The sequence below is a fragment of the Lactuca saligna genome, chromosome 4 (genome assembly GCF_052625555.1).
Source record: "Lactuca saligna cultivar CGN05327 chromosome 4, ASM5262555v1, whole genome shotgun sequence".
Taxonomy (NCBI): Eukaryota; Viridiplantae; Streptophyta; class Magnoliopsida; order Asterales; family Asteraceae; genus Lactuca; species Lactuca saligna.
This window is the reverse complement of record NC_136420.1, coordinates 46,083,347-46,155,435: the sequence shown is the minus strand read 5'-3', so window position 1 is coordinate 46,155,435 and position 72,089 is coordinate 46,083,347.

Below are 72,089 nucleotides of genomic sequence, written 5' to 3'. Positions count from 1 at the left end.
ACATGATCCCATTCTAACTATATCCATCGGACGCCATTTGGCTGACAAACTCAGACCTGCATTAGATATCCTTAGTCGGATTGAGGGTGTTTTGGTGACTAATGTCCAACAAAAACAAGGGGGAGAAAAGGCAAAAACTCAACCTCCTCCTGAACCTAAGTCAACAGTTGAACCGAAGGATAATGAAGCTTCGGTCAGCAAAAGGGATAAGAGAAAAAAGAAAATTGGTGAAGATGATACAGATAATGATGATGATGTTTTTGAAGATACTTTGGGTGAAAATCCCTCTAAGCCTTTTCAGAAAACAAAACTTTCTTATAAAGAGTTTGTAGAAAAGATCAAGAAGGAAATGGCTGAGCTGGAGAAGAAGCAAAAAGAAAAGTAGCTCTTGGAGAAAAAGAAGTCCATTTTTGCAGAGTGGACCATTGATTCACTTCAAAGAGATGCTATAGATGAACCGAGTACTCATTGGCTCGAACTTGTCATGTCGTTCATCCTTGAAAACTCAAAGCATGCACAGTTTGACATGCCAATCACTCGAAATGCATTTATCTTTCATTGCTGCAACTCAAATGCTGTCATCCCTTCTCCAGAGCTGAAGGTGGATCGATATCTATTAGAGTTTTATCTGGAGTTCGCTCAGCCGCAGTACTTGACTTGGAGTTCATAGAAGATTACAACTATCAAGGTACTGAAGCCTTATTCGGCTGGGAAGTTCATCAATGTCAAATTTAGAGTGACTCGAGGCTTTGAAGGCTCGGTTCATAATTTCTCCCTAGCTGATCTATCGAACCTCAACCCTCACGACTGGATACTCCTCAACAATATTTTGTTGTCGAATCCTTAGGAGTATCAGCCGATTATAGACCATATCAAGCGAATGCTTGTTTCCTACATTCATGAAGTAGCAAAGATGGATCAAGAAATCTCCTCTGCTATTCACAAGCGAACCACTATCAAACCAATAGGAAGAGCTGGCGATATAAACTCAATGATCAAGGGCAAAATCGACACAAAATATCACACTGTCATGTTTCTCAGGGGCGAAGGTCAAAACTGCCTATTCGCTCTTGTTGATAAGCACCTATTCTCATCTTCTTGCTTGGAGCATATTTTAGAGATCATTGAGAGGTGTAATCAGAACTCAGCAGCCGACAAGAAGTTGTTTACTGACATGCTGAGATGGTATGTTCAATTTTGGCAGACTCTTCTTGCTATCATTCCTCGGCTGTTCAAAGTTGTGAAGATAGTGAAGCCTACTCAAAAGAAATAATTTTTTGCTCCATTTGACACAAAGGGGGAGATTGTTGGGCTTATAGTGTTGCGTCATGGGCTCGGTCCTTAGCCTAGTTTTGGTTGCCGGTTTGGGCCTGTCCAACCGTGCATTATTTTAATCTAGGGTTTTAGTATTAAGGTGCATGCATGCATCATTAGTTAGTAACGCTTTTATTATTTTTCTCATCAGTATTGTAAACCCTAGCTTGCCTCTACAGTGGAAGTTCTTCGTCGAGCTCTGCTGAGGCGTGATTATATTTGATTCATAAGCTTTACATTGATTCCATATTGTGTTCATACTCGTATTGTGTTTGAATTGTTTGTTTTTCATCAATATACCTGTGAAAGACCTAAACGATCTAAGATTTATTCTCATCAGGTAGTATTAGGCCCGTACTACTAGAAGCACAAGACCTGTACCCGAACCAATGTTGGATCTGATGACTTCAAGGAGGACCGGTGTGGGAAGATCCCTTATATAGTAATCCCGATCACTGCAATTTATTATATTTCAGTTCAACATGGTGGTGGCATGATTTGGAGCTGGGGGATCAGGATCGGGATCTGGATCCGGGGCGGGATCAGGAGATACTAACGATGTCATTGATGAGAGGCTGCACGAGCTCATTGTAGTCAAGGTTACCAGGGGCATCCTTGACGTGACCCCAATCATCTTTCGGACGGTCAAGGAGGGTATTATGGATCTCATGGAGGAAAGACTCAGATCATTTCGAGCTGAGATTGCTGTGGGCCAGGTCGGCGCCCGAACACCCTCGTTCCGGGAGTTTAATGCGTGCGGGGCGCCAGAGTTTTTTGGGGCCAAGGACCCCATAGTCTGTCGACTCTGGATAGCGGATATCGAGAATGCCCAGCGCACGAGTTCCTGCTCGGATGCGGCAAAGGTTGGGTTTGCTTCTTATATGCTGAGGGATGGGGCCCAAGATTAGTGGGGTGAGGTTACTAGACAAGAGGGGCCAGCCGGAGTGGCCGAGATGTCATAGGCCGTGTTTGTACGGCGATTTGATTTGGAGTTTGCACCACCCATTGAGGTGCAATGACTGGTGCAAGAGTTTCATGGGTTGCAGCAGACCACCGAGACTGTGGCGGAGATCACTGCCAAGTTTCAGGAACGAGCTTTATTGATTCCACAGTATGCTACTGATGAGGAGATCAAGCGGAACCAATATAATTCCACGATGAGGGATGATATTTGGGAGTTTGTGAGCTTTACAGGGTGCAAAACCCTAAATGATATGGTGGAGAAGGCCCATGAGAGGGAGATGGAGTTGGAGTCCCGCACGAAGCGGAAGACTGAGCAGGTACAAAAAGCAGGGGCTCAGGCTAAGAAGCCTAAGACCTCTAGTTCTTCGGGTAGGGGCCAGGAGGGCCGGGGCCAGTGTGCCAAGTGTGAGAGATCGCATGGAGGAGCATGTACGGATTAGGGCATGGTGTGTTACACCTATGGTCAGTCGGGCCACGTGAGCAGGGACTGCCCCAAGAAGGGCTTGATATGTTTTCATTGCAAGAAGAACGGCCATAAGCGGGCCGATTGTTCTAGGTTGCAAGGAGGGGGAGGAGCCGTGGCAGTACCCACGCCCGCCATTATGATGATCACCGATGGCCGCCCTGTCAAGGCAGAAGCTCCAGCAGTGATGAGCCGTGCATTTCAGCTGACTACCGAGGAGGCTCGGGAAGCACCGGACGTTGTGGATGGTACGTATGCATTCTTCTCAGCTTTATATTTATTTACTTGCAGTGTTTATATATATATATATATATATATATATATATATATATATATATATATATATATATATATATGTATGTATTATGCTGTTTAGGGACCTTTTTGGTCAATGGTATGACTGCTCATGTCTTGTTTGATTCAGGTGCTACCCAGTCCTTTGTATCTCTTGTGCTTAGCAAGAAGTTTGGGGATGCGTTGGGGACCTTGGATTCCCCGCTTGAGGTGGAGATTGCTGATGACCGCACCGTCATTGCGGCGAGGGTCTATCGGGGCTGTATTATGAATGTGTTGGGCGAGAGGTTCCGTGTAGATCTAGTTCCCATACCGTTACGAGGATTGAAAGTGATTGTCGGAATGGACTAGTTGGGGGCCAATGGGGCCATGATTGATTGCGAGCACCAATTGGTCAGGGTTTGAACCCAAAGTGGGGGAGAGCTGGTTATTCATGGTGAGAGGCCGTTGCAGGGACCAACCCTCTGTTTGGCAGCGAGGGCAAGGAGGTTTCTACAACAGGGTTGCTTAGGATTTTTGGCTTATGTTTCGGATACGAGAACGGAGATCATGTCGGATGTGGGCAGTGTCCCAGTTGTACGGGATTTTCGGGACGTTTTCCCCGAAGAGTTACTGGGGCTGCGTCCGGAGAGGCAGGTGGAGTTTCATGTAGATTTAGTGCTAGGTGCGGCTGTGATAGCCAAGGCACCATATCGGTTGGAACCACCTAAGATATGGGAGTTATCCACACAGCTCCAGGAACTACTAGACAAAGGGTTTATCCGTCCGAGCAGCTCCCCATGGGGAGCACCGATCCTTTTCGTGAAAAAGAAGGATGGATCGCATAGGATGTGCATTGATTATAGGGAACTGAACAAACTGACGATGAAGAACTGTTATCCCTTGCCAAGGATTGATGACTTATTCGACCAGCTTCAGGGTGCGTCTTGGTTCTCAAAGATTGATCTTCGGTCTGGGTATCATCAGATGAGGATTCGGGAGGAGGATATACTGAAGATGGCTTTCAAGACTAGATATGGGCATTATGAGTTTGTGGTGATGCCTTTTGGGCTCACCAATGCCCCGACAACATTCATGGATCTCATGAACCGGGTATGTACACCGATGCTGGATCTGTCAGTGATCATTTTCATTGATGATATCCTGGTCTACTCTAAGACCAGGGAGCAGCATGAGCAGCATTTGAGGAAGGTATTGGAGACCCTGAGGGCGGAGAAACTTTATGCGAAGTTCTCCAAATGTGATTTACGGCTGTGGGAAGTATAATTTTTGGGGCATGTCATCAATCAGGAGGGAATTTTGGTCGACCTAGCCAAGGTGGAGGCGGTGATGCGATAGGAGGTACCGAGGAATGCCTCAGAGATTCGTAGTTTCTTGGGTTTAGCGGGCTACTATCAAAGATTTATCTAGGATTTCTCCAAGATCGCTGTGCCATTGACCTGCTTGACCAAGAAAAATGTGACCTTTCAGTTGGGTGAGGATCAGAAGTTGGCGTTTGAGACCCTGAGGCGGAGGTTATGCGAGGCTACGATTTTAGTACTACCTGAGGGGTTGAATGATTTAGTGTTGTACTGTGATGCATCGATTTTTGGGTTGGGTGCGGTATTGATGCAGAGGGGGCATGTGATTGCTTACGCCTTTAGGCAGTTGAAGCCTCACGAGGCGAATTATCCCACACATAACTTGGAGCTGGTGGAGATGGTGTTTGCCCTCAAGATCTGGAGGCACTATTCTTATGGTGTGCGGTTCGCAGTTTATACTGATCACAAGAGCCTAAAGTATTTGATGGATCAGCAGAACCTTAATATGCGGCAGAGGAGATGATTGGATGTTCTGAAGGATTATGATTGCGAGATCTTATACCATCCAGGGAATGCCAATTAGGGACATTTGTGTGAGGATGACTGTGATTTTGACGGCGGGGTCCCCGATTAGGGACATTTGTGTGAGGATGACTGTGATTTTGCCTTTGTTGGATATCATCAAGGGGGCTCAGGTTAAGGGGGTGAAGAAGGAGAACTGGAAAACAGAGAAAATTCGAGGACAATATCCTTTGTTTGTCAAGGATAGTCGTGGCCTTTTGACTTAGTGTGGCCGAGTGTGGGTACCAATGGCAGGGGGAGTAAGGCAAAATCTAATAGAGGAGGCGCACAAGTCTAGGTTCTCTATACACCCAGGAGCTACAAAGATGTATAGGGACTTGAGGCTGAGTTATTAGTGGCCCTGCATGAAGCGGGAGATTGCCTGGTTTGTGGAGCGGTGCTTGACCTGCAGGAAGGTCAAGGCCGAGCATCACCGACCTCATGGCAAGGTTCAACCACTACCCATCCCCATGTGGAAGTGGGAGGACATCACTATTGACTTCATTACAAAGCTTCCGAGGACGGCGAGGGGCATGGATGCCATATGGGTCATCGTGGACAAAAAGTCAAAGAGTGCCCACTTCATTCCAATCTCTGAGAGTATATCCGCGGAGAAGTTGGTAGAAATTTTTGTTTGTGAGGTAGTGTCTAGATACGGGGTGCCCATGTCTGTAGTCTCTGACATGGATGTCCGGTTTACATCCAGGTTCTGGAAGAAGTTCCATGAGGAATTGGGCACCCAACTACATTTCAGTACGGCGTATCACCCTCAGACTGACGATTAGAGTGAGAGGACGATCCAGACATTAGATGACATGCTCCGTGCATGCGTGCTAGATTTTGGAGGAAGTTGGGACACATACCTCCCACTAGCAGAGTTTTCGTACAATAACAGTTGTCACGCCAGTATTGACCGAGCTCCATTCGAAATGTTATATGGTCGAAGGTGCAGGACCCTTCTGTCTTGGGACGAGGTTGGGCATCGGGTCATGGGGAGCACTGAGGTAGTGCTCAAGACTACCGGGTTGATTCAGCAGGTGCACGACCGGTTGTGAGTCGTGCAAAGCCGTCAGAAGAGCTATGTTGATCGGCGATGATCAGCTCTCGAGTTTCAGGTGGAGGATCTTTTCTCACTGAAGGTGTCGTGCTGGAAAGGGATTATCAGGTTTCACAAGAGAGGCAAGTTGGGGCCTCGGTTCACAGGCCCGTTCAGGATCACGGCCTGGGTGAGCAAGCTAGCCTATCATTTAGAGCTGCCCAAGGAGCTTAGTCAAATTCACAATACCCTCCATGTGTCTCAGCTTTGGAAGTGTATTTCTGACGAGACCGTAATTATTTCCTTGGATGACATTCAGTTGGACGGGAGTCTGAATTATGTCGAGAAGCCAGTCGCTATCCTAGATAGGAAGACAAAGGGTCTTCGCAACAAGGAAGTGAAGTTGGTAAAGGCACAATGGCAGCACCGGAAGGGCTCCGAATGGACGTGGGAGCCGGAGGAGGAAATGCTGGAGCATTACCCTGATCTGTTCACCGCTGCGGACTTCGGGGACAAAGTCTAATCCAAGTAGGGGAGAGTTGTAACACCCTGGTCTGGTATGTGTTGGAAACCCTCAAGATTTCATTTATGAGCATATTTGGCCCCTCAAGTACACTGGGCATACCTAGGTGTACGCTTAGCGTACTCTGCATGATTGATCGCGGAGAAGCCTCACGTACGCTGGGCGTACGTAAGGGTATACCGGGCATATGCATCAGAGAGCCAAAACCTTAATCTTCGGACATGAGGCCTATTAAAACAATCTTAAGTCCCTTGGACTTAACCCTAGAGAGCCTCCATAGCCTTAGAGCGTCCTTGTACCCCAAAGAAACTTGTGAGATCATTCTTGAGCTTAAAAGAGTGCATTTGTGACCTTTTAGTGTTCATTTCAAGAATAAGAAGTCGTCAAGCAAGCATGGATCGTATAGGTGCTTCAAGATCCTGCGTGAAACTCACCTTACAAAGCTTCTGGAGGTAAAAAGCTTGCACCTTTCCATCTAAATCCTTAGATCTAGATAGGGTTTTCTAGTTTTGCGCATTAGGTTGGTTTTGGACCTATCTTGATGAGCTAAGCAACTCCATAAGATGAGGATGGCAGATCTAAGGTCCCTTGGTCATTTAGAAGCATAAAAATGGGATCTTAATGGATGTATAAGCCTTATGCATAGATTAAGAACCTTGAAAAGGTCTTAATGGAAGTGTTGGATGATTTTGAGGCATGAAGGGCATAAAGTTGGAAACTTTATGCCTTAGGACGTTTTAACAGACATAGATCTGACTTTTGGTCGTGAGGAAACCAAACATTAAGAACTTAATGGAGAAAATGCTTAAACTGGGCGTACGCTGGGCGTAGCTAGTTCTACGCGGCGCATAGCCCCCAAACCCTCAGTATACTGCGCGTACCAAGATGGTTCGTTGGGCGTACGCAACAACAGTTGGGCCTTAATCTGTTTTGGGCCTTTAAGTCGATGGGCCTCATTTGGGTATATGGCATGGTTGTATGCTGTGAATTATGGACTTCTTCATCTGTATGGTCCATGGATTCAATGGTTGGGCCTTATTAGGCCAAGAGGCCCATTAAGGATAATGGACGTAGACTTTGGGGCCTATTAGTAGCAAAAGGTATTTGGGCCTTGGGGAGGTGTTTGGAGGTTAGTTTCCCCTTGGTTAATTTAAAGTTCTAATATTGATTATATTACCATTATTATTGTCCAGCTCATGGGATTCCAGACTTTTAGGAGGGCAGTGTTTGTATTTGGCAGATTGAGGTGAGTCTCCTCACCATACCAATGGGTCTAAGGCACCAAGGTCGGCCCATTATGTGATTATGTTACATGTGTTAGACATCATGTGCCTTGACATGTTATGTGATTGTGTTTGTATGAAAGACCTCAGGGGCTTCCTGAGGCACTTAGGTATAAGACCTTGGAGGCTTTCCTTGGCATCCTAGGTCAAAGACATCGAGGGGTTCCTGAGGCATTGGGCTAAGACCATGTGGGGGTTCCCATGTCACCCAGAGTAAGACCCTGGAGGGTTTCTAGGGCTTCCTTATGTGATTGGCTTGTGTGGTTTATGTGTTTGATTAACTGTTTAGCTAGTATCTTATGATATGCGTGTTTGTGTGGGTGTGCTTTGGGGAACTCACTAAGCTTTCAAGCTTACCGTTTGTGGATTTGGCTTAGGTACATCTGAGTTCAAGGGCAAGGGCAAGGCGTGATGGTGCAGCGTGCACTCTATCTCTCCTTTACTAGTGTGTTTTGGGATACTCTAATGTTTTTAAAAGAAGATAATGATGTAATGAATGTGAATTTGAAAACATATGTTTTTGGGGTTTTATGGTTTATGCAAGTGGTTTGATTACTGATAAATGAAAAAAATTTCTTTGTAAAAATTAGGTCGTTACCGTTCATAAATACTAAATGAGTACAAAAACAAAAAGAACTTATTTTGGAACTAAAAAAGATATTAAGGACTAAATGTGTAAAAAGTGAGAAATATATTACCCTATTAAGTCGTTTTTACCTGCTAAACTACAGTAACCGATCATAAGTACTAAATATGTACAATTTAACAAGTTGAAGGGGTAAATGTGGACAAAAAAAAACTTAGTAAGCAAATGTGTACAAATCGAAAAATACATCACTATTTTAAGTCATAATCCCTTAAATCATTGCTAGGTTTTTACTTTGTTATGGTGTAAGTCCCTGTCCAATAGAAAATGACTATAATGCCCTTAATGTTTTATTTTCAATTAACTTATTGTTTTAAATTTATTTATAACTTAGAAAAAAACATGTGGGCCACCATCTACTCTAAAAAAGGCTTCTACCTTTTATATCTTTGTCTCACACACACTCGTTTCCTCTCTACCTTCTTCAAATTCGGCGACTAATCACAAGAAAATTGTTGATGTCTACTCCATTTCGGCGACCCTAGGAAGATCAAGGTGAAGGGTATTAAGGTGGCTTGAAATCTGCAACCCACTCTCAATGAGGACCACTCCATTTCCGATGCAGGAAAACTGCACATCTAAAGTCGCCACCATTGGAATCATGCACCTCTAAATTTGATGTTGAACATGCAATTCAAGTCCCCATTAGAGCTGTGACCCCGTTCACTATCCTCTTCTACCACCACTGTTCATTATCCTTTTCTGCTACCATCACCGCCACTCAGAGGCCTACACCATTGCCATCGTCTATCTCCAAACAAATCTAGTTCTAGAAGGCAATAAAAATACAGGTATAGCTAAGAGGGAGGGAGACAGGGTAGATGGTGATGACATTGGTTTCTGGCGAGAGAAAGGGGTGGAAAGAAGCAACAAATTAGTTTGGTCGGCGATCCATGGGCATTTAGTGGTTCTGATGTCGTCCGTGTTAGAGCTTGCATCAGAGCTGGTAACCTCATCGACATGTGAAAACTTCGTCGGTGACCTTACCTATGGAACCGGTCACCCATCCCCTTTATCTCCTCAAGGTATTTGCAATCTACATTTGGAACCCACTTTTGTCTACATATGAACCCACGGAACCAAAGGATAGTCAAATAAACTTTGTATTTGATTACTGAAATGATTTTTAGGAACACATTTTGATTTTAGGCTTTGTATATAGATTTTGATTTTGATTATAGATTTTGATTGTGATTATATAGGGTTTTTTTATTTTGGTCCAATTTCTTTTGAATTTGGTGTGGTGACCGGAGATAAGGTTGAATCAGTGTTGTCCGATGTCAAATGTGGTGGTTCAACGGGGGTTGCCTGAGGTATGTGGTGGTTGTTGGTAACCAGTGGTAGTTAGATGTGGGAATATGAGTGGCCCCATGTCTATAAATCATTTAATTAATACATAATAAACCAATAACAAAAAAATTGAAAAAAATACAAAGGGAAAATAGTCTTTTTATTTCTGTCAAGGACGAAAAACGAAACGAAAATAAACTATAGGGACAGTCTGAGTCCAAAACAAAAGATAGGGACCAAAAGTGAAATTTTTACAAACTACAGGGACAATTTCAGTAATTTGTTCAAAGAAGAAATGAAGAAATTCTAAGAAGGTCCCTTGATTGTCTAATTAATTTCAGTCAAAGTGAAAAGTAGTTTTGATAATGTTTGGTAATGTACTATTTGGAAATGGTGTTTTGCTGAAAAGACTTTCCAAAAATGGAAAATGGGGTGCTGGCCCCGCACCCTATAGGGCCTCTCCAATAGCATTCTCTTGTAACATCCCGTTTAGAATAGAATAATTAAACAATAAACTCGGAACCCCGAGATGTAATTATTATTATTATTTTATATTATTATAACCAAAATCAAATGATAATTAGCGGGGTGTTAGTTTTGGGGAGCCAAATGATATGAATTGAATATCTGGGTGTTAAAGTGTAATTTTGGGATTTATTTTGCAAAGGATTTTAGAATTCAAGGGGGTGTTTGGTATCATTTGGACTTAATATGAAAGGATTTTGGATGGCTGGGGCAAAAAGGGTAAATTATGTAACTAAGTTGAAAAGGTTTTGTAGAGGAGGGGCCATTTGGCAAAATTGGATTTAATATGAAAGAAAAAGGAGAATGAAGAACAAAATATGTCATTATGGGATAAAGTCTTATGGGGCGGGGTATATATCCGTCAACCCCCCACCCCCGGTAACCCTAACCCTAGTAGCGGCCATGACCTTATGCCTCCCTTCACACCAGCCGCCACCCTTTTTCCTCTAATCTCCAGCACCGCTACACCCCCTGTTGTTGAGTCGCAAACCACCGTTGAAGCTCCTGCTGCCGCTAACGAGGACCACCGGGAACCGAAGTTGAGGTTGACGTTGTCGTCGTTTTTCTAGTTAGACTGCATTTCAGTCGTTGCCTGCACTTCCTCCAACTGTTGCATTACCACCGCCGCTGTGCCCAATCATTGAAGACGAAGCTGCCGCTAATGCCGACGGTCAGCTTGATGTTGTTCGCTGTGGACTTGGCCTACTGCCTTCGTTTCCTTCCGACCCGTAGCTGATGCCGTCGTGATTGCTGCCAACGAAGACGAAAGCTGGCACCTGTCATCGTTTCAGCCATGGAGATCAAAGGCCGACGATGACGGAGGCCATGCTAGTCGTGTTTGAGTCTCTCTCTCTCGTCCTTATTCTCCTATCACCGTTAACTGATGTTGAAACTGCTTGTTGAGAGAAAAACTTTGGGAGAAACACTTGAACAAAAATTAGTACAAGATTATAGTTGCGGAATAAGTTAATCTCAAAGGATCATAAAAGCTCAACAATAATAAGAAGTTAGATTGTTAGATAGTTAGTTGCGGAATTAAAAGTGTTGAAAAGTAAAGGAAATGTAAATGACAAGTTATATCAAGTATACACCAAACTGAATAATAACAACGTTTGCACTCAAACGCAAGTGAGATCAGTTTAAAGTGAAGAGGAACTTCGATGATGATCAGTAAGATAGAGATATGAGAAAAAGATTGTTAGTCCCTAATTTATGGATCCAATTCAGTAATCAATGAAGTTAATTGCAATCAAAATAAAGTGTAGGAGTAAAAAGAAGATAATATCAAGCATGCACACATCTATTACAAATAAATGTCAAGTACACCTTGAGAAAGTACAATCACTACAGTGTTCAGCCAAAAAGTGCAATCTAACACAGATCAGTTACTATAAATAGTACGCCCACCAGCACATGAGTGTGTAGCCATACACGTGTGTGCGGCCGCACACACATGTGTGGCTGCACACATACAAGTTCAATACACAACACTGCTATACAACCACTGACACCCTGATTAGATCTATACAAAATTTATGCCTAGCTCAAACCACAAAATTATGGACCTTCAATCTCCCCCTTGGTTTGAGACTAGCATAGTCTTGAACTTCATTCGTTTGGCTTCTCGGTTGGCTTCTCATACAGCTTTAGATCCGATCTTCCCATCGAGCCCATCCACATTCTTCCATTGATGATTGTAGCCACCATTGCAGTAAATTCTTTAGCAGCAACTTCCATGACGTATTTTCTGCAAATGATCTGATGACGAGCTAGAGTCCGGATATCCCTCTCTCTAAATCGAAGAAGATCTTTGGCACTTATCAATCTCAGAACTTGTTCTCAATCCTGGAATTTAATAGCAGTAGTTGCAGTTTCGTCATCATAGGCCCAAAATTCCATATTATCAAGATATCCCTCATGAAAGTGTTGAGGGATAGGAATTTCCTTTTGTTGCTTAGTTGCAGGCCAGAGTATGATCTTCATGGGTTCGCCTGATTCCGGATCAAGAATTTCTTTGTCTTATCTATACAAAGCTCTTGCAGTCTTCATTGATTGAAAATTCTCTCTGACTTGTCTGTCAAGAAACCTTTTGAAGTTAGAGGCACTGGGATCTTCAGAGGGATTATGGAATGGGGCCCTGGATAATTCGGCTAGATCAGTTTTGGTCCAAGAGTTGAAATCGTGGGTGCTTTTGTAACACTCAGATATTCCTGAGTATCACTTTACAACCCACAAATTCGTCTCTGGATCAAAGTCCCACATTCAGATTCCAGACCTATCTCCATACTAGTCACCGAACTTTCTTTTCTTCAAATCTGTTACGATCAAAACAGGGTCTTTTGCCTTGCGATTTTCATTAGAGTTTTTTCATGAATAAAAGGCCTTCGCTTTGATTGGCAGTTACGATTCTTTTGCCCTGTTTGATTCTGATTCTGGCTCTGCTTCCTTCTGGTTCTTTTTCAAACCTGTTGACAATGGTGGTTGTTCTTAGAGCAGGTGGGTTGACAGGAAGATCATCAGTTGCAGAATGTGATTGAACTGTGGGAGGATCAACTATTCCATGTGGCTGTTGGAAGAGGGCTTTGACTCTTTCACCAAATGCATCGTACAAAATGTTCTTGAGATTGAAATAATTGGCTGATACGGATCCAAGACTCGTTTGCTGATCTTTAATTTGTTTGGTCTTTTCTTCATCCTTCGCCCTGAGCTCAAAAATGTATGTAGTGAGCTGATCCATCTAAATTGACTTTTTGATGAGCTCTTGACGGAGAATCCCAATCTCCTTTCGAAGATCAGGTGAAGAAGATTTGTCATCACCTGTCCGTCCCTCCCTAAAGGATATTCCTTTCCCGTGTGAGGTGGTTGGACTAGATTGTGCCAGGTGTTTTACCAATCTAATAGAAGCTTCATCTAATGAAGGTCGAGTAGGAGAATATTCTGGAATGGATGAGGATCCACCAGTCTCAAACATGGTACTCGGACCTTCATCCGATTATTTTGGAGGAGAGTGAACAGTGGTAGTAGTGATTGTTGAAAGAACTTGAGGTGTACTTCTTACAGCGGGTACCTCCAGACTTGCAAGTGATTGGCTTGTTTTCATGGATGTCTGAGAAGTCTAAGGTTGAGTTGACTCTGGAATGACTGGAGCAGAAGTTGAGATGGATGACACAGAGGGAGGAATCTCTGATGTCACATCTCCTTAGCTTGATGCAACCTCCAAGGGCTTTGAAGTAGAGAGCAGAATCTTGAGAACATTTCCTTTATCTCTAGTCTTGGTTGCTGAAGAAGAAACTTCATCGACTTTAGTAACACGACTGCTGGGAATTCCAGGAAAAGAACCAAAATTTTCATCACCAAGATCAAATTCTATGTTTGTTGGAATGTCGTCACTGATCCCCGTAAAGTCAATTTCTTTTAAAAACTCTACATCATCATAAAGATCATCCTCATCATCGTCTCGAGTAGATTTCGATTCATTTGCTTTCTGAAAATCATGCTTATCAGCCACACAAGCTGTGGGAGAATCATGAATCTCCTCCACTTCTAGCTCGGAGGTAGAATGAAAAATATCTTCATTTTCCATCAGAATGGACTGCTCTTTTGATTCTTCTCTATCATTCTCTTCAAAAATTCCAAATTTTATCCATGAAAATTTTCCTTCAAACAAAAATTTCCCGCCTCTCTTTTGTTTCATTAGTCCAAAAGCACTTGGACCAATGGATTTGAAATCCTAGGTATCATTTCCTCTCTGCAGCTTGGGGTGAGTCACATTAAGGATGATTTGCAAAAATCTTAGATACATTAAGAATTTGTCCCTTTTGCTCCCTTCAAGGTTTAGAATCATTTCATTCATTATGAATTTTGAGAAATTGAACTCAAATCCTGCAGCCAATGCTGCAATTGCACTAGTGTTGGCCAGGGAGATCTCGTTTGCTCCTGATCTCCTGCCGGAAATACAGCTCACGGACACATGAGCCAGATACTTCCAACACGGAGGAAGCAACTTCTTGATTGTAGGGGAAAGGTTCCCTCGTATCCCATGTGCTCTAAGACATCCTGAGTTTGATGAATGTCAATTTCCATGGTGTAATCAGATCTGTCTTCTATTTGGAGAGATTCTCTAATGATGCTCTCTGTTACTTGAATTTTCTTGTCTTCGATTGATGCTTCAATGAACTTTTCACCCTGATCATTCTTCTTCACAGCAGCGCTCCTCCAGAAATCCTTAATCACATTCTGGTAGATAGCAGGGCATGTAGTTAGAGCATGGACCAAGCAGGATTTCTTCAAACCATCCACAATGAATTTCAAGTCTTTGTGAGCTGCAGGAGGGTCTTCGAGAAAAATGGCGGAGTTGTGGACTTTAGCAAATTCCATGTCTCCCATCTTAATCTGAAAATAAACGCACAAAATCATTAGGGCAAACTTATTAAAAATGGTGCAGCCGCACATAGAAGTGCACACAGCCGCACACATGTAAGTGTGCAGCTGCAGCCGCACACACCCAACCGCTCACATATCATACAGCCGCACATGCCCGTGTGCGGCCGTACATACCGTGTGTGGTCGCACTTGGAGACGAACAAATTATATTTTGCTTCAACAGCAAACAATGGATGGTTTTCACAAAAAATTTTAAAATATTGAGCCGTGTTTATGAGACTTACCAGATAATGGCTTCGATTTCAAGAAAAACAGTGAAATATTCAAGAATTTTTAGAGAGAAGGTACAAAAATGTGTGCGGTTGAGAGAAACGCGTGTGGCAATAGTGCCGGTAACATTCTCACCGCACACACCATATATATACTCAAAATATTTTCATTTCCTCCCCCTCACCTTTATAATAAATAAACCGAGGCCCCATACCATTTTTCAAAAACAAACCATTTTGAGGATTTAAGAGACTAAATTTATTATTCCTAAGGATTTAAAATTAAAAACTAAAAGAAAACTTATTAACTAAGATAAAAGTAAAAAATAAAAATAAAAATAAAAATAGAATAAACTAAAATAAAATTGGAAATACTATTAACGATAGGGAATTAAAATTTAATTTTTAATCCTATATAAATTGTTTTAACCTATTGAGATTAGGGATCAAAGTTTTTAGACAGCCTTTATCTGCTTTTCGGTACCTTCTATCTTCACGTCTTTGTCTGGTCGATCGCCGGTATTGTTGTCCACTTAAACACAAAAAATTGTGACAAAATTAGGACATACTATAAGTGACAAGACAATGTGATCCTGAGTTCCTAGATATTGTATCTTAAGGACCATTCAGCTAACGACGACCAGGGATATTGTTGTCCACCTAAATTGAGCAGCGAGATCTATAGACAATCTTTGAGTGTTCAATTTTTAATTGTACTGGAACATGTTTCCCGCTTCCTGATATGCCCCAGTAATCAAGGACTTCCAGAGTACTCCTTACATCGGATTAGCAGACCATTATTAGGAGAGAAGATAGATTGATAGTATTTTTACTTATAGTTTTATAGGGATTGAGAAGTAGAAGGTTGCATATGCTGTGTACTAGGTCGGATTGTTAGTCACGCAAAGGAGACAGCATACGGCTAACAAATAAGAGGAATTTCATATATAATATGCAGAGAAATAGAGTTGTATATGTTACAGTCCAGGTCGGATCTCTTCCAATCATGCAGAGGAGGTAACATATGACTAACAGATAGAAAGAAAGAAAATGATTTTCTACAGACTAATTTATCGGAATTTACCAGTCGACCGATCAATACTGGAATTAAGGACATAATCCGCACATCAAGGAAAAGTTAAACCACGGTTCCAGATACGGGTTCATTTAATGTGACGAGTAGATTCCCATATATATCTCCCTGCTCAACCTATCCAAGCGTCGTATTGTCAGGCTAAACGGAACTATCTAGGTCAAGATTTATCAAGTCATTTGATTTCTTAAGTTCAACTCTGCCTAGTCAAGTCTGTTAAATTCTTTGTGCCTACTGACGCATGAAATCAGAGCATAGACCCTTCAACTTTGGGTACGTTATGCAGATTTAGATTGTCTGTTATCACTTGATAATATCACTTCCCAAAACATCTCCCTCAAGCACATTCCATAAGGAGCATAATTTCTTTTTGTTTTTATGATTTTCTAATGTTTTTGGATTTTCTAATTTTCTATGTTTTTGGATTTTCTAATTTTCTCCCCCTAAATTTGTGCATAAAAAAAATAAAAAGAAAAAAAAATGCGCAAATTTATCCTAAGTTAAACATAAAAATTAATCCTCAAAACGGATCATTTTTAGAAAATTAACCATCACATCGAATCGAGCTTTGTTAAACGGCTTGGTGAACAGATCTGCTACATTATTATCAGAGCGGACCTGTTTTAGTCGAATGAGCGAACACTCATAACATTCTCTAATAAAATGAATCTTGATGTCGATGTGCTTGGTTTTTGAGTGCTGGACCAGGTTTTTGGCAATTTGGATCGCAGCCTCATTATCACAGAAAAGAGGGCTTTCTTGAAAATTGAAACTGTAGTCCAACAACTGATGTTGGATCCAGATGACTTGAGAACAACAAGCAGACGCAGCGACATACTCCGCTTCTGTTGTTGAGGTGGAAAAGATATGCTGCTTCTTACACTGCCATGAAACCAATCTATCCCCCAGAAATTGGCATCCTCCTGAAGTCGATTTTCTATCAAGCTCACACCCGCCATAGTTGCTGTCTGCAAAAGCATAAAGGTCAAATTCTGGATTTTTCGGATACCAAAGACCCAGTTTTGGGCACCCTTTGAGATACCGAAAAATCTGTTTAACAGCAAGTAAATGAGAGAGTTTAGGATTAGCCTGGTAGTGAGCACATTGACAGACCACAAACATTACGTCTGGGTGACTGACAGTCAGATACGTGAGTGATCCGATCATTGATCGATAATGCGTCTGATCTACGGATTCACCCTCAAGATCAGGGGTCAGCAGAGGTCTTTCAGCCATGGGTGTAAGAGCAGGTTTCGCGTCTCGGAACCTGGTCTTCTTCAGTACATGATCCACATACTTTGCTTGGTGAATAAGGATTCTGGTTGAAGATTGTTGGACCTGAAGCCCCAGAAATGTGGTCATCTCCCCAAGCGAACTCATCTCGAACCGCTTCTTCATCACTGCTTCGAACTCTTTGCAAAGCTGTTAGCTTGTCGACCCGAAAATAATGTCGTCCACATAAATTTGAACAAGAATTTGATCTGGACCGACATGTTTGAGGAATAAGGTTTGATCAATGGTGCCTCGGGAATAGCCGTGGTTGAGCAAATGTTGAGTCAGAGTAGCATACCAAGCTCTAAGAGCTTGATGCAGTCCATACAAAGCTTTGTCTAACTTGTAAACATGGTTGGGAAGTTTTGATTTAAGGAAATCGGGTGGTTGGTCAACGTAAATCTCCTCCTTGACCTTGTCGTATAAGAAAGCCGTCTTGACATCCATTTGGTATACAGTGAAATTCATATAGGAAGCATAAGCAAGGAAGATACGAATGGCTTCCAAACGAGCGACCAGAGCATAAACTTCCATATAATCAAGACCCTCAACTTGCCGAAACCCGCGAACCACTAATCTCGCCTTGTTACGCACAATTACACCTGAGTCGTCTTGTTTATTCTGAAAGACCCATCGGGTGTCAAGAGATTTCTTTCCTTTTGGCAGCTCCACCAACTTCCAAACCCCGAGCTTCTCGAATTAATTAAGTTCATCATGCATGGCGTCAACTCAGCTGGGCTCATTCAGAGCCACTTCGATAGATTTGGGCTCTATCTGAGAAATGAAGCAAGAGTAGAGATACATGTTAACATCCCCACCTTGACTTCTTGTTTGAACGTCGTCGCCCAGCTGGCCAATGACGTTCTCTATTGGATGGTCACGCTGAATGTCTGTAGTGATCTGGTAGCTGATATCATTGACAGAGACTGGAAGAGTATGAATGTTAACTGCTCCATCATTTGCTGTGTGATTCACAGAGGATGAACAAAGTTCGTTCGGAAGATCTGCTACAAACTCTTCAACAATACTTTCTGGAAAGAGAAATTCCATCAAATTTGAAGTTACAGCAAAAGTCTCATGGTTCATGAACTCTCTTTCCACCGGAGTTAGAGGAGTAGCAACAACATCAGGAGAAGGTTGTTGAGGAGAAGACTCAGAAGATTCAGTGTGAACAGAGGGCACCATTGGAGGATCAAAAGAAATTAGTGGTGGTCGGTAGACAACTTCGTCTTCTTCATCTTCAATAATGATCTTCGAATTTAACGTAGATCCTGCTTGATTATCTGAGGACACATTAAAAGATTTGAAAAGAGATGTGTAGTCAAATAGCCAATCGGGACCCACTCTTGCATCTGTCTCATTTTCTTCGAGCTAACGAACATCGAAAGATTCTACAATCTGTTTTGTCTTTTTGTTGTAAACCCTGTAAGCAGTTCGAGCAGTATATCCAACAAAGTAACAGTCATCGGCTTTTGCATTGAATTTGGGGTTGGATTCCAAGTGAAGAAGGGTGCCAGGGCAGCCAAATACTCGGAAATGGCTGACAGATGGCTTGTTTCCGTATAGGATTTCGTACGGTCTCTTCATTATGGCTTTGTTGATCAGCACGCGATTCTGAACGTAGCACGCCATGTTAATCGCCTCCGCCCAAAAGAACACAGGAAGCTTGGAGTCACAGAGCATCGTCCTTACGACGTCTTTTAGATTTCGATTCCTGCGTTCAGCAACCCCGTTTTGTTGAGGTGTTCGAACGGAACTGAACTGATGCATGATCCCTTTCTCAACGCAGAAATGATCAAGAACAAAATTTTTGAATTTTGTTCCATTAGCAGTATGCAACGCTTTCACTCGATTGTTGGTATGATTTTCGATCATCACAATGAATCTTTTGATGAGGTCAGGGATCCCAACTTTGTTGGACAGAAAGAAAACCCAAGTGAATCGAGAGTAATCGTCTATCACAACGAGGCAATATGAGTTACGATTTATGCTGAGAACATTAACCGAACCAAATAAATCCATATGTAACAACTCGAGCACTTGACTTATGGAGTTTATCTGCTTTGGAAAGTGTGGTTTCCGATGATGTTTTCCCTGAGCGTAGGAAAAACATTTTTCAAAAGTAATGAAATCTTTGACAGGTAACCCTCGGACCAGTTCGTTCTTCGCAAGCCGATTCAAGTTTTTTGCATTCGCATGACCGAGACGACAATACCACAGCATCGCATTTTGTTCAGAAGCTTTGGAGAAGAGATAAGTGACTTCGTCAGGTATATTGTTGTTCATGTTTATAATGTAGGCATTCCCATCCCGCTTAGATCTTACAAGAATCCAGTCTTCATGGATGACAACACCAGGCTTTAAGATCAGATATTCCTTATCTGTGAAATGAGTGGAGTAACCCTTATCGCAAATCTAGGACACACTCAGCAAGCTGTGCTTTAGTTCTGGAGCGAAGTTAACATTCTCAAAATTCAACAACCCATTTGTGACAATTCCTTTCTGAGTAATTTTCCGCCCTCTCCACCCGCAAAGGAAACATATCCTCCATTAAAAGTTTGAATGTCATGTAGTGGAGATATGTCTCCAGTCATGTGCCGGGAGTAGCCGCTGTCGATATACCAAGGTCTGACAACATTCCTTCGCAACTGTCCCTGCATAACGAGCGGAATCATTTAGTTTTGGGGACCCAGGTCATTACAACCCTGGGTTGATCCTTTCCTTTCACAAATTTGTCATTTAATTCTTTCTTATCTTTTGATTTAGAGGGTAATGGTGACTGATCTGAAATTGAATTTGAAATTTATTTTGGTATCCACTGAAAGTTAGGTTTTGAAAATTTGTTAGTTTGCTTCGAGCCGGTGGATTTTCTTCTTGAAGAATTTGAATATCCAGTCCTGCTTTTTGACAAGTTCGACTTAGGCTTAGCCTGAGTTGATTTTTGCAAACTCTTGTTGTTTTTATAAAAAACATGTCTATTCTTTTTAGAATTATCCATTTTCTTGTTTAAATTTTTGTTCAATTTACCATTATGAGAGCGAGTTCTAGGGGGTTTTTCTAGTTAAAGATCGTCCCCGAAATTCGTTCTCCCCTCTTTTTTTTTTGCATGAGAAACAAACATCCGGTTCATACAATTCCTTGCAATGTGTCCAACAGTGCCACAGTTAAAACAGATTTGTTTATTATCAAAAGGTTTGGCACTACTGTTGACAAGTTTATTCTTTCGTTTTTCATTTTTAACACTTCCATACTTGCAACATCCATCACAAGATTTTGAAGCAAATGTGGAAGATGCAGAGACATGCAAATCAGATTTAGCAATTTGATCAGAAACAACATTATCAGTAACAGAATTATCATACTGAAATAAAACGCCACCCGACACAAAGATATTTGCATTTGTTTTTGACACAGACTCATGACTGAAATTAACATCAGACTCAGACACAAGATCATTTGACTCAAAAGTTTCAACTTCATGCTCCCCTTTATCTACTGATATATCTGCACTTAAGGTAGAAGCGTTAGTATGCAAAATCTCATGATTAGATTGTATTGCCTGCTCAGAAGCTGACTTTCCATATACCATGCGAGGTTCTCTGTCAATTTCTTCTTGAGACAAGGGAATAGCAGTGTAATTGTGATTAAAGAGAGGAGGGACACTCTCAAATCCTAGTCCAACTTTTATTTGATTACCATGAGTTATATCTCTCCAGTGCGATTGTCCTTCGATTAATTTTGCAATCTTTTCACTTGACCCATTGTATTTTTTGAAATTAAATTCAGCTTTTTCAAAACAGTTTTTTAATGTGTCAAGTTCCGCGGTTACAGCAGCAAATTTTCTTTTGAGATGATCATAGTTCTCGCATTTGTTGCTGTAATCCTCTTGCAAATTTTTAAAATCTTTTGTTTTATTTTCTAATTGAGTTTTTAAGGGCTTTTGATTTTTCCTAAGAGTGCTCTGGTACCAATTGTAAGTCCCCAAAATTGCTTGTGTATCAATCAGATCCAATTGATCGTGCGGAATCCCAAATAATTGGATGATGTCAGATCAAACGGAAGAGAAAGAGAAGAAGAATAACTTGAATCTGATGTATTGATGATATGATTGATGCTCCTTACAATAGATTCTCTCACACACACACTTCTTCTATCTAACTTTCACTCTCTTTTGATTATCTCAATTTGATCTCTCAAAAATTCAACAGTTTTAATGCAAGATTGAGAACAACCGAATTCACTAACCTCAGATTTGATTGGTTCTGGAGTGGTTTGTACAACGAATGCAAATTGCAGATTCATCATCTCCTCTTCTGGATCTGCGTTCATCTTTCCTTCATCTTCATCCTTACTTGAGCAAGATTTGCCTTTTTAGGTCCCGAAATGTTTAGGGCCTGAACTTGATCTTCCCATCTAAACGATTGGGCCACCATTGCCATGTTTGTAGACTGATTGTTTGAAGACGATCCTTTGTTGCTGCTGTGAACATAAGTCACTGGCCCCATGGTTCTGTCAGAGTTCTCTCGTCGATCGGGCTTTGGGCATTCCCTTGCAAAGTGTCCTGGTTCATGACAATTGTAACAACATAACTTTCCTTTGCTAAATCCCATTTTCTTGTTAGAGTTTACACCCCAGTTGTTCTTTCCAGTTTTCTTGGAAAATTGTTTAGCTCTGAAAATTGCCATTGCGATTTGCCAAGTAATATCTATCTCTTCTACATCTTCTAGATGAATTTGGTCGAGATCAGCGAATGAGAGTTGTGGAGGGAGTTCTCCAGCCACAAAGGCATTGTAGCAGTTTACTAATCCGGTAGCAAGAGCCATATTCTATTCTTTTTCACTTGCAGAAGAACTTTGAGAACCAATTCCGTGAGTTTGAACTGAAATAGTTGTGGAAGAACCAACAATAGAACCAACTTGAGATATGTTTTGAGATTTAGGGATTTGAGATTGTTGCGTGTGAGGTATGTTGTATGGTATGGTATGATGGGCTGCATAAGTTTGAACTTGAGGAATGTTAGCTTGAGAATTTGGATGAGTGGTAAAGCTTGAAAAAGCAGTGTTGTTGTTTTGAATTCCAAGAATAGCTGTGGAGTACGAGTTGACATGGTTGATTTCTCTTTGTTTATCATCAATATCGCAGGCTTTAATGATTGCCATTGTTTCGGCTAAGCTCAATCAGTTTAAATCTTTTGTCTTTTTAGTCACTAAGACATTCATGTCCCATGATTTTAGAAGAGAATTTAGCAGCTTTTTGTTGATTTCGGACCTAGTAACCATCACACCCATAGAGCTCATTTCAGTTGTTAATGTGATAAATCTTTGCAATTGATTTTCCAATGTTTCTCCCAAGACGTGATTAAACATGTTGAATTTTTGTCGGAGCATGTCTTGTCGACTTTGCTTCATGTCCTCATTTCCTTCGTAGACTTCTATGAGCGCTTCCCATAATGCTTTTGCTGACGTATACTCACGAAATCCTTGTGCAATCTCAGGAGACAACTCCATGGTGAGTGTAGCGAGTGCCTTTTCTTGTTCTTCAACTCTTTCAAAGTCATCATCAGTGTAGTTTTCAATCTGTTTGTCAATTACAATGCCATCTTCTAGAGTGGATGTAATCCGAATCGATCCTCTTAAAATACTTCTCCAAATTTTGAAGTCTTTCATCTTGATGTATTTCTCAATTCAATATTTCCATTCAGGAAATCCTTCAGCTGACAACAATCTGGGAATACGAGTAGTAGTTCCCATAATTGCATCCAAATCCTGATGAGCAATCTTGCTTTGAGATTCCATTTTGACAAGCTTTAAGTGATTGTTACCGCACACAAGGTATAACCGCACACAAGTTCTTACTTAACCGCACACTTGACTTCAACCGTACACACAACAGCAAAATAGTTGTAACTGCATACACTAACAGCAAACAAGACTTAATCAGCAAATTCAACCGCACACGTTTAATCAGCAAATTCAACAGCAAACCCAACCATACACCCTTAACAGCACACTTAGCCGCACACTCTCAACAGCAAACAATTTTTAGAATGCAACCGTACACACTTCAAACAATACGCTCCACCGCACACACTTAGCAACAAACCTTCAAACTGTGGACCGCACACCTTCAAACAGTGAGTTGCACACCTTCAACAGTGAACCGCACACCTTCAATAGTGAACCTCACACCTTCAAACAGTTGATCGCACACTCCAAAACATTGAACAACACATGATTTTCTCAGATTTTTAATAAAATTCGAGTTCATAGTATTGACAACTATTAAACATTGGAATCAAACAGCAGTTCTTTGATCAAAAACAGTGAAATTTTGCACCCTCACACTTCAAAATACTTCAGTTGATACCAAAATTGGCTCTGATACCAATTGTTAGTCCCTAATTTATGGATCCAATTCAGTAATCAATGATGTTAATTGCAATCAAAATAAAGTGTAGAAGGAGTAGAAAGAAGATAATATCAAGCATGCACACATCTATTACGAATAAATGTCAAGTACACCTTGAAAGAGTACAATCACTGCAGTGTTCAGCCAAAAAGGGTAATCTGACACAAATCAGTTACTATAAATAGTACCCCCACCAGCACATGAGTGTGCAGCCATACACGTGTGTGCGGCCGCACACACATGTGGCTGCACATATACAAGTTCAATACACAACACTACTATACAACCACTGACACCCTGATTAGATCTATACAAAATTTATGCCTAGCTCAAACCACAAAATTATGGACCTTCAAAGATCTTTATATTTCAGAGAGAAAGATCAAAAGATCGTAGTGAAGAAGTGATAAGAGGTGAGAAATATGTGATACAAGGCATGAGCACTCTATTTATAGAGTCTCCAAAAATTACATCCAAAATAAACAAATAATGAAGCTACTGACTAGTATGGCCATGCACAGTGCATTGGTTAAACAAAGGTTATCACGGTAAATCAGTTGGACGTAACTAAGTCTTCACTACGGTGGACAGGTTGCGGTAGAGAGACAGATTGCAACAGTTAAAAGATAGTTGCGGTAGGTAAAGGATTGTGACAACCGTCAAATTCTGGTCAATTCAAAGTCAAATAAAGTCAACGAGTCAAACCGGTCAGCTCAACTAACCTTGTGTATTAGGGTTAGTGTTATGTTCGTATTGTATAACTTGCTATGTTAATGGGAAAACATCACAGGAGAAAAGTTTATGTTAAAAATTTCCTAAGCCTTCGTACTAATCAAGAACATATGAGTTTTTGATTCGCAATTGGATTGATGATTGAGGGATGATTCGTGAAGAAACACGCGAAGTCAAGGACTATGAAATTGTTGTTTGCAAGAATTTAAAAACTCGATTGTGGAGTTGTTGATGCTCATTTTGCGAAAGTAAAACAATCGAGTGTTCGCATCTATGAATCAATTTGAAGTCAATTGGGTTAATATTCGCATATGGGTTCAACATATGAATTTTTGATTTCGCAAGTTTAGAGTTCAAGAACTAAACTGTGTTCGCATCTGGAATGAAAAATTTTGTGAATCGCATTTGATTAATTAGGTTAAAATGCGAAGGTGATTAATGCGAAGGGATGCGAAGGGTGTAAGAATGAAGATGCGAAGTATTTCACAGTAGAATGCGAATTGGGGAAGAAAACAGAAGATTTCAAATATTGTCATTTGATTAATTAGGTTAAAATGCGAAGGTGATTAATGCGAAGGGATGCGAAGGGTGTAAGAATGAAGATGCGAAGTATTTCACAGTAGAATGCGAATTGGGGAAGAAAACAGAAGATTTCAAATATTGTCATTTGATTAATTAGGTTAAAATGCGAAGGTGATTAATGCGAAGGGATGCGAAGGGTGTAAGAATGAAGATGCGAAGTATTTCACAGTAGAATGCGAATTGGGGAAGAAAACAGAAGATTTCAAATATTGTCATTTGATTAATTAGGTTAAAATGCAAAGGTGATTAATGCGAAGGGATGCGAAGGGTGTAAGAATGAAGATGCGAAGTATTTCACAGTAGAATGCGAATTGGGGAAGAAAACAGAAGATTTCAAATATTGTCATTTGATTAATTAGGTTAAAATGCGAAGGTGATTAATGCGAAGGGATGCGAAGGGTGTGAGAATGAAGATGCGAAGTATTTCACAGTAGAATGCGAATTGGGGAAGAAAACAGAAGATTTCAAATATTGTCCCTGGAGTTTCGCATTTTTGGAAATAAATACTCAACTTCGCAAATGGGGGTCATAAAATGATGAAATTGCAGAATTTTTAAAGAGATACACACACATAGACAACCACACGTATATTTAGAAAATTAAGCTAATAATGGGATATAGACAATTATAAGACATTGTTCTTGACTTTTGAGTCCAAAGACGTATGATCCGAACTTTAATTGTGAAATCGTCCTTGATTGAGTCAATTTCCTTTATAGGAGTAATATATTCCATTGTGCCTTGCAAGTAAAAAAAAAAAAAAAAAAAAAAAAATCAAAGTCACAAGCAACCACCCCACACCCACTCTATGACCAGCCATACCTCCCCACCTTACCTATGTCACTTCAATGTTCCCTTACACTCAAATTTCACTCACTCCCACGTTTTTGAGCTGGAACAATCAACCACACTCCTCATTTTCTCTCATTTCTCTCATTCCACTAAGTAACAAACATCACTTTTTCTCTCAAACTCTTCTACACAAATTTTCGAGATCCAAGGCTGGATTCAAGTGTTCTTCCACACTTAATTCTCGAAAACCTTCAAGGCATCTCCAAGTGTTCTTGAATTAAACACTTCCATTCTTCAACAATCATCTACTGAAATCACTCAAGGTGAGTTCATACCCCTACATTTTCATGATTTCTCAAGTTTTCAGGGGGTGAATACAAGTTAAAACACTAAGAACCTATCAAAAGTTTTCTAACAGCCTTCATCAGAAAAGTTCAACTCCATTCACGGACTGTTTTGGGCATCTTACACATTTTTGTTTTCAAAACTGTACAAGGTGCAAATAGTTCAAGTTTTTAGCTTTAAAATGGCTACTTGCACATCTCCATACAATTTTTCTACAATTTATGGCGATTTTTACAAAACTGCCTACCATTTCAAACAACAATCCGGACCAGTCTGTGATTTTGGACTTTTTCACCCAAGTTAGAGGTCATTATAAATTGAGATAAAATTTATGAGCAAACTAGACACATTTTGTGAACTCTCAGAATTTTCGGATCTAGTTTTCGACTTCGTATGATTTTTCTATGATTTTTCCAAATACAGGGCAGAATGGCTAAAGTTAGCCAACAGCATGTAAATATCATAACACTTTGTATTATGTTGAGCAAAGTGTATAATCATAAGTTCTAATATTTGAATGTGTTTCCGTGTTAGCTTATCATTATGAACTGAAACTAAGACATTCATATTAAATATTATTCATTCATTTTGGAACACGTGCTATTAAACTATAAAAAGTTTAATCAATAAATTCACAACACTAATACTTTTCCATAAAGGAGTTCATACATAGTACATACATTTTAGATAAACTATAATAGGTATAGTTTATGATACATCACTCTACGCACTCGTACAAGAAGGGTACATTCATACAAGAAATATTTATATTCACATACATTTCACGTAAACTTGTTATCCTATATTGTGAGTTTCTCTATTTTTCTCTCTCTCTCTCTCCCCGTACGTCCGAGTGCGGGATATAATTCCTGGTAGTTATAATCAGAATCTCCTTGAGGGAGAACGTGATACTTGTATATAGATCTATATTGGGATTGACACCCCACACCTTGCTGCTAGCTACAGTTGGACCTGCAGGTCTACGGGTGACAAATGTCATTTCATTTTTCGCGACACTGAGAACGTCGTGGCAGGTTCACATAGTCATAGTATGATTATAACGGCTCACATAGGGAACAATCCATAAGTTTACGGGATTTTATTTTTAAAACCTAAATGAGTTTTATGTCGATTTAAAATCACCTTTTATCTCTATGGGTACAAATGCAAAGTGCCGGGTCTCTATACAAAGCTATTATGATATTAAAACTACACTTCCTCTAAAATTGTTAGACTTCAACTATAGTCGCTGAGCGTATATGTTGAGTCATATAAGAATTTAGTCTTGATTGGCCTAGAATTGGTGGTGCCCGCCTCATCTCCTGTTCCTCGTTGGGTTGTGGACCTAGGGCAGACCCACTATATTCAACGTTTTATCTAAGTTAAGCCTTATATAACTTTATATGTTGGACGATTATAGAGGAACTCTACGGATTACTCTAGGGTTCATTACAGCATCATGTAGGATTATTTCTATTCATACTTAACTAAGAAAATATTGGATTTTCTGGAAATCAAACTAAATCGATTTTACAAGGAAAAACGGTTTCTACTTCAAACAAAACTCTTATGAACTCACCAACCTTTGTGTTGACACTCTTTAAAACTACTTGTATTCTCAGGAAATCAGTGAAACAGGAAAACTTCATCGCTTTGAGGATGGGACGCTAAACCGTCAACAAATTATTTTGTCATCATAATGTAATTGCTTTTGAAACATGTAAACATATACTTTGGTGTAACTTTTGCAATTATATATATGGTGGTTGTTTTTACTTTGAGCACTATTATACACGTTGTTGTGATACTATACATGAAGTCCTCCACCCCCAGACGTTTCCGCCATCCTTGGTTTGGGGGTGTGACAGATTGGTATCAGAGCATTGTTTATAGTGAACTAAGTATATCGAACCACATAAGATATACAAACTATAAATGCATTGGGACTAAGGTCTCTGATTTTAAGATTTCAAAACCACTATACCTTTAAGAATAAATAACTCTTGTTAAAAGTATACATGCATGCATACATACTAAGGTCAGCATTATTTTAGGACAAAACAAAAGTAATGATTGTTGGATATCACAGGTAAGCCTGGGGATGTATGATCAGTCTTGGGAATAGCATAGCCTGATCAACTATGCTGGTCCGAGGAGTGATTAGCATATGCCCAAGAATGGTTGTGATGTGGCAACAAGTCTAAAAACTTACCAACACTACCACAATGAAATACCATAGGGGTATTTTGGCATTATTAAAAATTACATCTGCAAAAACTAAATAGATCTTTATCAATAGGTCAATAGTTGCTTAGTGGATACATTAAAATTTTATGTATCCAAGACGTGATAGACTTAGAATCTGTGGATCTTTGCCCTACTTCCTGTTCTCGTTGGATTGGGGATTTAGAGTTAGGGTCGCTTATTCGAAGGTCTATCCTGTCCCGAATACATATAATTAGTATGCACTAAACAATTTGTTGAAGTACCTGATAAAGATCATCGTATAATTAGCAAATTAGTACGTTTGCTTAATCATTTCTTATATCCCCATTTCTCGCGAAGATATCATGGCTGGATTTCCATCCACACGACGACCCGTACTACCCTAACCACTACAATACCAAATGGCTCGGAGAGGAGCCAGAGAATGATTACCCAACCCCTGTAGATGGTCACCAAGCTGAAGGCTATGCTGATGGTTCTGACTCCGACCCTGAAGTGGAGAACTTAACCCCGATGACTCTTGTTCCGAATCCCAACCCTTGACCGGCTTTCAAGGCCCGATGCCTCCTTGGGTAGAGTGCTTGGAAACCTGGAGCAAAGAACAAGACCAACATATGTCGTTTAATAGAGAACGAAGCTTCTACAACATAAACGAAGGAAACTCAGCAGATAAAATTTTTCCAATCCTAGTCTATAGAGTTGCCCGAAACGAGATTCAGGGTAGAACAACTCTCCATAGTATCGCAGAGGTTGATGCAAATAACGAGAATACATACGATCCGCACCAATCGCCTTGAGCACACTCGTGAAAAATCTAAGAGAGACCACAAAACCCACTAACTCGTGAAGTTCATTCATATGGACTTCCTTCATGAACTATATATAAGGAATTCTTAAATCGAAGAAAAATGCAGGAAAAATCAAATTCTATAACAACTGACTTGTCTTTACTAGTAGAAACTTACCATCTGATCAATTTTCCTTTTTGCAAACTCATGACAGAACGATGCCACCAAGGAAAAGACCCAGACCTTCGGGCAGCACAGCACCACCACCTCCAACGCCACCTCCCCAGTTTGATCCCGAAATGTTCCAAGCTGCAGTAACAGTAGCCGTGGTAGCTGCAATGTCACAAATTGGCACAAATAGCACTGGTGGTGCTGGATCTGGAGCCACAAACCCTAACCACGGGGATAGTGCAGGACGCACAAGGGAATGCACTTACAAGGACTTCACAAATGGCAAACCCGATTCCTTTGATGGAAGAGGGGGTGTCCTCGCACTAATTCAATGGTTCGAAAGGACCGAAGCAATCTTTGAGATTTGTGCTTGCCCCGAAGCGAGCAAAGTCAAGTACGCGACATTCACCTTCATCGGAAGAGCTCTCACTTGGTGGAACGGCAAAGTTAAGTCGCTTACGCTTGCAGTGGCTAACTCGTTAAGTTGGGAGGACTTAAAGAAGATGATGTTGAAGGAATATTGCCCAAGAGGTGAAGTGCAAAAGCTGGAGCAAGAACTATGGAATCTCCGAATGGCAGGCTCCGACCTTACAACTTACACCAACCGATTTTGTGATCTAGCACTCCTTTGTCCCACTATGGTCACCCCGGAAGACAAAAAGTTGGAGCGTTACCTCTGGGGATTGTCCCCCGAAATTCAAGATAGCGTGCTCGCCTCAAGACCAACTACCTTCGACAGCGCCAAGGAGTTAGCACAACAACTCATTGACCATCATGCCCACCATGACACTATGGCAACCACCCATACCCAAGCAAGAGGAGGGAACAACGAAAGAAAGTTTTGGGACAACAAGAAAGACCAATCAACCCAAGGCCTCGCTAAGAAGCAACAGATCCTTGCTGTTCATGCTGCCACAACCCTCACCACACCAACTCCCATGAAACCATACGCAGGAACACTTCCAAAATGCAACAAGTGTAATTTCCATCACACTGGGGCTTGCCGAAAGTTGCATTGCAAAAACTGCGACAGAGAGGGGCACACTGCTCGTTTCTGTAAGGCACCAGCACGACCCATCAACCAGGTACCCGGCTCTGGAGCAAGCCCAACCTGTTACGAGTGTGGAGAAACGGGACACTTTAAAAGGGAATGCCCAAGAACAAGAGATGCTGGTGGTGGCGGGAGGGTGTTTGCAATCACCGAGGGAGAAACCACTCCGGAACTGCCCGCAAATATCAGTACGTGTTTCTAACATCGACATTTAAATCCCGAATTTCTTTATATGATAAATCTAGCATCGATTAAAGCATGCATAGTAGTAATCATGTGACATCGGGCGAGTTATTCCTCGCCATAATCAAATTCTTGTACTACGAAAAGTCATCCCCATCTTTCCTCTAAATTCCTGGATCCCCATTCGAAGTGCAAATTTCGGGACAAAATTCCCTTTAACGGGGGGATGATGTGACAACCGTCAAATTCTGGTCAATTCAAAGTCAAATAAAGTCAACGAGTCAAACCGGTCAGCTCAACTAACCTTGTGTATTAGGGTTAGTGTTATGTTCGTATTGTATAACTTGCTATGTTAATGGGAAAACATCACAGGAGAAAAGTTTATGTTAAAAATTTCCTAAGCCTTCGTACTAATCAAGAACATATGAGTTTTTGATTCGCAATTGGATTGATGATTGAGGGATGATTCGTGAAGAAAAACGCGAAGTCAAGGACTATGAAATTGTTGTTTGCAAGAATTTAAAAACTCGATTGTGGAGTTGTTGATGCTCATTTTGCGAAAGTAAAACAATCGAGTGTTCGCATCTATGAATCAATTTGAAGTCAATTGGGTTAATATTCGCATATGGGTTCAACATATGAATTTTTGATTTCGCAAGTTTAGAGTTCAAGAACTAAACTGTGTTCGCATCTGGAATGAAAAATTTTGTGAATCGCATTTGATTAATTAGGTTAAAATGCGAAGGTGATTAATGCGAAGGGATGCGAAGGGTGTAAGAATGAAGATGCGAAGTATTTCACAGTAGAATGCGAATTGGGGAAGAAAACAGAAGATTTCAAATATTGTCATTTGATTAATTAGGTTAAAATGCGAAGGTGATTAATGCGAAGGGATGCGAAGGGTGTAAGAATGAAGATGCGAAGTATTTCACAGTAGAATGCGAATTGGGGAAGAAAACAGAAGATTTCAAATATTGTCATTTGATTAATTAGGTTAAAATGCGAAGGTGATTAATGCGAAGGGATGCGAAGGGTGTAAGAATGAAGATGCGAAGTATTTCACAGTAGAATGCGAATTGGGGAAGAAAACAGAAGATTTCAAATATTGTCATTTGATTAATTAGGTTAAAATGCGAAGGTGATTAATGCGAAGGGATGCGAAGGGTGTAAGAATGAAGATGCGAAGTATTTCACAGTAGAATGCGAATTGGGGAAGAAAACAGAAGATTTCAAATATTGTCATTTGATTAATTAGGTTAAAATGCGAAGGTGATTAATGCGAAGGGATGCGAAGGGTGTGAGAATGAAGATGCGAAGTATTTCACAGTAGAATGCGAATTGGGGAAGAAAACAGAAGATTTCAAATATTGTCCCTGGAGTTTCGCATTTTTGGAAATAAATACTCAACTTCGCAAATGGGGGTCATAAAATGATGAAATTGCAGAATTTTTAAAGAGATACACACACATAGACAACCACACGTATATTTAGAAAATTAAGCTAATAATGGGATATAGACAATTATAAGACATTGTTCTTGACTTTTGAGTCCAAAGACGTATGATCCGAACTTTAATTGTGAAATCGTCCTTGATTGAGTCAATTTCCTTTATAGGAGTAATATATTCCATTGTGCCTTGCAAGTAAAAAAAAAAAAAAAAAAAATCAAAGTCACAAGCAACCACCCCACACCCACTCTATGACCAGCCATACCTCCCCACCTTACCTATGTCACTTCAATGTTCCCTTACACTCAAATTTCACTCACTCCCACGTTTTTGAGCTGGAACAATCAACCACACTCCTCATTTTCTCTCATTTCTCTCATTCCACTAAGTAACAAACATCACTTTTTCTCTCAAACTCTTCTACACAAATTTTCGAGATCCAAGGCTGGATTCAAGTGTTCTTCCACACTTAATTCTCGAAAACCTTCAAGGCATCTCCAAGTGTTCTTGAATTAAACACTTCCATTCTTCAACAATCATCTACTGAAATCACTCAAGGTGAGTTCATACCCCTACATTTTCATGATTTCTCAAGTTTTCAGGGGGTGAATACAAGTTAAAACACTAAGAACCTATCAAAAGTTTTCTAACAGCCTTCATCAGAAAAGTTCAACTCCATTCACGGACTGTTTTGGGCATCTTACACATTTTTGTTTTCAAAACTGTACAAGGTGCAAATAGTTCAAGTTTTTAGCTTTAAAATGGCTACTTGCACATCTCCATACGATTTTTCTACAATTTATGGCGATTTTTACAAAACTGCCTACCATTTCAAACAACAATCCGGACCAGTCTGTGATTTTGGACTTTTTCACCCAAGTTAGAGGTCATTATAAATTGAGATAAAATTTATGAGCAAACTAGACACATTTTGTGAACTCTCAGAATTTTCGGATCTAGTTTTCGACTTCGTATGATTTTTCTATGATTTTTCCAAATACAGGGCAGAATGGCTAAAGTTAGCCAACAGCATGTAAATATCATAACACTTTGTATTATGTTGAGCAAAGTGTATAATCATAAGTTCTAATATTTGAATGTGTTTCCGTGTTAGCTTATCATTATGAACTGAAACTAAGACATTCATATTAAATATTATTCATTCATTTTGGAACACGTGCTATTAAACTATAAAAAGTTTAATCAATAAATTCACAACACTAATACTTTTCCATAAAGGAGTTCATACATAGTACATACATTTTAGATAAACTATAATAGGTATAGTTTATGATACATCACTCTACGCACTCGTACAAGAAGGGTACATTCATACAAGAAATATTTATATTCACATACATTTCACGTAAACTTGTTATCCTATATTGTGAGTTTCTCTATTTTTCTCTCTCTCTCTCTCCCCGTACGTCCGAGTGCGGGATATAATTCCTGGTAGTTATAATCAGAATCTCCTTGAGGGAGAACGTGATACTTGTATATAGATCTATATTGGGATTGACACCCCACACCTTGCTGCTAGCTACAGTTGGACCTGCAGGTCTACGGGTGACAAATGTCATTTCATTTTTCGCGACACTGAGAACGTCGTGGCAGGTTCACATAGTCATAGTATGATTATAACGGCTCACATAGGGAACAATCCATAAGTTTACGGGATTTTATTTTTAAAACCTAAATGAGTTTTATGTCGATTTAAAATCACCTTTTATCTCTATGGGTACAAATGCAAAGTGCCGGGTCTCTATACAAAGCTATTATGATATTAAAACTACACTTCCTCTAAAATTGTTAGACTTCAACTATAGTCGCTGAGCGTATATGTTGAGTCATATAAGAATTTAGTCTTGATTGGCCTAGAATTGGTGGTGCCCGCCTCATCTCCTGTTCCTCGTTGGGTTGTGGACCTACGGCAGACCCACTATATTCAACGTTTTATCTAAGTTAAGCCTTATATAACTTTATATGTTGGACGATTATAGAGGAACTCTACGGATTACTCTAGGGTTCATTACAGCATCATGTAGGATTATTTCTATTCATACTTAACTAAGAAAATATTGGATTTTCTGGAAATCAAACTAAATCGATTTTACAAGGAAAAACGGTTTCTACTTCAAACAAAACTCTTATGAACTCACCAACCTTTGTGTTGACACTCTTTAAAACTACTTGTATTCTCAGGAAATCAGTGAAACAGGAAAACTTCATCGCTTTGAGGATGGGACGCTAAACCGTCAACAAATTATTTTGTCATCATAATGTAATTGCTTTTGAAACATGTAAACATATACTTTGGTGTAACTTTTGCAATTATATATATGGTGGTTGTTTTTACTTTGAGCACTATTATAAACGTTGTTGTGATACTATACATGAAGTCCTCCACCCCCAGACGTTTCCGCCATCCTTGGTTTGGGGGTGTGACAAGGATGATTGCGGATCTCCAAGTTTAAGGGGGTCACTTCTTTGTCTTAACATTTCCCCCCTAAGTGACCTATTCAACTTCTCCTTCATTACTTATTGAGCTTCATAAATTTGATAAGCAGCCACCAAAACTTCCTGACTTCTCCTAACCAAGTGATTCTTCTTGTAATCTCATACTTCACTTCATCAGTTGTATGCTTAGTCCTCTAAACTGAAGCCAAGGTGACTTCAAGTTGTTTGCGGGTCAGTCAATGCATTACGGTGATTGGGATGAAGTATTTGATATCATTGTTGGCCCTTTTGTACACAACTCCATGTTCAAGGAAGTTGGTTGCTCCTAAGGACCTTTCTTGATATCCTTCAGTGAATACTAGTGCAGGTTCAAGAGCTGAGAGATTGAACTTTTGGGTGAGTATAGGATGAATGTCCGCATCAATCATAGCAAAATCACATACTGCTGACTTGAGAAATTCACAAGCTTTCTCATCCACAATCTTTATCTTCGTATGTTTCTCAGACTTGATTTGAAATACCCTTGTAATTAGAAACACTTCCTCCAGATTCATGAAAGGAAAATCTACTCGAGCCCTAATGTAGTCATCGCCTCTTCTTGTATGCGTATATTGAATTAAGTCTGTCTTCATGAACTTCCTTATCTTGAAACTTTTAACTATTGAAGGTCTATCATTAGACCAGATGCTCTCAAATTCAGATCCATGCTTGGCATGGAACCCATTCAAATGTTCAAACTCGAAGGGTAGCCTTTGATCATCAGGAAGGCTACGGTCAAAAGGTTCAAAAAAAGAGAAATTTTTTGTGCTAGGAGAGATCAGAATATCCCAGTATCCATCCGAAGGTGGTTCAACATAGGTTAGAACTGGATTATAATCATGATCAAGTAATCTTCGAGTGGGATTAACCCAGGAATTGGTCAGGGTTTCATCCATGGTTGTGTTGAAACCATGATCTCTCCAAATTAATTCAGCAAATTTTGCTGCTTTCCAGTCTTCCTTCCTTTGACGAGTTGCAGGAGAGTCAGTGGAGTGCTCAGAAGACATTGACATTGTTAATTCCAAATTCTTGAAATGAGGAGGAGTTTCTTGACGAGGAGGGGATTGATGTAAAACTTCTTGTTGCGGGAATCTTGTTGTGGTGGAGGAGAATGATGAGATTATACCGGATTTGATGTTTTAGGAGATGGTTGCGGTGTAGATTGTGGAGTTAAAGGTTTGTTTTGATCCACACTTGGAGGAGTTTGATGATCTGCATGAGTATTGGAGTGTGAAGGATCAGGTTGTTGATTGAACGAACTGTGGTTATTTCCTCCTTTTGAGGAATCAAACACTTGTTGATCCTCAAACCAGTACTTCAGTCCGTCGATTTTGGAGAATGTTTCGGTGAATTGTTGCTTGACCAACTTTGAGACTTGGAGATTATTGGGAGCTTTGGTTTTGAACAAGAGTTGGTGGATTTCTTTGGTAAGATTGAGCATTTCATTGACATGAGATGGAGCAGAGATAGAACATCTAAGATTGTTGATGGTGGATTGGAGGACCGCAATGACTGACTCATAAGCATTGTGAGTCTCTTGTACCATGTTCTTTGAATGAACAACTTGACTTTCAATAGTAGACTTGATTTCTGCTTTAAGTGTTATCACCTCTTTGATGAGGTTTTCAGTAGTGGATAGGAACTGTTTATGATCTATAGTGCGACTATTATCAAGCACTCTAATACCCATTTCCACTTTCAATGATATTCGCTCTGCAACCAATAATTCTTTGGTTTCCAATCGTTCTACTCTTTCAACCAACGACTGCGGTTCAGCTATATCAGATTGCTGCAGTTGATGAATGGTGACTGCGGCCAAAATTTGGTCAACTTAGGATTGTAAAGAGAGAAATTCTTTTCTTGTCATTTCCAGCTTCTTCTTCTTCTTCTTCTTCTTCTTCTCCATAGGCTTTGAAGTGGAGTGTTGAGATCCACTTGATTCGTCTTCGTCAAGAATCATTATGAAGTCATTTGACTACACAGGATGATCAATTTATTAACATCGAGATCATGAAGACCAAACATCAGTCCTGAGCTGATCTCAATTGTGGTTTCATCATCGTTTGAGCCGTAATTTTCAGCAATATGGGGAGGTTGAGATGGACCATAACCATCTTGTAGATTCTGAGCTTGATGCATCATGGATTTCATTTTTGACATCCATTCTTGAATCTTTAAGATATCATGAACAGTCTTCGCATTGTTGAATGTATCAGCCCAATACTTAGCTACGATTTGAATCTCTTTCTCCCATTGCCGAAGTTGTTGAGTTTGTTGAGCATTGTGTGACTGAAAAGCCCTGTGAAAAGCTTCATATTTCCTGATTCCGGATTCATTGCTTGGTTGATACTGTGTCCAGGAATCATTAGAACGATATCCGTCAAATCCTTTGGTTCGCATCGGGGTGTCCCCGGGTTTATGGATCCTGGCACAACTGTTCTCACTACGCCTAAACCACTTGTATGTAATGGTGGTGGAGTTGGTTTTCCCAAGCTTCCTTGGTCTCCTTGACCGGAAGTCAAGTTTTTCCTCGGCTCGGTTCTGGCAGGAGCTGAAGAAGTGACCTGCATGTGGTCATGTGTTTGCAGTGTTTGGTTTACAGAAAGAAGGATGGAGCACAACTCCTCAGGCTTGAAGATGTGTAGGTGACCTGTCCTGGAGACCTGAGGGTGATTTGTACCAATGGGATCCCCTTGAGATCCAATTGGGGGTGTGTCTCCATGTTCTGATGAAACATATACACGTTCTGTATCTGAGTAGTTAGATAGGGTAGAAACGAATAAGCCTGCAAGGGCTCCAAGGACTATCGGAGTCTATTGAGAGACTGCGATATAAGTCCGGCCACACATTTGGTTATGACTAGGTTTAAGTTTGAGCTTTTTGTGTCTGAAAACATCACCGGAGTCATGATAAGAGTCTTCTTTAACACTGATAGGTATGCCTTGAGTTTTGGAGGGGGAAGGAGGTGCTTCATCCAAAGATTCAATTATTCTGGTCTTGCGTTTCTTTGAGGCAGCTTCTCCCTTAATGGCAATGTTACGGGGAACTTTCTTGGAGGATACAATTTTCTTGACATGTTTGGTTTTTGGTTGACTAGTTGGTTCTTCGGTACGAGGGACCAAAGTTGAGATAGAAGTTACGGTACTAATAGGACCTTGGGTTTCGGTAGGGGCTAGGATAGACTGACTAGGATGAGGCGAGGAAGATTGGTATGGGTCAATACCATCTGTAGGCTCAGTATGATCTGTGACATCAAGAGCATTGAGTCCAATGGACTCCAAGATGTGTCTAGGTAATATCCTAGGTGGTCCAAAAATAGAGTGATCTTTGTAAGGGGTGTACCTTTTTAAGCCGCGATCGATAAAGAGTGTAGAATCATCACCTATGTCAAGCTTTGCCTCCTTGTGAAGATCCGAAACATAGAGAGACCAAAAGCGAGAAAAGGTAAGCTTAGTTGCATCTTGTCGAGGAATCTCCTTTGGAATGTATTGTAGGAAGTCATCCCACAAAATTTGACCAAAATTGACCGCGTTTCCGGTGAATATGCTCCATAAAAGCTCGAGAACCTTGATCCCCATGTTGTTTGTGCCATCGGTTCTGTCGGAAAAACTTCTAATGACAATGTGAAAGACAAACTGACACACCGCCGATAACTGATTTTTCTTAAATTCTCCGATCCCGTTTAGCTTCTTTTGGTACCCCATCTGGTGCAGAGTGGTAATGATGTCTTGTGTGCTCGGTGATAAGAAATTGGTAGTCGAACGAACCCTAAGGTTGATAGCTTCCAAAAACTTGGTCTTGGTGGGCACGACCAGTGATTCATCGATCAAGTGCAAGTGCACTTCCTGAAGGTTGTGGAGGGGACGATAGGCTGAAAAAGCGCATTTGAACAGACTAGAGAGTGGAACAACTTCAGTGAAAGTGTCAAATGCACCAAACAGTGGATGGGATGGAATGAATTTGATCATCAATCAAATTTCTTCATTGTAGTGGGGATGATATTAAAACACAACCCTAAAATTGCTGGAAGCAGTGGATGGGGACTGAGCTTTGATTATTGTGTCGGAACGAGTTGGTTTCACAGCTCCTGAGGCCTTGCATTTCTTCTTGGAAATGCCGGATTTCATCATTTTTGAAAAGATTAGGAACTTGTAGAAATCTTAGAGCAAGAAGATGAAGGAGAGAAGGATCGTCGTAAGGGTTCAGAAAGTGTAAAACCTTCTTGGGAAGAAAAAGGGTTTTTATATGGACGGATTTCAAAATTTTATCCAAATTAATTTATCTATAGCTGTAAATGGTAAAAACCCTTGGGTTTTAACCATTATCATCCATAAAAAAAGTAAATCAAATAGAAAATATTTTTTTGGAAATCAAAGCATTTAATGACTGTTACACCCATGATCACACGTTTAAGGAATACGTGGTAAAGGGGGTTTATCCTTTGTAAAAAAGAAGAAGGTTAAATGAAATTGACAGTTTGGAGGCTATGAGGCGTGACAGAATAAAAAAAAGATTTTCTCAAAAGATTTCTTTTATGGAAAAATGCTTTATTTGTTTCATAGCCTAAAATAGGTCTGACACAAAAAAGTGATTTTGAAATAAACTGAAACGTTGTATGCTACAAAATGAATGTTTCGCTTTTATGAGGAATTTTTATTTAATGAGTACCATTAAAGAGCACATAATGTTATCAGGAGATTTATGAAGTAATTGTGGCATCCTTTATTCTGATTGCGGTAGAAGGATGAGAACTGCGGTTGAGATATGGTATGGCTACGGTGGCTTTAGCTGAGGAAACACTTGATCAAACAGTTAGAAATAAAAGGAATTATGGACCAGAAGAGTATATAGATAATATGTGATTGCGGTATACAAGATATACCTAATTGACATAAGATGAATATATTGTTCTACAACCGCAGTGAAGAGAATGCTTCAAGAATTTTGTTTTTGAAAAGAAAAGAAGCACGTTCTTCACAGGATAATGACTGCGGTAGCTATCAATTCAAAAGGAATTGTGGGTCCGGATTCATCATTCCTAACATTTCTAGAAAGCTTTTTAATTTAGAGACATCAAGTGCTTTTGTGAAGACATCAATTATTTCCTCGTGTGTAGGAACAAAAATCAGTTCGATGTTACCTTTAAGTATGTGGTATTTGATAAAGTGGTACTGTAATTCAATGTGCTTCATCTTTGAGTGGTGAATTGGAGTGTGAGAAATCTAAATGACACTCTCTGAGTCACAATAAATTGGTACCCACAACATTTTGTAACCGTAGTCCATCAGTTGAGTCTTCATCTAAAGAACTTGAGAACAACAATTGGTTTCAGCCACATATTCTGCCTCTGCTGTAGACAAAGAGACACAATTTTTCTTCCTTAAAGACCACCTGACTAATCTTCCTCCTAGAAATTGGCAGCAACCAGAAATACTATTTCTATCTAATCTATAACTAGCATGATCCACATCGATGAAGGATTGTAGGTTGAAGTCATTTCATGCTGGGTACCAGAGGCCTAGAGCTTTGCTTCCCTTGAGGTATCTGAAGACTTGCTTTACTGCGATCAGATGTGATACTTTAGGGTCGACATGGTATCGAGCACATAAGCCTGTGGTGAAGATAGTCTCTAGTCTACTTCCAGTTAGGTGATCAACTGACTCTCAGGTAGGATCAGTAGAGATCTTGTATCCAATGTCTATTGGAAATTTGGTTGAGGAGCAATTGTCCATTGAGTATTTCTTCAGCAACTCCGAGGTGTATTTTTCCTGATAGATGAAAATCCCTTGACGGACTTGTTTTACTTGAAGTCCTAGAAGGAAATTGATCTCTCTATTCATGCTCATTTGAAATTTGTTTTTCATGAGCTTCGAAAAATCATCCACCATTTTCTATTATGTTGAACCAAATATGATATCATCCACATATATTTGGACGAGCATTAAGTGGTTACCATTTGCCCTTCTAAATAAAGTGTGATTAATCACACCTCTTTTATACCCAGACATGACAAGAAACTCTGAAAGAGTCTCATACCATGCCCTTGGAGCTTGTTTGAGACCGTAAACCGCCTTTTCAAGCTTGTAGCAATGGTTTGGAAATTCTTGACATTCAAAGCCCAGAGGTTGTTGCAAGAAAACATCCTCCTTCATTTCACCATTGAGAAAGGAACTTTTTACATCCATTTGATGAACTTCGATGTTCTTATGTGCCGCATACGCCAAGAAGATGCGTATGGTTTCTCACCACCGCACCGGATTTCTCACGCTTGTTCTTGTAAACCCATCTAGTATCGATGATTGTGTGGCCTTTTGGCTTTGGAACCAGCTTCCACACCTTGTTCCTCTCAAACTCAGTTAGTTCTTCTTGCATTGCGGTGATCCAGTCGGGCTCCATGAATGCTTCTTTTATGGTTCAAGGCTCGACTGCAGACATGAAGGCTGCATAATGGCAGTGGTCCGTTAAATCACTTGAAGATCGAGTTTGTATGCATGCGGATTGGTTACCAATGATTACACCCGGTGGGTGATCCTTTGTCCAAATATGAAGGCAAGATTGTTAGTGATCAGTGACTGTGCTAGATGGAATATCTTCAATGTCAGAGCATTCTGCGGTTGGAGAAGGTAGTTCCCCCTCGACTTGAGAGTAGCCCGCAAAATTGTATTGGACTGTAGGATGTTGATTCACATTTGATTGAGGTTCTCTTTGAACTACGGATGGAAGTTCCTCTTGAACCAAGGATGCTTCCCCCTGGATTGATGATTGAGTGATAATTCTAGGATCTGCTCTTGTGTCTATGTTCTCTATTTCTTCATCGTTAGAGTTTGAAGAGACTTTTGATTGAGTTGTGACTATGCGGGTAGATACTGGAGCTACATCCTCAATAACTAGAACCTCAATGGTTGTCATTTGAACCGGAGTCGAGCTTTCCCCCTCAACCAGCGAGGTGGAAGTTCCATTCGACAAATCTTCAGACAAGGATGGTCCAGATACTTCTGCATGTTGTTGTTGAGCTACTGGAGACACAAGAATTTCATAGAAATGAGCCGTGTCTATGGGGTCAAATAGATCATCCTAGTTCAGTTGAAGGAGAAGTGTTGTGGACATAATGGTCATCAAATTTAACATCGAAGCTTTCGACTATCAGTCTTGTGCGTCTGATGAGAACTTGAGAGGGCACTTTATTGGCGTAGTAGCCATGAAAAATGCCTTCATCAGATTTGGATGCAAATTTGTTAAGATGATCCTTTTTGTTGATAACAAAGCATCTGCAACCAAAAATGTGGAGGAATCTGATATTTGGTTTGCGGTTGTTCATCATATGGAGTTTTGTTTAGACACTTGCAAATGATGCTTCGGTTTTGAACAAAGCATGTAGTTTCCATTGCTTCGGCTGAGAATTATAGAAGAAGGTTGGCAAAACTTAACATTGATCTAACTACTTCAACCAATGTACAATCTCTTCGCTCTACAACTCTATTTTTCTACGGTGTGTAGGGAGCTGAAAAGTTATGACTGATGCCCTTTGAAACCAAGAAACTATTCAAGAGCTAATTAGTGAATTCGGTTCCATTTTCACTTCTTATTATTCTTACTGGAAGTTTTATTTGAAGCTCGATTTCTTTGATGAAGTTAATCAGGATCTGCAGTGTATCCGATTTGAGTCTCAAGAAGAAAACCCAAGTGAAACAAGTGTAGTCATCAATTCTAACCAGTATGTATTTCTTATGATGAAGACTGGCTACGGTAGATGGACCACAGAGGTCAATATTAAGTAACTCCAATGACTCCATAATTGAAGAATCGATAACCAGTGGATAGCTTCCCTTTGTTTGCTTTCTAGACTCGCACGCTGGGCAAAGAGTGTCATTGGTGTATTTTAGAATAGGAAGACCAGGGACAAGTTCTTTGGTGATCAAGTTTTTGATATACCTTAAGTTGAGATTGATGGGTTTTAAGCATTATAACACTCCTATGGTGTGCATGCAACCCAAGAAGCATTGGATCTATGTTTCCTCTATTATACATGTAAACTTTCTTTTTTCCAAGGTTTCATCCTAACTATCATGTGATTGGGGTATATGTAATATAAAAACTAGCAGAATGACATACCTTTCTTGTAGCTTGGTTTCATTAATACTTTGTGAGCCTAGCACCCCAAATGTGATGCCTCAAATGCTTCGCACAACACCACCAACAATTGGAATAACTTGAGAGAAGATTACTATGCACCAAAATCGGCTTGCCCTCACTAGTATCTCTTAACTGCCGATTTTACAAGGACGAGGCTCCTTTATATAGTGTACATATTAGGGTTACACCATGTAACTCATGCCTTTCCATATTCCTCATGATCCATTGGTTTTAACCTCCATCGAGTATCCATGGGTAACCACATGTGTTTAGCCCAACATGAAGAACTATGGATCATAAGCCCACTATATAAGAATGAATGATTTACCAAATCAATCCCCATTTATTTAATTAGTCTCTTTTGATCGCAAAATTAATTCCAAACTAATTCTTGATCAATACAAATTAAATAATTCATATTAATATATTAGAACTTATAATATATTAATAAACCATAAATATCCTCTTCTCACAAAAGTCTATCCAAATTGTTCTGATGCCATGCAACACAAATGGACCATGCTAAATCAGGTCAAGTACATACGAAATATAGTTATGTACTTAGACACCTTATCCTACAGTCTCCCACTTGGATAAGTCTAATTACTATAGCCACAAGTATGACTTCAGATTCCAACCAGCAATATTAATAGCTCTTTCAAAGTCTCGCAGAACTGAGTTGTGCCATTTTAGATAAGTGATCATATAATCCTCTGTTCAAAATATCAGCCGGATAAATACATGGAACAACGTCGTACTTATTGTTCAACAGTTTCTTTCCCAATTTCCGATTTGTTTGACATAGAACTTAATCGAACACATTAATTCAGTTTTGACCGGGCCCGACTCATAAGTTAAAAGAAGACCATCGAGGGGCCCAAGATATCGCTTTTAATCCTTCAAGGACTAAAAGGAACAAATAAACTTCGACTCATATGCTTGTACTAACTAATCATCAAATTAAACAATTGCACGTTTTATAACATTAAGTTACTAATGCGTTTTCGTACTATAAATGTACAACCAACTCATAGTCAACTACTCATATGTCTTGGTTTGAAGACTTATATGATATTACCGTCTCACGATCACTAGAGTTAAATTCCATGAAGTGATACAAGTGAGCGTGGGTTGAATCCAATACTCAGAACTTATGAGCACTCATAAATGTTGCAGCAACAATTGCTATGTCTAATACAATTCAGACAAATCTACAAACCCAATTCATGACAGTCTTATTTCAATACCTACTTCCAAAGTATGATCGATTGTGGATATTTTGAAGAATATGATATACCATAACAAAATTATTCTGGAAGTCAAAACATGCAAAATGAAACAATAGTAAACTATTGACACAAGAAAGTACCATACTAGTAAATAAAACACCTTTTATTTAAACACCAAATGCCAATTATATTTCAACTATTACAAGTTTCGAAAGCTATCTAATTACTAAAACTAATATCATCCTTTAGCCCAATGCGCCTCACATGCTGTAAATGCTTAACCCTGCACAGTCCCTTCGTGAGGGGATCTGTTGGGTTCTCATCTGATGATACCCTCTTTGCCACGAGGAGTTCTTCTTCTATTCAATGTCTAATGAAGTGGTATTTTCTATCAATGTGCATGGATCTGCCGTGATCCCTTGGTTCGTTGGCTAAGGCAACTGCACTCTTGTTATCACAAAAAATCTCCATAGGCTCCTTTATAGCTGGTACAACTCCAAGGTCCCCAATGAAGTTCTTCAGCCATATTGCCTCCTTTGCCGCCTCGCTTCCTACTATATACTCTTATTCGCAAGTTGAATCAGCTACTGTCACCCGCTTGGAACTTTTCCAAGTAATTGCTCCTCCATTTAGGGTAAAGACCCAACCCGCCTGGGAGTGAAAATTATCCCTGTCAGTTTGAAAGCTAGCATCACTATAACCCACTATTCTCAAGTCATCACTCCTACCAAGGGTAAGGACCCAGTCCTTAGTCCTCCGTAGGTACTTGAGAATGTTCTTTACCGCAGTACAGTGAGCCTTGCCGCTTGATATCTGCTGACCATGCTCAAAGCAAAGGCCACAACGGAAGTCATAGGATACATGATCGAGCCTACAACGGAAGCATATGGTAATCGACTCATCTCAACTATCTCAGCCTCTATACTCGGGCTCCGAGTCTTACTCAGTTTGGCGTTACTCTGGATCGGTAAGTCACATTTCTTAGAATCATGCATGCTAAATCTTTTCAGCACCTTATCCAAGTAGGTAATTTGACTAAGTCCATTTAGTCTCTTATTCCTATCTCTCAATATCCTTATCCCTTGGATATAGGCAGCTTCTCCGAGGTCCTTCATAGCGAAACACTTCCCAAGCAAGGACTTAACCTCCCATAAGGTTGGGACGTCACTTCCTATGAGTAATATGTCATCCTCATATAATACTAGAAAGCTAACTATACTACCACTAGCCTTAACATATACACAGGACTCATCTTCGCTCCTCAAAAAGCCAAATTCTTTGACTTTCTCATCGAAACAAAGATTCCATTTGTGAGATGCTTGTTTTAATCCATAGATGGATTTCTCAAGCTTACACACTCTATTAGGGTACTTTGCATCAACAAAACCCTCTGGCTGACTCATGTAAACATCCTTAGCCAACTTTCTATTAAGGAAAGCGGTTTTGACATCCATTTGGCATATTTCATAATCATGAAATGCAACTATGGCTAGCATAACCCTAATAGACTTAATCTTCGCTACTGGTGAGAAGGTTTGATTATAATCAACTCCCAGAGTTTGAGTAAAACCCTTCACAACCAGTCACGCCTTATAAGTGTGTACATTCCCATCGATGTCGGCCTTCTTCTTGAAGATCCATTTGCACCCAACTGTCTGACGACCCGGTACATTGTCAACTAAGTTCCAAACTTGATTGCCATACATGGACTGAATCTCGCTGTCCATAGCCTCTTTCCATTTGGCTGACTCAGAGCCTTCTATGGCTTCCTTAAAGTTGTTAGGTTCATCTAAATTTACCAGTGTACTATCACTAATAAATGCATCACCTTTTGTAGTAATATGGAAACCATAATAAAACTCAGGTGTGTTCCTAACTCTTGTGGAACGCCTCAGAGGTACAGATTCATCTATCGGCTCAACAGGAGTTTTCTCCTCAGCTTGATTGCCAGTGTTTGAGGTTCCTTTACCGCTTGACTCTTGAAGTTCTTAAAGGTTAATTTGCTTCCCACTATTTCCTTGGCTTATGAATTCTCTCTCGCGAAAGACTCCTCTCCTCGCAATGAAGACGATATTGTCGGTTGGTCTGTAGAAGAGATAACCAAAGGAATTATGTGGGTATCCGATGAAAATACATTGCTCACTTCTAGGTTTGAGCTTGTTGTGAGTCTCGCACCTCACAAAAGCCTCCCAACCCCAAATCTTGATGTGGTCTAAAGTGGGAAGTTTCATAGTCTACATCTCATGAGGTGTTTTGGAACCCTTTTTGGTAGGGACTAGATTAAGCATATGGGCGGCAGTCTCTAAGGCATACCCCCAGAATGAGATTGGTAACGAAGCTCGACTCATCATGGAACAAACCATGTCTAACAAGGTTCAATTGCGCCTCTCAGCCACACCATTCAGCTATGGTGTCCTAGAAGGTGTCAATTGTGAAACAATTCCACATTACTTAAGATAGTCAAGGAACTCGATACTAAGATACTCACCACCTCGATCGGATCAAAGCATCTTATCGTCCTACCCAACTAATTCTCCAATTCTTTTTTAAACTCTTTGAATTTCTCAAAGGTTTCTGACTTATGCTTGATTAAGTAGACATAACCATATCTACTGTAATCATCAGTAAAAGTCACATAGATTCGGTTAGTATCCCTTGTGGCGGTTCTAAAGGGTCCACACACATCTATGTCTATGAGGTCCAACAAACGTTCACCCCTAGTACAATACTAGTGAAGGGTGACTTAGTCATTTTTGCAAGTAAACAAGATTCGCAACTATCATCTGACTGTAAGTCAAATGACTTCGAGACTCCAGCCTTTTGTAGTTGGCCTATACGCTTCTTGTTGACATGTCCAAGACGACAATGCTACAAGGATGCCTTATCAAAACTAGTGGAAGAATCAATATGAAATACATTATTTCCTAAATTGTCTACAACTGACACAGTTTCATATACACAATCACAAGGTAATGTTTTAAAATTAAAAACATAATTACAAAAAGCATTAATACCACCACATTCATTATCAAATGAAAAAGTAAATCCTTGTTTGTACAAACCATGAAAGGAAATAATATTTCTCACCATTTTAGACGAGTAACAACATTTATTCAAATCTAATTTTAACTCGCTACTAAACAATAAAGAATAAACTCCAATCTTGGTGACAGGTGAAGCTTTCCTGTTCCCCATGATCAAGTTTATCTTCCCGTGCTCCACATCCTCACTTCTTTTTAGGCCCTACAAATAAGAACAAATGTGAATTCCACACCCTGTATCAAGGACCCAAGCATTAGTATGTGGTGAGTTATTACACAATGTAGTGTAAATACCTGCATGGGTGGGTTTTACTTTCCATCCTTAATATCATGCAAGTACTTGGGGTAGCTTTGCTTCCAGTGCCCTTTTTCCTGATAGTAGAAGCATTGAGCATCCTTTGGGTTGGAAAAGGGAGTGGCAGAACCACCTTTGGTTACACTCAAAGAGGAGCCATCAAGAGTCTTTCCATTGGTACCCTTCGAAGGGGTCTTCCTCTTTTTCCCTTTACCTTGCCTGATTTCTAGAACAGGGGCAACAGTAGGAGTGGTAACAACATTCTTACCTTTGAGACTACTTTCAGTAGATCTCAAAAGTCCTTGAATTTTGTGAAGCGTGACTTCCTCTTTATTCATATGATAAGTCATATGAAAGTGATCATAACAAGAGGGTAAGGAGTGTAGAATAATGTCTATTGCTAACTCCTCATCAAAGTTAACATTCAGCTTAAGCAACCGGTCCACAAATCTTTGCATTTTCTGCAGGTGGCCTGTGATAGACTCTCCATCCTTCATTTTTGTTGTTATCATGGAGGTGATGATTTCATAGCTTTCCTGACGAGCACTCTGATGGTATCTTTCCATCAGGTCAAGGTGCATCTCATACGGGTAGAAATCTTCATAGGATTTCTGGAGTTCTGTTGTCATGATAGCCACATGATACAAGACACCTTAGTAGCATCCTTCTTATAGCTAGTGTACTCAACAATCTCCTCAGGAGTAGCAGATGGCTTATTGCTGACCTTAAGCTCCTTGTCGAGGACATATTCTTTGTCATCATAACGAGTGACGATCCTTATGTTCCTAATCCAATCATTGAAATTAGTTCCATCAAAGATGACTCTCCTACCAAGGTTCATGAGAGAGAAGGAGTCGGTAAAGTTTGAGCCAGAAGCATTGTTGGAAGACATCTGAAAAAGAAGAAAGAAAAGTTTAGATTAGATATAGAATCCTTAATAAGATACCCAAATGAAATATTAAGGCTAAGACCCAACACAATATTTTATAACTTGGAAGAGGGATGCCGTAATCCAAGCTACAAAATATTTGAAGGTAGGTAAATGACGATTTACTAATTTCCACCACGAAAAATGAAATAGATTACTAGGTTTTAATTGGTTTGAAACTCCTAGATCTTTTGAGATTCATTGAACAATTCAATGGCATGTTTAAATCTTGATTATGCCCTTCAAGTTTGTGACTGGGATACCGAGGATCACAAACAAGGTGTGAATAACCATGCAAATTAAATTGGTACTCTTAATTTTATCACCTAATCGATGTGCCGGTTAACCATACATGCTTCACCGATCTATGATAAACCTAAAGCCACCCTTTGCCACCCTTGTTAAGTCCAAGTTAGTGTGCCGGTTAACCACATATGCTCCACTAACGACTTTAGCAAGGTGCAAAGTGTAATTTATAAAAAGGTTTAGGTACTTTATAATTATCATTATACTTAATGAGAATTAGTGTCTTATCCTACCCATTCGGCTAACGACCCTCCACCAGTCAAGGAAGCGGTGGGTGAGAGTGGACACCCATTAAGCTGCCATTTTATAGGAAACAACCTTATACCCCCTTATAGACCGGCTTCGTGAATGAGGCCTACTAACGGCAAGACTGACTTGATCTTATACATATATATATATATATATATATATATATATATATATATATATATATATATATATATATATATATATATATATATATTAGCTTATAATACTATAAAGTATAAGGGTTGAATTTTAGAATTTTAAAATTATAGGGTTTGGAATTAAAGTTTTCTAAATTCACTTTACAAATTTTAAAACTTGAGGGCAAGTTTTGAAACTATTCAAAACCTTTTGTTTCTATAACTTATGAGTTTTAATGATTTTAATGAAAAGACTCTTGGAATTCCATAACTTGAGGACAAGTTATGGAGTCCATTAAAATGCATTTAGATCAACAATTAAACTAACAAGCATGTCAAATAATTTCTATGATCTAACAAAACTCATAAGCATGAATAATTCATATTAACAATTTTCATGAATCATATGAAGTTAATATAAAGCTTGAAACTTTGACAATTATCTTTGAAATTGGATTAGCATGATCATTACCACATCAAAAACAAGTTTAACATTCTAAAAATAGTTTAGGGTAATGATCCTAGTCCAATTCCAAAATTAAAACTTGGAATTCTGCACTCTGGATCTCCTACTCGTTGAGTGCGTGAACCTACTCGACGAGTAGGATGAGATTTCACATGGGCTCGTCGAGTCCACCCAAGGACTCGGCGAATTCATTGAACAGTGAGCAGAAAAATCCATTTTTTTTAGCAATCTCCATCAAGTATAATTGAAAACAAACCTGGCTTAGATACCACTGATGGGTTTTGAGCATTTTAACACTCCTTTGGTGTGCATGCAACCCTAGAAACCTTGGATCTATGTTTTCTCTATTATGCATGCAAACTTTCTTTTTCCCAATGTTTCCTTCTAACTAGCTTGTGATTGGGGTATATGTAATATAAAAACTAGTATAGTGACATACATTTCTTGTAGCTTGGATTCCTTAAGAGTTTGTGAGCCTAGCACCCCAAATGCGATGCCTCAAATGCTTCACACAACACCACCAACAATTGGAATAACTTGAGAGAAGATTACTATTCACCAAAATTGGCTAGCCCTCACTAGTATCTCTTATGTGCCGATTTTACAAGGATGAGGCTTCTTTTTATAGTGTGCATATTAGGGTTACACCATGTAACTCATGCATTCCCATATTTCTCATGATCCATTGGTTTTATCCTCCATGGAGTATCCATGGGTAACCACTTGGGTTTAGCCCAACATGAAGAACTATGGATCATAAGGCCACTATATAAGAATGATTGATTTACCAAATCAATCCCCATTTATTTAATTAGTCTATTTGATCATAAAGTGAATTCCAAACTAATTCTTGATCAATACTAATTAAATAATTCATATTAATATATTAGAAGTTAAAATATATTAATAAACCATAAATATCCTCTTCTCACAAAAGTCTATCCAAATTATTCCGATGCCATGCAACCCAAATGGACCATGCTAAATCGGGTTAAGTACATACCAAATATATTTATGGACTTAGACACCTTATCCAACAGGGATGAGCTAGTTTGCGGTGCTACAACCAACTGACTTCGGATACGACTTTGGATAGAAAACACAATTGCGGTTTGCCAATGACTAATGACCTATCCAAAGGATACATTGTGCCCACAGATTTAGACTTAATCAAGCAGGTGCTTCTATCACTTGTCAAAATATGGCAATACACACTATCAACCTCAACTCTGAGACCAGCTTTGCACAATTGACCCACACTGATCAAATTATGCTTGAGTCCTTCAACATAAGCAACCTTTTGAATTGAGAAGTTGCACGTAGTCAGAACACGGTAACCCCTGATGATTCCATTTGCATTGTTACCGAATGTGACATGTCCACCATTACATATTGGCCTGAAATCGAGAAGGTAATCCAACCTTTCGGTCATGTGCAAGGAGCAGGAACTATCAATTAACCACTCCTCTAATTATTCCTCCTTTCACATTTCATGTTCAACAATGCTAAGAGTCCTATCTTTTGCCATGAAGAGGTAGTTTTTCTCAAGCTTTGTAGATCCATCCTCATCAGCAGTTGCCACCATGCAGATTTTTCCTTTGCCCTTGATGTTGTTGAAATCTTCATCCTCATCTCCTGATGACCACAATTGATGATCCCTCTTTACTTGGGTCACGTATGCCCTTTCCTTTTCTTTGTCTTCCATTTATTGAGCCATTCTAAGATAAAATGCTTTGCCTTTCACCACATTTGCTTTGTAGTCTTTGGAAAAGTAGTTTTATTTGTTGCATTTGTGACAAATGATAACATCACATTTATCTTCGGTTGAAGTACTGGAGTCAGGTGACTTAACGGGCTGTGGTGCTTCTTTGTATTGATGAGTGTTTTCTGGTTGCGTGTAACAAACCGTTATTTCAAACTTATGTAATAGTGTAGGTCAAATTGTACTTCTTTTGAATTAAATAAAGAGAAATTTTGGCATACTATGTATATTTACATAATTGACCCTCAAAAATAAATTATTAAATAATCTCAATTGGGTTGAACCAAGTGATAGAGATTGTAACAAGATTTCTAAAAATATAAAGAACACTAAAATTCGAGTTATAACGAAGAAGTTATGACCAATCGAAAATCCGCAACAAAACAGGCAAAACACTGTTCGGTGTAAAAACTGAATTTTTGATAAAAGGCTTTCTAGCCTTAACAATCTAAATGAAAGTTATAGTTTATGTTAAACTGAGAACTTTAATAAAAAGAACGCCAAAATCTGACTTCGTATGAGGAAGTTATGATTTTTCGAAGTTTCAGTATAGCAGTGTACAGCTAAAAAGTCGAAATAAAGATCGAGTGGTTTTTAGCCGACACAACCTAAACGACAATTGAAGGTCACATCATTAGTAGTACAACGGGAAAAAGATAGACAAAAACGGACGTCGTATGAAGAAGTTATGAATTTATAACGGATTCACGTCCCGGTCTGTTTAAAATAATAATATTAAAAATAACTTCAAAATTAGCCGAAGAAGTCTAAACGAAAGTCGTAGAGTATAATTTTACCTACGCGTGCATATAAAGAACGTCAAAAACGGAGTTCGTATGCAAAAGTTATGAATTTTAAAAGTTTTGGCAAAAAAAATAAAGAAAAATAGCAAAAATCGGGAAAACTCGCATGAACAGTAACTGCCACGTCACCCCTCACATGCGAGCCTCCACGTGGCATCTTCTGATTGGGCCGCAGCCTCGCGTGTCACCTCCTTATTCGACCAACTCAGCGGTCCAATCCTTCTCGGACAGCTTCGCATGGCACGCTCCTCGGACACCCCCTTCGCACGTGCCCTCTTCCCATTGGACCGAGGTTTGGTCCAATCCGAGCCTACCACGTCCGAACCGAAGCTGCTTCCCTTTGCAAACTGTCAGCCTCACATAGCCTCGCATAAGCCTCGGATCCGAGGCTTCGTCCTATATAAGGCATACGAGGGTTCCGAAGAATTTTCACTTTTTCACCCTAAATTTTACCCTCTTTCACCTTTTCCACTCCCTTAAGCTCATATACAACCCCTAAAGCCCTAGTATCAAGACTCGAGCCCGAAGTAATCCGTGAAGCCTTGAAATTCTCGAGAATTCATCCTCTCTCATGTCAAAACTCTCCCCGATTTGAGCCGGTTTCTCGACAAATAAAGTCCTTTTCGTGAAACGAAACTCTGTCCGAATTAGAACCTATCAAGTGAGTTCATACCCCCGTATTTTCATAATTTCTACTGTTTTAAGGGGGGAAACACAAGTATAACACAACAACTTTGTGTTATAAATAAATGATTTCAAATCACGATAAAAATATTTTTAAAGCATCAAAAATACTTCAAATATTGAACTCTTTTATAAACTTATATTTTTCCCAAATATACATATTTGTATATATAATTTAATATAAATAAGATTTAAAAGGCTCAGGACTAATAATTCCTTCTAGGTCCTTTTCCTTGTTTGGATGTCGACTTATAGTACCAGTTATTTGTCCGAAGGTCGTTCAAATTTTACTTATATATAAAATTGTATATGTATATAAAATTAAAGGTTATTTCATCAGTTTAATCACCCTTTGTAACATGTTGAGCAAAGGATTACATGCAAAAATAGTTATTTACCAATTCATAAAGTACATATAAATTATAATAGGTATAATTTATGATACATAGAGCAATAATTCGTATGAATACATTGATTCACATGCAACAAGGGTATTAATTCAAAACAAATTAAGGGTTTACACTTACCAAATACATGTTCGGGATACTAAGTCAAGAACATACTGTCAATCATTTATTTCAGAATAATTGGGTTTTCATAACTAATATACATGTAACGTTTATATACTTTTTATGAGACATTCAATTCAGGTTGTTTAGATTCAATTTAGACAACCAAGGTCAGGGGATCGAAACAAGTTGTGTGTAGATCTATATCGGGATTGACAACCCCGCACTCAGGCTGCTAGCTACAGTCAGGCATACACGCCAATGAGTGGCAAGTGTTATCAACAGTTTAAGCGCTCACAAGGCGTTTGTTTCAGGCGTTCATGTCTTAGTATGGTTATAATAACTCATTAAAAAGATATTAACCACAAGTTAGTGTATAAACAACTAAAGTACATCTTCAAAGTACGAGTTTACAAAATACAAAGTACAATGGTATACTACAGTTTTCAATAACAACTGATGCAGCCAGGCACACACTCAGTTACAAGTTTTACAAATACATTGGTTTACAAATAGGACGATTTTATGGGAATAAAACTACTTTTCACATACCACAGAAAATATGGGATTTTCTAGAACAGTTTTCTTATTCAAAATACAAAGACATCCATGTAAACATAAAGACTTATGTATTCACTCAACTTATTGTTGATACTCTCTTTTCAAATTACTTGTATTCTCAGGGAAATAATAATAGGTACTCCCCGAGCTTTTTGAGAAGATGGAGCCATTATGAGTCTTATCTTCTTCCTTTGTATAACTGTTTTAGTTTCAATATACAATGATTGAACACATGTAAATGTTATACTTTTAAATACAATGGTTGTTTGTACTTTGATTACTATGACGCATGTGTTGTGATACAGAAATGAAGTCATCCACCCCCGGACGTTTCCACCGTCTGGTTTGGGGGTGTGACAGATTGGTATCAGAGCATTTTTTATAGTGAACTCAGTATATCAACCCATAAAAGATATACAAACTACAAATACATTTGGGGCTGAGAGCTCTGAGTACAAGTATATTTTTAAGAATTCTAAGTATTTTTACAAGAAGTATACTAACCCTCATACCTACCAGTACCTAGTCATAAGAACTTAAAAGTATTTGGATGTTGAACGTTACAGTCAAACTCGGGCAGTTATGTAATCATATCTAGAATTAATATAGTCTGATCAACTATATTGATTTCAGACATGATCAACATCTGTTTGGGAGTGATAGTAGTGTTGTGACATGTCTAAAACTTACCAACTACCGAAGAAACTCTAAGAACAGAACATAAAATACTATAAGAATATTATAAACATCGATATGCTTTAGTTTTCTTTTTAGACATTTCTCATAACCTTATTCTCGTACAGACACAATGGCAGGACATCATCTACTAGGGGACCCTTATTTTCCAAATCATGGCAATCAAGGATGGATAGAGGAAGATCCAGATTAGGATCCAGAAGAAGACTCAGACGAAGAACCCTTGGAGGACAGCAAGTCAAGTGGTACGGATACAGAGCCACAAGTCTGCAACCCGGGGATACGTCCCCCAAGGCAAGAGGAAGCAATCCCCATACCCAAGTGGGGCCAATACATAAACTATTGGAGTCGACAAGATGGCCAACGCCCTCCCTACGGAATGGCACGAGGTTTCTATAACGTCTCAGAAGGAAGAACAGCTGACAGAGCTCTTCCAGTTATAGTGAACCGAATTGCCTGACAATTCGATCAATCAAGGATATCAATCAATCGTATCCTAGAAGTGAATGTGGCTGCGCAAGCTAACGCTTCTGATATCCTTCGTCTTGACGAGATGCAAGATGATACCCAGCACCATACTGAGGCCCTTCAAAGGCATCTTAATGCTGAAGAATAAGAAATCAAAGAACTAAGGGAGCATCAAGCTGCCCAAGAAAGGCGCTGGAAATCGCAAGATGAAGCGGAACCCAGTAACCATCGCAGCAACCGTCGCAAGTAGTGTTTACACTACTTTTCTAGTTTAATATACTGAATGTATAGATTACTTTCAAGACATGTACAAAATCAAGCATCAATAAAATGATAAGCACCTTACTTCAACAAGAGCTATTACAGTTTTCACAAACCTTCCATTCCAAAGTTTTGGGATTAAGGATATGTTCCAGTATTGTTTTTCATACTTTTCGATACGGCCGCGAAATTTTTTATTTTCGGTAGGTCGGTTTAATGTCGATACATTCATAGTATTGTGGACCTGCTTGAAGGTCACATATACAGATTACATAGATATCAACTCAATCGACATGTATTTAGATACTCTTTGAAAAATAACCACTCCAATTTATATTATCCTATTGCAAGTTATACTTGCAGTGGACATCTATTTTCAATTCTTTACAAGATTCTTGTTGAATTAAGTGTTTAAGTTTAGAGATATCAAATTCATATTCATTCTTGATATCTCACTATCTTTTTATTGACTTTTATAGAAAAAAAAGAGATGCCTCCTCGTAGGAATCCAAGGCGTAACAATGAACCGGAAGCATCGACGCCACCTCCACCACCACCCCCTCAATTCGATGCTGCCATGTTCCAAGCGGCAGTCACGGTAGCTGTAGCTGATGCCTTATCTCCTATCAATGCTGCTGGTACTAGTGGGTCGGGAGCTGATCCACGTCCTTCTAACCTTGTTGAGGGTCATGAGCACTCGAGGGAGTGCACTTATAAAGACTTCTCGAATGCCAAACCTAGGACCTTTAATGGAACTGGAGGAGTGATGTTTTTAAGGCAGTGGATTGAGAAGATAAAAGCAGTCTTTGAAATCTGCTCCTGTCCAGAGGGTAGCAAAGTTAAATTTGCTGCCATTACTTTCTTAGATAGGGCCCTAACATGGTGGAATGCCCATGTTAAGTCACTAAATTTGGTAGTGGCGAATACTATAAGCTGGGAGAACCTAAAAACCATGCTGATGCGTGAATACTGCCCGCGAGGGGAAATTCAGAAACTGGAACAAGAACTCTGGGGTAGTACTATAGCCGGTGCCGACATAACGAGTTACATGAATCGATTCTGTGACTTGGCGATTCTGTTTCTGGAGATGGTTGCTCTAGAGAGCAAAAAGATTGAAAGGTATATTTGGGGACTGTCGCCCCAGATACAAGCAAGTGTCATTGCATCTAAATCTGTCACTTTTGACAGTGCCAAGGAACTGGCACAGTCACTTATTGACCACGGAAACCGTCAAAACTCCGTGGTTACTGGCCCAGAACAAGTTAGGGAGAACAAGAAGAAGAAGAAGAAGAAGAAGAAGGGTTGGAACAAAAGAAAGGGAAAATCTCCTCTAGGACCTTCAAAGAAGCAACAAATAGTGACAGTCCATGCTACTACTGTGCCTGCTACCATACCTACTACTGCACCTGCTGTTGCCCCTAACTACCCCACACAAACTAAGCCCTATTCCGGTAGCCTCCCTAAATGCAACAAGTGCAATTTTCACCACACCGGAAATTACCCTGAAATGCAGTGCCGTGACTACAACAGGAAAGGGCATACTGCCCGATTCTGTAGAACACCGCCTCAACCCCTTAACCAAGTACCTGCCGCGGGAGTAAGTCGAGCATGCTACCAATGCGGAGATGTGGGGAATTTCAAGAGAGATTGTCCAAAAGATGGAAATGTTGGTGGGGTTAGGAGAATTCTAGCACTAGGTCACGAAGAAGCGGTGGCAGACCCTGCAGTGGTCACGAGTATGTTTCTTCTCAACAATACTTATGCATGCATTCTTTTTTATTGTGGTGCTGAGAGGAGCTTCGTGAGCCATAACTTTAAACATTTACTAAGTCAAAACTCCCAACCACTAAATGAAACCTTCACAGTAGAGATGGCTAACGGGAGATCCGAATCCACCAATGATATATACATAGGATGTACCCTTACCTTAAATGACTTGTCTTTCCCAATAGACCTTATGCCGGTCTCTATCAAAAGTTTTGACATCATAATAGGTATGGATTGGTTGTGACCCAACCATGCCGACATCCTATGCTATGAAAGAGCTATTCGTTTGAACTTGCCAACTAACGAAACTCTTATTATCTATGGCGACAAACCCGGAACGAAGAAGTTATGACCAATCGAAAATCCGCGAAAACCCGGCAAAACACTGTTCAGTGTAAAAACTGAATTTTTGATAAAAGGCTTTCTAGCCTTAACAATCTAAATGAAAGTTATAGTTTATGTTAAACCAAGAACTTTCATAAAAAGAACACCAAAATCTGACTTCGTATGAGGAAGTTATGATTTTTCGAAGTTTCAGTATAGAAGTGTACAACTAAAAACTCGAAATAAAGATCGAGTGGTTTTTAGCCGACACAACCTAATCGAGAATTGAAGGTCTCGTCATTAGTAGTACAACGGTAAAAACACAGACAAAAACGGACGTCGTATGAAGAAGTTATGAATTTATAACGGATTCACGTCCCGGTCTGTTTAAAATAATAATATTAAAAATAAATTCAAAATTAGCCGACGAAGTCTAAACGAAAGTCGTAGAGTATAATATTACCTACGCGTGCATATAAATTACGTCAAAAACGGAGTTCGTATGCAAAAGTTATGAATTTTACAACTTTTGGCAAAAAAAAAATAGCAAAAACCGGGAAAATTCGCATGAAAAGTAACTGCCACGACACCCCTCGCATGCGAGCCTCCACGTGGCATCTTCTGATTGGGCTGTAGCCTCGCGTGTCACCTACTGATTCGACCAACTCCATGGTCCAATCCTTCTCGGACAGCTTCGCATGGCACGCTCCTCGGACACCCCCTTCGCACGTGCCCTCTTCCCATTGGACCGAGGTCTGGTCCAATCCGAGCCTACCACCTCCGAACCGAAGCTGCTTCCCTTCACGAACTATCAGCCTCGCATAGCCTCGCATAATCCTCGGATCCGAGGCTTCGGCCTATATAAGGCATGCGAGGGTTCCGAAGAATTTTCACTTTTTCACCCTAAATTTTACCCTCTTTCACCTTTTCCACTCCCTTAAACTCATATACAACCCCTAAAGCCCCGGTATCAAGACTCGAGCCCGAAGTAAGCCATGAAGCCCTGGAATTCTCGAGAATTCATCCTCTCTCCTGTCAAAACTCTGCCTGATTTGAGCCGGTTTCTCGACAAATAAACTCCTTTTCGTGAAACGAAACTCTGTCCGAATTACCACCTATCAAGTGAGTTCATACCCCCGTATTTTCATAATTTCTACTGTTTCAAGGGGGAAATACAAGTATAACACAATAACTTTGTGTTATAAATAAATGATTTCAAATCACGATAAAAAGATTTTTAAAGCATCAAAAATACTTCAAATATTGAACTCTTTTATAAACTTATATTTTTCCCAAATATACATATTTGTATATATAATTTAATATAAATAAGATTTAAAAGGCTTAGGACTAATAATTCCTTCTAGGTCCTTTTCCTTGTTTGGATGTGGACTTATAGTACCAGTTATTTGTCCGAAGGTCGTTCAAATTTTACTTATATATAAAATTGTATATGTATATAAAATTAAAGGTTATTTCATCAGTTTAATCACCCTTTGTAACATGTTGAACAAAGGATTACATGCAAAAATAGTTATTTACCAATTCATAAAGTACATATAAATTATAATAGGTATAATTTATGGATACATAGAGCAATAATTCGTATGAATACATTGATTCACATGCAACAAGGGTATTAATTCAAAACAAATTAAGGGTTTACACTTACCAAATACATGTTCGGGATACTATGTCAAGAACATACTGTCAATCATTTATTTCAGAATGATTGGGTTTTCATAACTAATATACTGTTGGATAAGGTGTCTAAGTCCATAACTATTTCTGGGGTGTACTTGACCCGACCCGGCATGGTCCATTTGGGTTGCATGGCACCATGCAATTGGATAGACTAAATGAGAGAAATAACACTTGGAGATTATTAATATATTATAAGTTCTAATACATTAATAATATTATTTGATTAGTTTGATCAAGAATTAATTTAGAATTAATTAAGTGATCAAAAGATAACTAATTAAATATATAGGTTGATTATGTAAATCATTCATATCTTGTATAGTGGGCTAAGGGGCTCCATGGATTATCAAGTTGGGCTTTACCCATAGGATGATCCATGGATGCTCCATGGGAGTTACAAACCCATGGGTCATGGAAATGAAGAGTCATGACACATTAGGGTTTACCCTAGATGTGTCAACACTATATAAGAGTCCCATTCTCCACAAAATTGGTTACACACACAAGACACATAAGAAACAAGAGGGCTAGGAAAATTTCAAGTGTGAATTCTCTCAAAAATCTTTCCAAGAGCATTTGGTGTTGTGTGAAGCATTTGAGGCATCACACTTGGGGTGCTAGGCTCACAAGGTTTCAAGGAACATAAGCAACAACAAGGTAAGTTATTCTATCTTTCATTCAAGTAAGAAGTTGTTCACCATGTATGCTAGATAGGAATATAACCTTGGAATTCAACTTTGCATGATAATTAGACAAACATAGATCCAACGTTATTAGGGTTGCATGTACACTTAGGAAGTGTTAGAATGCTCAAAACCCATGAGTGGTATCAGAGCCTAGGTTTGTTTGCTTTTTATTTGTGCTTTAAAAGTTGAAAAAAGTCGAAAATCTTGTTGTCTGACGAATGGACTCGTCGAGTCCATGGGGGGACTCGTCGAGTTCACTTGTATCTTCAACCTACTCGGTGAGTAGGTTCATGCACTCGGCGAGTAGGGTCAACAGAGTGCAGAATTTCGACATTAGTTGCTGGAAATGGATTAGAAACATTACCCAATATGTTTTGGTACTTGAAAACTTGTTTTAGATGGTGTAATTTCTTTTCTAATTCATTTACAACAACTAGTTATCAAAATTACAAAGATTAAATGTGATTTTGATGTATGAAAGTGTTCATATTCATATTCTTGTTCTTATGATGTTTAGATGATCATAGGAATTATTTGTAACCTATGTGGTAGTTTAATTCTTGATCATAATGTGTTTTAATGGAGTCCATAACTTGTCCTCAAGTTATGGAAAACCAAAAGTCTCTTGGATTAAAAAACCATTAAAAGAACACAAGAGTTAGAAAAATGAAGAGTCTTCATTTTATTACTCTATTAAACTCATAAGTTACAAGAAATGAAAAGTTTTGAAAGTTTACAAAACTTGCCCTCAAGTTTTGGAACAAGTAAAGTTAAGTTAAAACTTTAGTTCCAACCCTTAGAATTTTAAAAGTTAAAATTCAACCCTTATACTTATATTATGATGAATTAATAATTATATATATATATATATATATATATATATATATATATATATATATATATATATATATATATATATATATATGTATAAGAACAAAGTCGTCTTACCGCTAGTACGCCTCATTCACGAAGCCGGTCTATAAGGTGGGTATAAGGTTGTTGCCTATAAAATGGTGACTTAATGGGTGTCTACTCTCACCCACCGCTTTCTTGACTGGTGGAGGGTCGTTAGCCGAACGGGTAAGACAAGGACTTATAAATTCTCATTCAAAGTATGATGAATATTATAAAGTAACTAAATGTTTTATTAAATTCCCAATCTTAGTTACTTTAGGAAAAATGTGAATAAGGTGCTAATCCATGAGATTACACTTTACAATTTGATTAAGTCATTGGTGGAGCGTGTGTGGTTAACCGACACACTAACTTGGACTTAACAAGGTAGGTAAAGGGTGACTTAGGGTTTATTATAGTATCGATGGAGCGTGTGTGGTTTACCGGCACATCGATTGAGTGATAAACATTAAGGGTACCAAGCGATTTGCATGGTTACTTCACACCTCATTTTGTGATCCTCGACATCCCAGTCACAAAACTTGGAGGGCACACTCGAGATTGAAACATGCCTTTGAAAAGTTCATTGAATCTCAAAGAATCTAGGAATTTCTAAGAACCAATCAAAAACCTTATACTTAAATGTTTTGGTTTTCGTGGTAGAAATTGGTGAATCGTCATTCACCTACCTTTCAAATATGGTATAGATTAGATTACGGCATACCTCTTCTAAGTTATATTATATTGTGATTAGATCCTAACCTTAATATTACATTTGGGTGTTTTATTAAGGACTCTCTTATATCTATACTAATCTTGTTCTCTTCTTTCATATGTCTTAAAACAATGCTGCTTCTGGCTCTAATCCTAGTGGCTCCTTTACTGTTATGAGCTTGTGTGGGAAAGTTACCTTTGATGGATCCAACTTCAATGAGTGGATCAGAAACATCAGGATGATTACCCGCTACGAGGAGAAAGAATATGTCCTTGACAAGGAGCTTAAGGAAATTGATGAGACCACTGCTACTCCCCAGGAGATCGCTGACTTTCATACTCATGAAAGAGATGCTACCAAAGTGGCGTGTATCAGTTTGGCCACAATGACAGCTGAACTCCAAAAGTCTTATGAGGATTTCTACCCTTATGAAATGCACCAAGATTTGATGGAAAGATACCATCAAAGTGCACGACAAGAGAGGTATGAAATCATTTGCTCCATGATAACAGCCATGATGAAGGACAGGGAATCTGTCACGAGCCACATGCAGAATATGCAAAGGTATGTGGATCGATTGGTGAAGCTTAATGTGAAATTCCCTGAGGAGCTTGCAATAGATATCATTTTGCACTCCTTACCATCGTTCTATGATCAATTCCGCATGACATATCACATGAATAAGGAAGAGGTCACCCTCAGCAAACTTCAGGGACTTCTCAAGACCACAGAATCAGGTCTTAAGGGGAAGTCGGTTGCTATCACTCCTACTCCAAACTCAACTCCGGTTTTGGCAATCGGGAAAAGTCGAGGGAGGAAGAGAAAGAGATATTCGAAGGGTACCAAGGCTCGGACCCTTGATGGCTCTTCTTCAAGTGGAACCAAGAAAGGTTTCATCACTCCTTCTTCTGACCCAAAAGAGGTTGAATGCTTCTATTGCCATGAAAAGGCACATTGGAAGCGGAACTGCCCAAAGTACCAGCAAGATGTGAAGGATGGGAAAGTCAAACCCAACCATGCAGGTATTTACACTATCATTTCTAATAACTCACCCCATTCTAAATCTTGGGTCCTTGATACCGGTTGTGGTATTCATATTTGTTGTGACTTGCAGGGACTAAGAAGAAGTGAGGATGTGGAGCAAGGAAGAATAAACTTGATCATGGGGAATAGGAAAGCTTCACCTGTCACCAAGATTGGAGTTTATACTTTATCGCTAAGTAGTGGGTTTAGTTTAGATTTGAATAAATGTTGTTACTCCCCAGGAATGGCAAGAAATATTATTTCCTTTCATGCTTTGTACAAACAAGGGTTTACCTTTTCATTTAATAATGAAGTTGGTTCTATTGATGCTTTCTTTAATAATATTCTTTATTTTAAAGCATTACCCTGTGATGGTGTGTATGAAGCTGTATCTGTTGTAGATAACTTAGGAAATAATGTTTTGTGTATTGATTCTACTAATAATAATAACTTGGATAAAGCATCATTATGGCATTGTCATCTTGGACATATAAGCAAGAAACGCATAGGCCAACTCCAAAAGGATGGAGTCTTGGAGTCGTTTGACCTAAAGTCAGATGATAGTTGCGAATCATGCTTACTTGGAAAAATGACAAAGTCACCCTTCACAGGATCGTGCGAAAGGGGTGAAGGTTTGTTGGACCTTGTACACACGGATGTGTGTGGACCATTCAAACATGCTACAAGGGATACTAATCGTTATTATTTGACTTTCACTGATGATTACAGTAGATATGGATATGTCTACTTAATCAAGCATAAGTCAGAGACTTTCGAGAAGTTTAAGGAATTTAAACAGGAAGTCGAGAATCAATTGGGCAGGAACATTAAGATGCTTCGATCCGATCGAGGAGGTGAGTATCTTAGTTCAGAGTTCCTCGGCTATCTTAGGGAATGTGGGATTGTCTCACAATTGACACCTCCCAGGACACCACAGTTGAATGGTGTGGCTGAGAGGCATAATTGAACCTTGTTGGATATGGTTCGTTCCATGATGAGTCGAGCTTCGCTACCAATCTCATTCTGGGGGTATGCCTTAGAGACTGCCACCCATATCCTTAATCTAGTCCCTACAATGAAAGTTGCCAAAACTCCTCACGAGATGTGGACTGGTAAAGTACCTAAACTGGACCACATCAAGATTTGGGGTTATGAGGCTTTCGTGAGACGCGAGACTCATGATAAGCTCGAACCTCGAAGCGAGAGGTGTATTTTCATCGGCTACCCACAACAATCCTTTGGTTACCTCTTCTACAGACATAGTGATAATGTGGTCTTTGTAGCAAGAAGAGGAGTCTTTCGAGAGAGAGAATTTATAATCCAAGGAGACAGTGGGAGGCAAATCGATCTTGAAGAAATTCAAGATTCAAGCGGTGAAGGAACTTCAAACACTAGCCCTTAACCTGAGGAGGAAACTCCTGTTGAGCCAATTGACAAGTCCGTACCTCTGAGGCGTTCCACAAGGGTTAGGCATGCTCCTGAGCATTACTATGGATTCCATATTACTGCAGAAGGAGATACACTTATCAGTGATGAGACACTGATAGGTCTGGATGAACCTAACAATTACGCGGAAGCCATGGCAGGCCCTGAGTCAGCCAAGTGGAAAGAGGCAATGGATAGCGAGATACAATCCATGTATGACAATCAAGTTTGGAACTTGGTTGAAAATGTACCAGGTCGTAAGACAGTGGGGTGCAAATGGATCTTCAAGAAGAAGACCGACATGGATGGTAATGTACACACTTATAAGGCTAGACTGGTTGCAAAGGGGTTCTCTCAAATTCCTAGAGTGGATTATGATGAGGCGTTTTCTCCAGTAGCCAAGATTAAGTCTATTAGGGTTATGTTAGCCATAGCTGCATTTCATGACTATGAAATTTGGCAAATGGATGTCAAAACCGCTTTCCTTAATGGAAAATTGGCTGAAGATGTTTACATGAGTCAGCCAGAAGGTTTTGTCAGCAACGAATACCCTAATAGAGTGTGTAAGCTTGAGAAATCCATTTATGGATTGAAGCAAGCACCTCGCAGATGGAATCTTTGCTTTGATGAAAAGGTCAAGGAATTTGGCTTTTCTAGGAGTGAAGATGAATCTTGTGTGTATGTCAAGGCTAGTGGGAGTATAGTTAGCTTTTTGGTACTGTATGTGGATGACATACTACTCATAGGAAATGACATCCCAACTCTGCAGGAAGTTAAGTCCTGGCTTGGGAAGTGTTTCTCTATGAAGGACCTAGGAGAAGCTGCCTATATTCTAGGGATAAGGATCTTGAGAGATCGGAGTAAAAGACTAATTGGACTTAGTCAGAGTACTTACTTGGATAAGGTGCTGAAGAGATTCGGCATGCAGGATTCCAAGAAAGGAGAGTTACCCATCCATAGTAACGCCATATTGAGTAAGACACAAAGCCCTAGCACAGAGGATGAGATAGCAGAAATGAGTCGAATACCTTATGCTTCGGCTGTAGGATCAATCATGTATGCTATGATGTGTACTCGACCTGATGTAGCCTTTGCCCTAAGCATGGTTAGCAGGTATCAGGGGAACCCTGACAAGGCACACTGGACTGCGGTAAAGAATATCCTCAAGTACCTACGAAGGACTAGGACTGGGTCCTTACCCTCGGTGGGAGTGATGACTTGAGAGTTGTAGGGTATAGTGATTCTAGCTTCCAGACTGATATGGATAATTTCCACTCTCAGTCGGGCTGGGTCCTTACCCTAAACGGAGGAGCAATTTCTTGGAAGAGTTCCAAGCAAGAGACAGTGGCATATTCAACTTGTGAATCAGAGTATATTGCAGCTAGCGAGGCAGAAAAGGAGGCGATATGGCTGAAGAACTTCATTGGAGACCTTGGAGTTGTACCAGCTATTAAAGAGCCAATGGAAATTTTCTATGATATTGAAAGCGTTATTGCCTTAGCCAAGGAACGAAGGGATCATGGGAGATCCAGACACATCGACAGAAAATACCATTTTATCAGACGTCGAATCGAAGAAGGACTCCTCGTGGCAAAGAGGGTATCATCAGATGAGAATCTGGCAGATCCCCTCACGAAGGGACTGACTCGGGTTAAGCATCTCCAGCATGCTCGGAGCATAGGGCTGAAGGATGATATTAGATTTAGTAGTTAGATAACCTCGAAATTGTAAAATGTAATTGACATTAGATGATGAATAAAAAGTGTTTTATTTATGAGTAAAGTGTTGCTATCTCTTGTCGATCGTTTACTATATTTCTTTTGCATGTTTTGACTTCCAGAATAATTTTTTGTTTGGTGTAACATATTATTCAAACCTCCACAGTCGGTCATATGTCGGAAGTAGGTATGAATCAAGACTATCATGTTTGGTTGTAGAGGTCTTGGATAAGGCTACAGCAATCATAAGTGCTCATAAGTTCTGAGCATTGGACTCAACCCACGCTCACTGGAATCACTTCCTGGAATTCTATCTCGAGTGATCGTGAGACGGTAATATCGTATAATTCTTCAAACCTAGAGATATGATTTGTTACTTACAAGTTGGTTATGCATTGATTGTATGAAAACGCATTGGTAACTCGATGTTATAAAACGTGCTTTTGTGTGTAATTCAATGAGTGGTAGAACAAACATATGAGTCGAAGTTTATCTGTTCCTTCTTGGATTAGAAGCTGATATCTGGGCCCCTCGATGATTTTGTTTTGACCTATGTACCGGGCCCGATCAGAACTAAGTTGATGTGTTCAATTATGTTCTTTGTCAAACAAATCGGAAATCGGGAAACAAACTGCTGGACAATAAGTAAGACATTGTTCCATGTATTTGTCTGGCTAATATCTAGAACGGAGGATTATATGATCTCTTATCTTAAATGGCGTACCATCATCTTCTCAGTTCCGAGAAACCTTGAAAGAGCTACGATTGCCGGTCAGTTCCTGAAGTACTAGAGTTATAGTTATTAGACTTATCCAAGTGGGAGACTGTTGGATAAGGTGTCTAAGTCCATAACTATTCCTGGGGTGTACTTGACCCGACCCGACATGGTCTATTTGGGTTGCATGGCACCATGCAATTGGATAGAGTAAATGAGAGAAATAACACTTCGAGATTATTAATATATTATAAATTCTAATATATTAATAATATTATTTGATTAGTTTGATCAAGAATTAATTTAGAATTAATTAAGTGATTAAAAGACAACTAATTAAATATATGGGTTGATTATGTAAATCATTCATATCTTGTATAGTGGGCTAAGAGGCTCCATGGATTATCAAGTTGGGCTTTACCCATAGGATGATCCATGGATGCTGCATGGGAGTTACAAACCCATGGGTCATGGAAATGAAGAGTAATGACACATTAGGGTTTACCCTAGATATGTCAACACTATATAAGAGTCCCATTCTCCACAAAATTGGTTACACACACAAGACACATAAGAAACAAGAGGGCTAGGAAAATTTCAAGAAGTGTGAATTCTCTCAAAAGTCTTTCCAAGAGCATTTGGTGTTGTGTGAAGCATTTGAGGCCTCACACTTGGGCTGCTAGGCTCACAAGGTTTCAAGGAACATAAGCAACAACAAGGTAAGTTATTCTATCTTTCATTCAAGTAAAAAGTTGTTCCCCATGTATGCTAGATAGGAATATAACCTTGGAATTCAACTTTGCATGATAATTAGACAAACATAGATCCAAGGTTATTAGGGTTACATGTACACTTAGGAAGTGTTAGAATGCTCAAAACCCATCTTATACATGTAACGTTTATATGCTTTTTATGAGACTTTCAATTCAGGTTGTTTAGATTCAATTTAGACAACCAAGGTAAAGCCCTGACATTATAACAAGAATCTCCAGTCCGGGGATCGAAACAAGTTGTGTGTAGATCTATATCGGGATTGACAACCCCGCACTCAGGCTGCTAGCTACAGTTAGGCATACACGCCAATGAGTGGCAAGTGTTACCAACAGTTTAAGCACTCACAAGGCGTTTGTTTCAGGCGTTCATGTCTTAGTATGGTTATAATAACTCATTAAAAAGATATTAACCACACGTTAGTGTAAAAACAACTATTGTACATCTTCAAAGTACCAGTTTACAAAATACAAAGTACAATGGTATACTACAGTTTTCAATAACAGCTGGTGAAGCCAAGCACACACTCAGTTACAAGTTTTACAAATACATTGGTTTACAAATAGGACGGTTTTATGGGAATAAAACTACTTTTCACATACCACAAAAAATATGGGATTTTCTAGAACAGTTTTCTTATTCAAAATACAAAGACACCCATGCAAACATAAAGACTTATGTACTCACTCAACTTATTGTTGATACTCTCTTTTCAAATTACTTATATTCTCAGGGAAATAATAACAGGTACTCCCAGAGCTTTTTGAGAAGATGGAGCCATTATGAGTCTTATCTTCTTCCTTTGTATAACTGTTTTGGTTTCAATATACAATGATTGAACACATGTAAATGTTATACTTTTAAATACAATGGTTGTTTGTACTTTGATTAATATGATGCATGTGTTGTGATTCTACAAATGATATCCTCCACCCCCGGACGTTTCCGCTGTCTGGTTTGGGGGTGTGACATTGCGGAGACTGGTGACGGTTTCTGGGATGTCAAGAATGATTGTTCTGCAGATTGAAGTTACGGTTGAAGGGTGGTTTGATAAACTGCTAATTTTTACGAAATAAGGTTGGTGGTGGCTATTGAATTGTTGGCTAACTAGGGCGATGGCCTTTTGAAATTCTTTATCATCATCATATTTTGTATCGGCTTCGTAGGACAGTGGTGGGCTGTCATATGAAAGAGGGTAAGGTTCATATGATTGTGTGGTTTTGCTTTGTGGGGTTTAAGCTATGTGAGCAAGTGGACCTCCGAAGTCTGCACAATCTTTTAGTACTGCTGATTCTTGTGACTGAAGTTCACCATACAACTTGAAGAGAGATAGTGTGTGAATCTTTCTATCTCCTTGGACTATTGTCTTTTCTGTGGTCCAATGTTTACCCAAACCATTGAGAAACCGAAGGTTTGTTTCATGATTGCTTCGAACGGTGCCAACATTTGATAACTTTGTGACAGTAAGATTGAATCTTTTGAATGAGTCTTCAAGAATCTCACCAGGATGAGATTTGAAATTATTAAACTCGTTGAGTGCCGTGGTGAGTTTCTTGTCTTGAGCTTGCTCGGAACCTTCATACAAATTTTTTAGAACATCCCAGATTTCTTTGGCTGATTTCCAGTTGATGATGATGTTAAATTTGTCTGGGGATACTCCACATGAGATTTCATAGAAAGCAACAACATCACATTCCATCTTATCAAGATCATCTTTAGTGGGATGATTCATTACAACTTGACCTCCACCTAATCTACCTTGAGCACCATTAACTTGAACAGGAGTAAGAATGGGAACATGAGGTTCGTCTTCCACGGATGTCCACACATCTGTACCAAGTCTTTTCAGATACCTCTCCATTCTTTGAGACCAGTGGTGATATTCGCTTGCAACAAGTATTGGGGGTCGGTTAGAACCACCAACACTGTTGGAAACGTTAAGTGATAATGCTTGTGCCATTTCCTTTATTTTTTTTGATTTTTTTAAGAATGAGCTTCAATGGTATAGAAGGCTTTTCAAAATCAGAGTCTTGTTTAAAAAGCAACCACTTTGGCTCTGATACGAATTGTTGAGAGAAAAACTTTAGGAGAAACACTTGAACAAACATTGGTACAATATTATAGTTGCGGAATAAGTTAATCTCAAAGGATCATGAAAGCTCAACAATAATAAGAAGTTAGATTGTTAGATAGTTAGTTGCGGAATTAATAGTGCTGAAAAGTAGAGGAAATGTAAATGACAAGTTATATCAAGTATACACCAAACTAATTCATAACAACGTTTGCACTCAAACACAAGTTAGTATTTGAGATCAGTTTAAAGTGAAGAGGATCTTCGATGATGATCAATAAGATAGAGATATGAGAAAAAGATCCTTATATTTCAGAGAGAAAGATCAAACGATCATAGTGAAGAAATAATAAGAAGTGAGAAGTATTTGATATAAGGCATGAGCACTCTATTTATAGAGTCTCCAAAAGTTACATCCAGAATAAGCAAATGATAAAACTACTGACTAGTATAGCCATGCAAGGTCCATTGGATAAACCAAGGTTATCACGCTAAATCAGTTGGACATAACTAAGTCTTCACTACGGTGGACAGGTTGCGGTAGAGAGACAGATTGCAGTAGCAGAAAGATAGTTGTGGTAGGTAAAGGATGATTACGGATCTCCAAGTTTAAGGGGGTTACTTATTCGTCTTAATACCGCCAAGCTCAGCCCACTGCCACCGCCATACGCTACTAGGTGGGTGGTGGTGTTACAGTTCCAGGCACATGTGTGTGTGAATCTTTGGGCGTGTTTCAGTCAAGGTCGTGTGGGTATGTGTTTGTTTCGTCGAAATTCACAAGAGAGCCACTACCTAGTAGTAGCCGCAACCTTATGCCTCCCTTCACACCAGCCGCCACCCTTTTTCCTCTGATCTCCGGCCCCGCTACACCCCCTGCTGCCGAGTAGCAAACCACCATTGAAGCTCCTTCTGTCAGCAACGAGGACCACTGGGAACTGAAGTTGAGGTTGTCGCTGCTGCCATTTTCTAGTTAGACTGCATTTCAATTCTCGCTGCCACCTGCTCCCACGGTTGCATTACCATCGCTGTTGTGCCCATTCATTGAAGATGAAGCCACCACTAACGCCGATGGTCAGATTGAAGTTGTTTACTGTGGACTCGACCAACTACCCTCATTTCCTTCCGACCCAGAGCTGATGTCGTCGTGATTATTGCTGACGAAGATGAAAGACGCCACCCATCATCATTTCAGCCTTGGAGATCGAAGGCCAACGACAGCGGAGGCTGTTTTGGAAACCCTAATTAGGGTTTAGAAAACCCTAATTTTGGATATGCTAGTTTTGGAACTATCAGGACCCGCATTTTGGACATAGAATTGGAAATTTCAATTAAGCCCGATCACGTTGTATGTTTTTCCTAGTGGATTGATGGACTTAATGGATTAAGTCTTTAATGGGTTAAGTAAGAAACACTTAACCCTAATCAACATTTTATGTGAAAACACTAATTTCACTTGGGTTTTGAGTTGGGCCTTTCTATTCGGCTTTGGTGATTGGGCTCTTGATGGGCTATCCAAGAACAAATAAATGGACTAAAATATTTGGATGGGCTTTAGCGTATGGCCCATGTGAAGGACTTGGGTCCAATTTGGAAAATTGAGCCATTGATGGGCCATAATTGGGCCTTTATGATTATGAGATATTGGACCATTAGAATGCCAAGTGTTTGGACCAGAATAGATGGTTGGGCCTTAAGGTAAGGCCCATGTGAAGGGTTAGGCCCAATTTGGAAAATTGGGCCATATGTTGGGATTTTGTCCATTGGTTGAATATTAGGCCTTTGGAGTATGAGTTGGGCCTTGAGCTTGAATCTAGCTAGGTTGGGGGTAAAGTAGTCTTTTACCCCAAGCATGCACTTATGGTTATGTACTGGATGGTTGCTATGTTAGTGATCGGTTAGATCGGTATCCTGTTTATAGAATGCTTGCCATGTTAATGATCTGTTAGATCTGTATGACTATCTGTACATGCTAGCGAGCGTATGATATTTATGTTCACATGTTTGTTTGATTGGGGTTGGGTTGATGCGGTCATGCTTTGTACTTAGGCCAACATACCCAGGGCGGATTGGATAGACTGCAGACCCGAGAGGAAATACTAGTCAGACTGAAGGCCTGACGAGCGGTCCGGATAGGCTGAAGGCCCACGAGGCGGTCTAGACATATCGATGGCTCAGAGAGCGGTCTAGGACTCATGGCCTGCGAGACGGTCGAGTCAGGCTGATGGCTCATTATGCATGCTTTTTGTTTATATAATATGATTATGATTGTATGGCATTGGTATTTTGGGGGAAATCACTAAGCTTCGGGATTACATTTGTTGATTACGTTTTAGGTACTTTTGATGATCGCTGGAAGGCGAAGGCGTGACCACCTGCTTATATTTTGCATGATTTGATTATGGGGACACTCTGATGTTTAAACTATTTTGAAAAAAAATTGTAATAACTTAATGGTTTTAAATATTTTAAAAACTTTTAAATCGGCTTGAATTTTATGGGTGTTACAGGTTGGTATCAGAGCCTTGCTTTGAGTGAATTGGAGGAAACACTCGTGTGTCTCCAGTCTCAAAATAAGGACAAGGTTTTAAAATGAGTTTTTTTCGAATGGATTTCAAAATAATAAAGGAGGATGCAAGTTTAGGATCAGTTGGAGCTTGCGAATAGACCCCAAAATACCTTACAAATTAATTCATTTTGTGATATGTTAGAACAACATGCTAGCACTAGGCTAGGGATCTTCAGGAATTGCATCATAGAATTGCTTGATTATATGATGCTTGATAGCCTAGGGTTCTCCTTATATGAAATTGACATCATTACTGTAGTTGCTCAGTGTATGCATCATAGGTTGTACATAATTAAGATCTTATAGCCTGAGAATATTTGGTTTAGCTTTATTTCTTGTTCCTTGTCTGGTTATGAGCTTAGATTAGGACCGAGTATTCGAAAGTCTATAAGGTCCATCGTTGTGTATGGATAGCATACACGAGTGTTGCAGGGTTGGTGGAAGTTTCATGGGTGGGTTGTGCGAGGTCTGTTGGCCAGTATGAGATATTTAGTATTCCTCTAGGAGTGAGGATTCAGTGCTTGCTATCTTTATGTATATTGTTATGGTGTTGTGGTGATACTTGAGACAAATATAGGTAGGTATGGAAGGGAGTATGGGCCGGCCTGCTGAAAGGACAGGACCCATAGTTGGGAAATTGGTTCCCTGTTATTATATGGATTATCTGAGATCTCTCTGGTGTGTTATCATAATGGTGGTTACGAGACGTTTTGAGAGCGGATCCGGAACAGGATCAGGAGCTGG